This window comes from Spea bombifrons, chromosome 3 (genome assembly GCF_027358695.1).
Source record: "Spea bombifrons isolate aSpeBom1 chromosome 3, aSpeBom1.2.pri, whole genome shotgun sequence".
Taxonomy (NCBI): Eukaryota; Metazoa; Chordata; class Amphibia; order Anura; family Pelobatidae; genus Spea; species Spea bombifrons.
The window spans coordinates 118,497,807-118,569,895 of record NC_071089.1 but is presented as its reverse complement, the minus strand read 5'-3'; the positions used below and the strand labels follow the sequence as shown (position 1 = coordinate 118,569,895).

General features: G+C 44.5%; 1 protein-coding gene and 1 non-coding gene across 2 annotated transcripts; one reads left to right on the top strand and one right to left on the bottom strand.

The window, feature by feature from the left end:
• Positions 1-18,469: 18,469 nt before the first annotated feature.
• EPHX2 (epoxide hydrolase 2) lies at positions 18,470-47,281 on the bottom strand. Its single transcript, XM_053460739.1, has 19 exons — positions 47,122-47,281; positions 44,415-44,499; positions 43,561-43,720; positions 42,757-42,947; positions 42,545-42,667; positions 41,826-41,900; positions 38,053-38,148; positions 37,591-37,669; positions 37,072-37,106; positions 36,959-36,985; positions 35,966-36,051; positions 35,307-35,418; positions 34,906-34,992; positions 31,664-31,709; positions 29,719-29,821; positions 28,648-28,717; positions 26,775-26,855; positions 26,076-26,134; positions 18,470-18,926 (listed from the first exon to the last, which is right to left on the bottom strand). Exons 1-19 carry the CDS (start codon positions 47,223-47,225, stop codon positions 18,851-18,853), a joined length of 1,695 nt encoding a protein of 564 aa, XP_053316714.1. The 5' UTR covers positions 47,226-47,281; the 3' UTR covers positions 18,470-18,850.
• Positions 47,282-60,558: 13,277 nt separating this feature from the next.
• On the top strand, positions 60,559-60,661 carry LOC128488269 (U6 spliceosomal RNA). The gene has a single exon (XR_008353694.1). It is a non-coding gene; the product is annotated as a U6 spliceosomal RNA (small nuclear RNA).
• The last annotated feature ends 11,428 nt before the right edge of the window (positions 60,662-72,089 follow it).

Sequence of the window (72,089 nt, the reverse complement as noted above, 5' to 3'; positions counted from 1 at the left end):
AATGAGGACTGCCCTGCAAAACTGGGACTGGATGGATCTCTACAAGGCTTCCATCTGGATCACCCTTAATAAAGATCTCTGTGTCAAAATGTTGGGGATCTCTTCCGCTTTGCTGCCATGTATGTATCTATTTAATGAGAATACTGAATGCTTTTTCAGCACTATTGTGTTCAATAAATTATTCTTCTTTTTTGGAATGTATGGTTTCTGTGTCTATTTGAGTGCACCTCAATATCACTCTATTTGTATATGTTTATAGCTAATGGGCACAGGTTGGAGTGTTACACCATTTCTAAAACACATTTATTTAATAATTTATTTTACTAGTATGCCTTTTTCTGTATCTGTAGATTTGGTTCTATCTGGATTCCAATCTTCGTTGAAACATTTACCACTAAAATACTTCATGTCTTACAGTGGTACCATTGCCATGGCTAAAAAACACAGAAGCATGTCCCAGATAGGGCAGTTGGAAGGACTTCTTAGGCAAAAAACCCCCCAAACATTTTCCCCCATCCCATTTACCAAACAATTTCTGAACCCCTGTGTTTGGGATTTCTATGTGTGCCGAAATCTACATCGGATTTACTTTATCCCCGGTTAATGATTTCTTGTGAAAACGGAATTTTAAGAACTGCCCAAATTGATGTTCTGTCTTCAATGTTCTGTGTTTCTAAAGCATGTTAGTTAACCTTGATGTGACATCCACGCATTAAAAGGGGTCTTTATAGATACAGGGAAGGGTCAGATCAATCCCACTGCCTTAAGTGGGATTTCAATCAAGGTTACGATGTAGATGCCCTTTTTTGTGATGAAAGATGTGTATTCCATCTGGTAGGAGTAGCTGCCTCTCCCATATGAATTTTTGCAGTCCTTAAGTGTCAGAAGTGAAATAGAACAGGGAAAAACAGTATATTACACAGGCGATCTTTTTATTACAATATTGCCTATAACATTCGTACCCTTTTAATGTTGTATCTGTTTAATGTCACATTTACCCCAAACAAATATTGTCAAGTTCTTCGCAAAGGACTCTAAGAGGGGTTAAACCACCGATTTTGTACAGATGTATGAAAGGTGAAATGCAAATATTTAAATGATTGAGATTATTGGATGTCCTCGTCATCCACCCTGTGTGTGTCACCTACCGGCCAGTTCGCCGCTGGGGTAGACCTCTCAGTGGTGCAATGGGGTACTTGTCCTCCATTCAGTCGACAGGGCCGTTCACCAACCCTTGCCGCCAAAGGGGCTGCTCCTCAGCCAGATCCTCGGATGGTTCCAGCCCCTCTGCTGCTGCTCCAGCTCCCTCCATCTACAGCTTTTGGAAAGTTGGTGGCAAATCTGATTTTGGTGCTTTTCCTCTCCTCTAGCCCTAGATAAAGCCATGTATATAAAACTAACCTGATCTCCGGCTTCCTTGGCTAACCCACAAGGCTCAACCCGAGGGGGAACCGGTTGGAGGGTGAAGAACTCTTCTGAGAACGACAGGCTCTCTCCTTTGAGGACACAGTGTCCTCCTTCACCAGCACCTCCTCTGCACTACTGTCTTCTACACCTTTTTCCACATCTTGGCTTCCTTAAATTATATGTCTAACGCAATTACCTTTTTTGAAAGCAAAATGGCGTCCAAGGTAGCTTTTATAAATTAATTAAAACATTCTAAATGTTGTGACGACGTCTGAGCCACATTAAGCATCACGCTGTCACATGACTGGCGATACAGTTGGTCAAATACAAAGATGACTCACTTTATGTCCGAGTTATCGCATTGGTAGTGGTTTCTCAGGAGTCCATGTTCTCATACAGAAATTACATTTTTTGCCCCAAATAAAATAAATTTTTATATTTGCTCATCTGTATGATTTTTCTACTTTATTTTTTTTTTTAGCTTTCCCTTTTTTTTCGTTCTTGCCAATAATTCTGAGCAATTTGCATCATATGCATAAAACTGAAAAGAAATTCCTTTCTGCCGAGGTACTCATCAGAAACAAGATAGCGGAGTAGAACGCTCCCTAATAATGATATTCATCCATTTATAGCCTGCAAATAAATTGCGATTCTGAATTATTCCAGCAAATTGTTAATACGCTGACCTTTCTTGACCTCGCACTTGAATTGAAGACGGAATATGAAGTGCTGCCGCTTGTTACCGTGTTACCATTAATGCAGAATAAGGTCGCAGCCCAAGGTTAACCCTGCGAAGCCTATAATAACAGACAAAGCTGTAACTGCGGGGCCGCAGAAGGTAATTATTTGCTTATATTCTCCAGGCAGCGGAGACCCTTTGATCAAATATCCAGAACTTGTTCTATAACAATTGTACTCAGGCCTTTTCTCTCCTATTCCGACTGTGACCTGATTAATTAGGTTTCTGTGAATTTCTTTTTTATGCTTTAGAACGCCTACTTAACTCTTAAAGGGTCTCCAGGGCCCCGATCTCCTTTATCCAGTCTTTACTTTTTTTGTCAATGAGTGTAATTATTAAAAAAATATTTGTTTTTATATTTTACCTAGTGGAAGCTGAGGTCAGTGGCAGCCTGTGGCATAACTAGCATAACGCGATGGGTTTCCTGTCCTGGAGTTCTCTCCCTTTAAAGGTGAGAGATAAATTAATTGGGGAGGAATAATCATGCAGATCTAGAATGGTTACTGCCATAGTATACACATAACTCGGACTTTTAATAGACATATTTATTTTTAATTAAATATTTAATACGTACACCAATCACATAGGCTTGTGAAATATATATGAAATGTATAGAACTGTACGACATAGATTTAAGTCGCTCTGGTCATATTAACACTCAACTTTGTGACCTCTTTCGCGGTATTTATGGATGTGTGCTTAAGGGAATTTGTGTGTCTTTTCTTGTGTGGATTTTACGCTGCCGTAACACCGATCCTTTTATGTGTTTTCTTATTGTCCTTAGTGACTGAACAAGTTTCAAGGAATCTCGGAGCCTCGACTAATGTAAATAGACAGGCGGATCGCTCTCTATGAAATGTTAATGTATTCCAAGCTAATTGCACACTCGGCAGAAGTGGCGCAGGCCGCACGTAGATGCACATCTTCGTTTCCGACTTGTGTGTCTCCATTATGTTGGCGAATAATAAATTAAACCTGCTGGGTGTACAGGCTGCATTCTGATTCTCTGCGCGGTTTTCAGCAGCCATAAAACAGCTAGAACCCCCTTCTCTCCTTATAATCCATATTTATTTTCCTTCTGCTCCCAGTGTAAGCGTGTAACGTGGGTTTCTTATGCATATATATTGCTTATTTTATTTTGTAAGCACGTTAATGCATATGATACATGCATGGTACATTTTTATGATGTGCCAATTGCAAATCGATTAAGGGGTCGGCAGAATCCCCCCCCCATGAACGTACGCCCCCTTTCCCCCACCACCCCCCTAAACGCTGTGCACATCTCCCTGCAATGCGATATACTCTCCTCCAGTGAGTTCTAGCGTTGACTTGGTGAACACAGCAGGTGGAGGTCTATTCAGACCCTGTGAGTGGACACGAAAAGCGCTCCCACTGAAGCAGCCAATCAGTGGCAAGAATTCATGTTAAAGTACTCACAGAGAGTTAAGGTTACTCCCAGAGTACTTTAATATAGAGTCTTCTAAAGTGGGGTGTCAGGGGTAGTAAACTGCCCCTTTAAATTTGATTAGTGTATTTTACCAGGGGGAGGGCTGTTAATTTTAACATTGTGGGTCACCACCACGCCTTTTATAAGTGCGTTGCTTGCAGTTCAACACAAAAGGGTCTGAAGCCATAAAGGATTTTATGCAGCACTTACACCCTTTCTGGATCCTTTTATGATCCTATTATGAGACCTATTCTCAGCAGCTCGCTTATGTTGGTCAGCACTGGACACTGAACGTGTCCAAATACATTCAGATCAGATGCTTTGTTAATACGCCTCTTGGTAGGATCTAACCCCAGGGGCCAGTCCTACCCCTGTATGGGCAAATGTTTTATATGGAAGTCTCTATGTTCAGGAGTTACTTTGTCTCCTTATATAGTGAGCGCTTAGTGTAAATACTGTGTAGAGACTGGAAAGATAATATTCATGAATTCCAGTTTGGATCACAGACCGTGCTTCGTGCTTATCGTACCCAGAACGCGGAATTTAATGACACAGATAACGTTTGTAAAGATCAAAATGCGTAAACAAGAATTTGCTCGGCACAGAGAATGATCTCATCCGCCGCGGGCAAATATAATAATTGATCTTCGAAAGCTGTGAAGACAAAGAGCGTGTGGTTTCCTTGCAGCTGGAGCGGGGATATGGAGAACGTTCTAAACAAAGTCGTATAATGAGCGAGAATGTTTCCTAAAAATAAAAAACAACAAAAAAAACCTCTTCACTGATCTCTCCGAGCCTTGCTGTAACTGTGAACCGGTTCTCTGCTTAGCAATTCATAGTAACATATTAATTAAAGTTAAAAAAAAGACCCAAGTCTATCAACTTCAACCCTTTCGCCTCTTCTTCCTGCTTTTCATGCATAAGAAGGCAAAAAAGGTTTTATACTATGTCATGGGGCTATACATTAGCTGCCATTCTGTGGGCATAACCCCTAATATTTCAGGTGACCAAATCGGGAGGGGCAAGACTCTGGATGGGGCAGAAAGGTGGCCACCATACCTTGGAACTTTCCTTGTTTGGTGAAGCTCCTGGTCTCCTGGTCACCACTCTGGGTCTCGGGAACGACGTTGAATCATGCCTCTCCCCGTCCACTTTCCCTCTGACCCCGGCCAGTTTTTCTGTGTGTGGAGCTAGCCGTACACACTACATCAGCGTGACGGCCCACTGATGCCAGCAGACCACCCCTGGATGTCGGTGGGACCACCCACCAACATTAGCAGACCGCCTACTGATGTCAACAGGACCACCTACTAGCATCCCAAATAGGTAGATGGAGCCTGAATGTTCCTTGGTTTGGTGGCCACTCAATCAAAGAGTAACCCCGGTAAGGTGCAAGAAGACATATGGGGGCTACAAAGGAGCTCCTTGGATTTTCCATCTCCCTGGGCGAGATCCTGTTTGCACAATGCCAGCAAAAGGGGGATAGTGAGGCAACTACCCCAAAAAAATGTAGACTGTCCCACAAAAACCGTGACTGTCAGGAGGTATGGCATAGGATGCATGTTTACATTCCTTGTGATCTCCCTTATCCTCCCCATAATCCCCATTTCTTGCAAAAGCGAGGAAGTTGAGTAGCTTGGTTGGAAAGTGGGAATAGTGCCTGATACTCGTGATCCCCGTTTGAAACAGGACACTTGGGAGGTATGGGGTGATACAACTTACTTTATCCATTGCCTGAGTTCCCAGAGGTTGGGTAGAAGTTATGTGTTTCGGATCTCTATCTTCTGTGTGTACTCCGTTTTCCCAGATTCTAATTACGTTTTATGTAGTGGTTTTGCTGGAACACGGAAAAGATGTACAGTAACTACCATAACTCTTGATGCAGGAATGAGTTGTATGAAGAATATCTTCTGCTTTGACACAAAATACCTGCAGGATAAAGTTTCTCATCGTTTCAAGAGACATAACGATCGAATGAAATGGTCTTTTATCGCAGGCAAAGAAAAATCTTCCTGCGAGAAAATTCAGCTTTTCTAAAAAATGGCCGTAATGAAGTCATCCGCACCGTTACCTCCCAAAATGGACGGAATCAATCCTTGGAAAAAAACACAAAGTTTGACTTTTTCACCCTTGGCTTTTTTTTTGTTTTATCGTTTTATTTTACCTGTTAAGGTTCTGTGAAGTAAAAATAATGTATTTTGAGTAGAGCTGAAACAACGAATCGATAAAATCGATAATAATCGATAACGGAAATCATCGATAACGATTTCCGTTATCGATTAATCGAGTGATCAATTCGTTGTTGGAGCACTCGGCTCCTTTTACTTACCTCCGCGAGCGTTCCCCGCTTCTGCTACACGCTCTGCAGTCTCCGCCTTCTAGCTACGTGACGGATGTGACGCGTTCCGGAGGTAAGTATTCTTCATGTCTATGTGCACGGATCGCACAGAGCCACTCGCACAGAGCGAATCGCTCTGTGCGAATGGAGCCACTCGCACAGAGCGGTTCGCTCTGTGCGAGTGGCTCCACTCGCACAGAGCGGTTCGCTCTGTGCGAGTGGCTCCATTCGCACAGAGCGGTTCGCTCTGTGCGAGTGGCTCCATTCGCACAGAGCGGTTCGCTCTGTGCGAGTGGCTCCATTCGCACAGAGCGGTTCGCTCTGTGCGAGTGGCTCCATTCGCACAGAGCGGTTCGCTCTGTGCGAGTGGCTCCATTCGCACAGAGCGGTTCGCTCTGTGCGAGTGGCTCCATTCGCACAGAGCGCTTCGCTCTGTGCGAGTGGCTCCATTCGCACAGAGCGCTTCGCTCTGTGCGAGTGGCTCCATTCGCACAGAGCGGTTCGCTCTGTGCGAGTGGCTCCATTCGCACAGAGCGGTTCGCTCTGTGCGAGTGGCTCCATTCGCACAGAGCGGTTCGCTCTGTGCGAGTGGCTCCATTCGCACAGAGCGGTTCGCTCTGTGCGAGTGGCTCCATTCGCACAGAGCGGTTCGCTCTGTGCGAGTGGCTCCATTCGCACAGAGCGGTTCGCTCTGTGCGAGTGGCTCCATTCGCACAGAGCGGTTCGCTCTGTGCGAGTGGCTCCATTCGCACAGAGCGGTTCGCTCTGTGCGAGTGGCTCCATTCGCACAGAGCGGTTCGCTCTGTGCGAGTGGCTCCATTCGCACAGAGCGGTTCGCTCTGTGCGAGTGGCTCCATTCGCACAGAGCGGTTCGCTCTGTGCGAGTGGCTCCATTCGCACAGAGCGGTTCGCTCTGTGCGAGTGGCTCCATTCGCACAGAGCGGTTCGTGAGTGTGGGTGCAGGGCAGAGTGGGGGTGGGGGTGCAGGGCAGAGTGGGGGTGGGGGGTGCAGGGCAGAGTGGGGGTGGGGGGTGCAGGGCAGGAGACTGGGTGCAGGGCAGAGTGGGGGTGGGGATGCAGGGTGTGAGTGTGGGTGCAGAGCAGAGTGGGAGACTGGGTGCAGGGCAGAGTGGGGGTGGGGATGCAGGGCAGGGTGTGAGTGTGGGTGCAGGGCAGAGTGGGTGCAGGGCAGAGTGTGAGTGTGGGGGCAGGGCAGAATGTGGGGGCAGGGCTGGGTGCAGGGCAGAGTTAGAGACTGGGTGCAGGGGCACAGTGCAAAGTGCTGGGTGCAAAGTGCCAGTGCTGGGTGCAAAGTGCCAGGGCTGGGTGCAAAGTGCTGGGTGCAAAGTGCCAGGGCTGGGTGCAAAGTGCAAAGTGCTGGTGCAAAGTGCTGAATGCTGGGTGCAAAGTGCTGGATGCAAAGTGCCAGGGCTGGGGCAAAGTGCTGGGTGCAAAGTGCTGGGTGCAAAGTGCCAGGGCTGGGTGCAAAGTGCTGGGTGCAAAGTGCTGGGTGCAAAGTGCAAAGTGCTGGGGCAAAGTTTCTTGAACAGTAATAGTCCACCTCTTTTCAGAATGTTTGGGGTTATTTTGTTTCATAAATATTGTGTTTGGGTTCTTGTACTTTGAAAATATTGTTTTTTATTACATCATAACAAAATAAGAATGTTAATGTAAATTTTAAGTTGTTTTTTAACATCCAGTTCATTAAATTCTTTTAAATAAACGAAAAATTTGCATATTGTTTTTTTTTATCCGATTAATCGATTAATCGAAAAAATAATCGGCCGATTAATCGATTATTAAAATAATCGTTAGTTGCAGCCCTAATTTTGAGTTGAACCGGTAAGTTCAAGTTTGGTTTCAAAATTATGTTTATTTTGAACGAACCAAAAACAGTCCCAGTTTTTGCAGCACAGTCCCAATTTTCAGGCAGTGTCCCGGGGTAGCTGTCCTCCTGCTTTTGTGGGCACTGAGAATTCTCTGTTCTTCCCTGATCGGACCGGCCGGGGGGGGGATATGGGTTCGGCTGGGATGGTTGGTACAGTGGTGGTGGTCTGTGTCTCTCCCCCCACCAATTTCTGGAGCCAGTACCACCTATTTCCAGGGCTAGAACCCTATCTCCTGCCACAACACAGGTGACCCAATTCGGACACATGACATGTTATGGGGTGTTGGGTTGACTCGGGGGCCGGCTATTTCACCCAGGGCTTCTACAAAATTCTTAAGTAAGAGCCAGTTGTACTCGGGAGCGTGGCCGGATTACAGGACCCCACCGTAAGAGTGCAGCTGCTCGCTCAAACAATGCAGGCAGCTGAAAGAAAGCCTCTGGGAAGGTAAAAGGGGTAAAGGGAGATAGACCATAAGTGTGATAGGAAGGGAGTGAGTATGTATTTATTTTAGTATGTTAGAGTGAATGTGTTAGCATGAGTGTTTGTGTAAGCGTGTATGTGTGGATTCGAGCGCGCACTGCAAATGTATTGGTATTGGAGAGCGCATGTAAAATGTGTCTGTTTTTTTCTTACCCAAAATTACCTACGTATGCATCCCTGCAAAGTATAACTAATATTGTGCACATTGAAGGTTTCTATAGCTATAGAGATTGTATACATATATATGGCCGCCTAATTAGTGGTGTATTCTCACCTACGCCTATGTGTAGGGTGTTAGTCGCTTATCCTTGTACCTGGCCCAAACACACGATGGAGTACTGTGCTTAGCCGACACAGCCTCCATAGTGACCTTACCCGGTGCGGCAGATACTCAGTGTTACGAGACTGTCCATATCCCTATTTCCTTCTCTGCAATTCTCACTCCACCTGCTGGCGGCATCAGGAATTGCGGAACGCCGCCGCCACCACCGCCTGACCAGAGGACAGCAAGAGTCCCCTTGAGCCCTTGGGCGGATGGCAAACCAGCTGCGGTCCCCTGAAACTTCCAGCGGTTGCCGCTCCCCCATAAAGCCTCTGACCAGTAAGATATTTGGGGGGCCAGGGAGGCAATTGTGAGAGGCATCCAGGGATCTACGGGGTTTGAGTCGCTCCATTTTCAGTGGGTTAGCCAAGGACCAGTGGATCCTTGTGAGTGGAACATATTCACATCCCTCATAGTGTCACCAAAAAACAACTGTTATACATATGTAATGGTTAAAAAAATAAAACTATAAAATAATAAAAAAAATATATTGATACTATTTCTTTTTAGTGAAATCGCTTTTTATATTTATATATAAATTGATGTAATTATATGTCTACACGTTTTACTAAAAGCTTCATTCTAAGTGTTTTATGAAGGATGACTCGGATAACGGGCCAGCTGCTGGATCTGAACAGATATCCGTCAATTCACCAAATACAGGAAGACCCCTAAACGGGAAATTAGCCAGCGGCTGAGCTTTCACAGCCATCTCAGCATCAGTTCCCTAAGTGGCGGCTGCGTCGCCGTCTGATGTGATTAATTGATTAGTGATCTGTCCTGACTGGAGGTCGATACCTGACATGGTGGCTGTCAAAGTATTAGCCTGGAGTTTGCTAGATACGCGCTGTACCTGATAATGGGGAAAGGATTTGGATGTCGCACAGCTTTAATCTGGAGGTTTCAGTATGGCGTGGAAACTAAAAGGTTAAAACACAGGGATTCCATGCAAGTATGGCGCCCGGGTCAATGCTGTAGAGTATAATATCCCATGGTGTATTGTTCATGACAGTATGACATCATAAGTCTTACGGTGGTGGAATGATGTGTCTTTTTTTTTACATGGGTGGAGCCTGATTTGTTTGCACAGTCAGGGCAACTCTATAAAGTCACTTTTGAGGAGCGAGGTCAAGTGCTGCCCCCTGCAGTGTGGGAGATGTATAACTTTCCATAACTATATACATCCTGCGTACTTCAGGGCCGATGTGGTCATCATAACTATTGACTTGAGAAGGTAGGCTTCCCGGAGCTCTCCCTCGAAGGGTGTGGCTTCATAAGGAAGTGGGGCTTAGCTGCTTAAGGAGCTAACCATGAGAAGGGCAGGGTTAACCTCAGACATGGGCGGAGCTAGCCTCAGATAGCATTACATTGGTAGTGGGAGGAGAATTGGGTGGGGATGGTTAAAGTTGCTTCTTTGCCCCAGAGAACATCGCTTCACCCAGAGACTCCGGGTCAAACCCAGAGCGTTCCCAGGTATGATGGTCACCCTAATGCGGGAGGGCGTGTTATGTGACACATGTAAGAAGGCATCACGTGATTTTTTTTGTTGAGAACCTCAGAGATATTAATTTTTTTTATATATTTTTATTATACCTTTTATAACCATGAAAGTCAGTAGTTGCAGTAAACTGCCGGTTCGACACACAGACAGGATTTTTATTCCTTTCACGTGTTTGGGAGACGTGCAAGAAAGAATCCCATTAGTGCCATCATTTTAGAGACGTGTAGTTGCCTTGTAAGGAACACTTTGCCTGATATGTATCTCTTGGTTGGTACTTAAAAGGTTAACTTATTATACAGAGTGCTTTCTGTGAGACGGAAATACGAGTTCCCGGGGCTGCAAACTGTTTAGTGAATAAACTCTAAAATGCATCTCTGTGACCTGAAGCCGGATTACTATGTAAAATACTCTGTGGGACACTGCAGGGTCTAATCCTGTTCCCAGCCACATGGGGAGGAATCAACTGGGAACGCGTGAACCCTGTGAGCTGTATAATAAAAACATGGTTCTGTGGAATAAACCAAAACCTTCTAGCGTATGGAACTACACAGTAAAGGTCCAGAGCAGAAGGTTTCTAGAGGACAGTAGGGGAGAGGAGAACGGAGGGAAAGGTTTGGATTGCGCTAAAGAGGCGGTTATTAATTAATTCTCTTCCAGGAGCAGATCCGGAGTCTAGAGCCCTGGCCCTCCGGGTGATTAAGAGAGATGCCTTCACCCTGCGGCTCCCGTATTCTCATTAGCAGGTAATGACTAAAGCCTTAGCGACTTCCTAATGGTCCTGTCTCTTTTATCATTCCACATTCACCCAAAGTCCCAGGGACTGCAACTCGGCTAAGGATCCCCCGGTCTGTAGAATCCCGATGTCTTCAAACAAGAGAAATATGAGTACATCATAGCTTCCAACTGTCCTGGTTTTCAAGAGACAGTGCCAGTTTTTGCAGGCGGTGGGGATTATGACCCAGTAATGAGTGTATCCCCTTTGAACGCACAGTAGCTCTCCTCCTGTTAAGGCCATGGAGCAGCGAGGTCCCAGTCCCATCACTCATAGTCTGATTGTCAGCTCTCTGGCCAACTAATATTATTGCTCTTCCTTCAGTGGGCTGATGGGGATAAAGCTTCTTTAAAGTGAGTAGATAGCGGCAGCACGTCGGAGAGCATCATGATTTACCGCAGTGCATGCGCTGCTTCGAGTCATCTCCACCACACCATGCATTAACTCTTTGTATTCTGCGGGGTGACACTAACATCTCTGACACTGTTTAAATCCCATATTCCCATCCAGTTTCCTCCTATTCCCTCTCCCTGGTCACTCAATGGGTGTATCTCACGTCCTGAATATTCCCTTACTGACCAGCCTTACACTGAATTACAAAAATATAAAATAATAAAAGAGGAAAAAATTATAAAAGAATGAATAAATAAAAAATAAAAACAGAAAAAAGGAAACATATACAAACAAACAATAATATATAATATATTATCGGATGAAGCTGAAGGCAGAATGTTTCTCAATAGTGTTGTAACGTTGCAGTTTCTTAAGCAGAAATAATATCTATGATGTCATAAGTCTAATTAAGATCTTTTATAATGTCATCCCTGGACATTGAATCTCAGATATTCTGTTTTGGTGTTAGGGCACTAAATCACTGCACAATTTTTCCAAGGAATGGTCGACAAGACCGCCAGGCAGCATTCCAGCTAAGAATGTGAATTATTTAATGCTATGATAAAAAATAAAGTTAAACAAACGTGTCATAATCTGCATGAAAGCGCACAACGGCGAATCTAGGAGGACGCGATGTTTGGTCCACCTAGTGAACCTGACTTAACACAACAAAAGTATACCGTCAGCATTAAACCCACGCAAGCTAGCAGATCCCGGCATAAGAACATCTCGAAGTGTCGTTTGCTTTGTGTGTTTAAACGGGAAAAGCTACCTAGACATCAGACTTCATATGCAAAACTAACATAAAACGAGTCTTGGCTGGCGCTAAAGGAATCGTTTCAAAGCTTTAGAGCCCCTACAGCTCTTACACACATAACAAAGAAACATCCACAGAGAAAAGCAGACTTTGTCCATTAAAATAACATGAAATGGATCAGAAATTCAGTGCAGACGGGGTTAATGTTGTAAATGACTATTGTAGCTGGAAACGGCTGAATATCTTCATAGGCGTACAGAGGCCCTTTATCACTCCCATCACTCCTGTGTTCCAATGGCCCTTTATCCCTCCCATCACTCCTGTGTTCCAATGGCCCTTTATCACTCCCATCACTCCTGTGTTCCAATGGCCCTTTATCACTCCCATCACTCCTGCGTTCCAATGGCCCTTTATCACTCCCATCACTCCTGCGTTCCAATGGCCCTTTATCACTCCCATCACTTCTGTGTTCCAATGGCCCTTTATCACTCCCATCACTCCTGTGTTCCAATGGCCCTTTATCACTCCCATCACTCCTGCGTTCCAATGGCCCTTTATCACTCCCATCACTCCTGCGTTCCAATGGCCCTTTATCACTCCCATCACTCCTGTGTTCCAATGGCCCTTTATCACTCCCATCACTCCTGCGTTCCAATGGCCATTTATCACTCCCATCACTGCTGTGTCCCATCACCAAAAGTCTGTTAGATAAAATGTTTCGGCTCACCTTAACTTCCTGCAGCTCACAGGTAAGTAAATGGCACTTTCTGGGCTCACTGATTTAAAGCCCTTTAGATACTTAACCGATGTTCCACGTTCTGGTGATGTCCGTTCAAATGCTCCATGACTTTTCGTCTCCTTACATGACATGTGGTCAAGTTGGGGAGGAAGGGGTTTCAATCATGGTCAAGTCTCTTGATCCTATATGCGGCTGACCAGTCAGATTAAAGGTGGTCAAAGACCTGTTATTGGGTCTTCATCCCAGTGGTGGTCATTCTAGAATGGTCCTGTTTAACCTTGATGTCTGTGCCCTTGGCTTACTTTCAGCAAGCTCCTTAGGTTAGGGTCGTTTCTACGTTATCTCGATCAGATAAACGCGATGCTACAATTAAGACGTTTCAAGGCAAAAGCCTAAGAATGTCTTCTCGTTAACTGGACTGAAGATAATGAATTTAAACTGAGGGGAGATATATCTCGGTGATTCCACGAGCAGGTGATTAAATGGGTCAACCAAGCATATTGGACACCGACGGGAAATTAATAAAAATTGTCTCTTAGAAATTCCGTGTGCTTGCGCTAGGCTCATGTGATAAATATTAATTACAAAACTAATTTCTTCGGTTTTTTTAACACAAAAATTGATTTTGCTGTATTGACCCCCTCTGCGTTCTTACGTGACAACATCTTGAGCTATCATCACAGATATCTTCAGCTTCTTCTTTCTTTAAACTACACTGTGTATTAATACCAAGTCAAACTCCGCATTAAGCCCCCTCGCCATGTTCCTTCCTTAATTTTTCTTCTCTTATCACTATTAAAAAGTATAAAAATAGCGGGTGGTCCTGTTTTTCCCCCAGGTTTATGCGAAATAAACATTTTGTCTGTTGTAGGCATCACCCTACACTCTGAGAGGAGATTCAGTGTGATATTATAACTGAATTTTGTATCTGGGTTCAGCAATAAAAAGTGATTTTTTAATATCACGGGAGATACCGAGGGTTCTACGGAACGGTGACCTCCGTCGGCAGGCTCTGTCCCCTGGATGGACTGTGACGATCCATACACTTCCACGCGTGAATCTTCACGTAAGACTCTCCTCCTAGACATGGCGCACCACTAGGTGTCCAGAAGTGGTTGCTCTTAAACCCCAAGTTATCTCCCAGTTGGTGCTCAGAAGTTCTGTGGCTTCTGCTCCTCCATGACATGTTTGATCTAGTGACCATGACCACAGTGTTTTTGACCATGTCTCTTTTACCCTCGTTCTCCAAACATCACCATGCATCTAGTTCAGGGGTGTCCAAACTGCGGCCCTCCAGCTGCTGCAGGACTACATTTCCCATAATGCTCTTTCAGCTAAGGGGCTGGCTGAGGAGGGTGGGAGATGTAGTCCTGCAGCAGCTGGAGGGCCGCAGTTTGGACACCCCTGGTCTAGTCCATAGTGACCTCAACCACTAGACTATGGTTTTGGGTGCGACTATGTTGAAAGCTGCACACATGATTCGCCTGTGCGTTGGGTCTTGCAAGAGTCACCATATACCCCATAACTCTGCTAGAATGGGAGGTCTATGGACAGTCACACTCCATCCTGAGAACGTAGCCCGCCATTGAAGGTCCCCGGCAGCTGTTTTTCTGTTTTTAGTAAAGTGGAATTTATGCACAATGGAGCATATGTACCAGAGAACTAAATAGCATACGTTGACAATTGAAGGAGAAATATCACCAGCTGGTGTAGAATATAGTGGGTGGTAGATACATGGAACAGCCGCCCAGCAGAAGTGGTAGAGGCTAATACAGTGAGGGAATGTAAACATGCATGGGATAGGCATACGGCTCCTGAATCTAAGACGAGATCAATGGGAAAAAAACGGGAGACTGGATGCAGCCAAATGCGGCTGATCTGCTGGAAAATTCTGTGTTTTTATAGCTAATTTCAGTTCATATAAATTTGATCCCGAAAAGCTTCACCATTTTTAGATCACATTTACACCGTTTTGTTGTCGGTTTACGCTGGCTTTGAGGAACGTTTTTTCTCGGCGGTCTTTAATTAACTTTAAAAAGCAGTAAATCAGATATAACTCCTTCATCTGCTTTACAAACGTTTCTCGTAATGACGGCAAACGGGATTCAGCATTAAACGCCGAGCCACACGCTGTTCGTAAAATTAGCAGGCGCTGAGCCTCCGCTACCTTTAAGCCGTCGTTAAATTATAGATAAAACAACCGCGAGTCTTCGAATCCAAAAGAAATCCGCCGCCGAGAACAGATTGTCTTCTGTTGGCACGAGACACCGGAGCCGAAAGACCTCGCCTCTGATCTCCTGGTAAACGTAGCCCAGGCTCTCAAATCAGATTGGAGGTTATATATACAGCGTAGCATCGCACCGTGTTATTGGTTAATAGTTTGATTAAGTGTCAGGCTTACCTTTAAATACAAACACGCCTCAAAGGTCTTATTACAATCTGATCATCGTTCTTATGTGATGCCCTTAACCCTTTCCTATTTCCATGAAATTATACTTATCTCTGTGATAAAATGTTTTCGGTTAACAAATTTAATTTCTTGCCCTTTCGGTTCTTGCTCTTCATCACTCACCCTCACTCATGCTCTCTAACACTCTCACACTCTCATTCAATGCCTCCCTACCTTCTCCGCCGACCACCATGTCCCCGTCTCCTTTTCCGCAGCTCTGCTTCCTTTCTTGCCTCTTGTTCTTCTGACTTCTTTCTTCTTCCTCTTCTCCCTGATATCGGCTCCGTTTATCAAGCCTCCCAGAGGAAGAATGGAGGCAATGCGGCCCCATTGACTCCCCAGGGGAGTAAAAACAAGACCATGGAGAAAGTGTTGCTCTGCAGCTCAGGAGCTGCAGCTTCTCCTAAACATAAGTACTTTTTTTGTCTTTTAAACATTTTTAAATGTTGCATATTTAAGTTCTATCAAGTTCTGTAATATGATTTCTTTGTTGACAAGACTCTAGAACTCAACTATGAGATTTATATGAGATAATTACCAATTTAGAATCATAGCTGAGAACTGCCAGGGTTTGCCACCCCGAGTATATGGGTTCTAACCCCAACCTCAGGATAAATGGTAAGTCACACTGTCCGACTCCTTCATATTCTTCTCTGATTTCATTATATATGAGCATCCCGATTGGTGCTTTCCGCACAGCTGGAATCCCTGCTTGAATACAGGTGTGTTAATTCAGAATATCTTTCCTTCCTGACAAGTCATGGTTGCCATCAGGATCATTGCTAGAACTTTTCTACTGTAGGATCTTTGTTATTGGTTATTAAAGGGGTTAATATTTGAAGATTCTCAGGGGCAGAAAGTAAGAAAGCGTCCAGGAACCTCATTCTGTATACCCCCCCAATGACTGCCCCCAGGGGTAATACCGCTGACAATCCATTGTCATAAATCGTCACATTACTGGTCACGTAAAAACCTACTTCTCGGCTCCATAATTAGTACAAACGCCTCGTCTAATTGATTTGTGGACGCGCCGAGTCTATATATCACGGAATGAATTGGCCGTATTGATTCTTTTTTACCATTATTATAAACTGATTTATTTTTCATGAAGGGTTGTCAAGCATTACAGTTTCTGCACAAAGCAGGGAACGGACGTTAACGTTTTACAGGAGAAAGAGCGGGCGTAACGTTGATAAATGCAGGAGAGCGCGTGGTCGATACACGGAACGCGTTTGGGGTGAATGATAACACTTTGAATTACCAGTTTAATCTTTCCTTTCCCAGTGAAGGTTATCTATAAGTCAGCGGGGAGATGTTTTATCAGCCCGCTACAAGCCAATCGCTTTTCTTTATTGCCATTCAATGTTTTAAATCTGATGTTCTTCCCTATGAATTATTGTTTCGACGAAGAACCAGAATATGCCTAAATTAAGTGCATTTTTTCCAGATTAATTTTTGTTTTCTTTTTTTCTTTTTTTTTCTACAAACTCGGATGTTTCGTTATTTGAAATCGTGCTGTTACTTGATATTATGTTTGAGGGAATCGCTGGACGTTCAGGTGAACCTTAAAAGATGGAAACGTTCAAAACAGGAAGAATTAGGAGCATTTTGGGGCAGTTTACGTTCTGACCAGCGAAGACAACAACCAAATCTCAGAAGGACTTTCAAGAATCAAAATAATAATTTATTGGTTTTTCTTAGCGGGTATTACCTGAACTCCATTGCTTGTTTTTAGAGATGGGAAAAGTTTCATCGTTCCTGCAGAGAATCTGTTTTCCCATTCATTATACAAAAAAAATGGATTTAAAGTAGGGCATGATTGGCGTCGGAAGAGATGTCAGCGCTCTGCATGCTACTTTTTTCCGGTTGCGTAGTGTGTGGCCATTCCTGGTGCGCAGACGGCAATATTTCTGTAACCCGCCAGCTTCATTCTAATTCCATTCCACCCACAATCCCAAGTGCACAGATTTTCTTTTTTTACTTTTTGTATTTTTTAGGAAGGGTATTTGTAGATACATCTAATGAAACTGTGACCTGATCCTGAGACGAGTCCCCTGTGAAATCACCTGCTGACGTATTTCTTGGGGGGTCGCTTGGGCTTCCTTGGCTATGATGTGAACACTTATTTGCAGCAGTTACCAGGATCAGGTTCTGTTGATCCAGAAAAGCGTCAAGTAACCCAGATGAAGTTTTAAAAAACCGTCACTTTGAGATCTTGCTGTCTTCTTCTACGCACTAATTCTTATAATTGTCCCCACAGAAGGAAAACCAAATGGTTCTACCGACACGAGCCCCGTTCTGAAGTCAGCGGGAGATTATATCGCAGAATATTCATATCTGACCCTCCTCCCGAAAACCGCCCAACGCTATCTCTCTGTGTCCGTCATTACTTAAAAGAAAGCAGCTTGGAATTCATTTGATCTTGGTTTGCTACTGATTGACTTCTACTGTGGTGTTATAAATAATGCATTCTTCTTATATTCTTTGCAATTCTTTTTAAGTTTCTTTAAAAAGTTATAATTTAACCAAACTTGGTTCAGTTAAAGCATTTTGGTTCAGTAAACATGCTGTTACCCTACAGCATTTTTTTTGGCTCTACGCTATATGACCAAATGTATGTTGACCCCTGACCATCACACCTATATGAGCTTGTTGGACATCCCATTCCAAAGCCCATGGTCATTAATATGAAGTTGCCCCCCCCCCCTTGAACCACAAGATTTTGGGGAGTTTCTGTGGGATTTTCTTGCCCATTCATCCAGTAGAGCGTTTGTGAGTTCAGCCACTGATGTTGGACGAGGCGCCCGGCTCACAATCTCCCTTCCAGTTCATCCCAAAGGTGTTCGATGGGGTTGAGGTCGGGGCTCTGTGCGGCCGGTCAAGTTCTTCCCATCTTTATGGAGCTCGCTTTGTGTGCTGGGGCGCAGTCATGCTGGATAGAAAAGGGTCTCCCCCAAACTGTTTATACAATTGTCTAAAATGTCCTGGTATGCTGAAACAGAAACGGAAAAACGAACGTGCGCAATACGAAGATCTTCCTTCATTGCCGCGTCCACCATTTTAACTGCACTAAGAGGAGGAGAATCTGTCCGAACAGAAGACGTAGACGGACGAATTTCGTTAAGTACATGAAAACGAACTTTCCACTGGCGCCCAAGTCTAACGGAGACAGCAAGGCAGAGCCAGCATGGAGGGGGACGACGCGCGAGAATGAAGAGAAAGAATGACACAAAACGTATGTTTTTTAAAGTTCTGGTTTATTAGCTGTGTGTCATTGTTATTCATCGTGTAAATCCGTGACAGAGGTCTCCTTCCTTCACCAACTTCAGCATAAAATATTCTAATTACAGAAATCATGTCACGGTTAGGATAATAGCAATGGATTTCCATGTTGGCAGCGAGACGAAAGCAGTTATTTTGTTTCTCGTGATAATTAGCGGTATTTTCTATGGCCAATCACGACCAAACGTATAAAATCTATAAGCTCTCCAGCTGTGTAAGAACCGCCATTCCCATACCGCCCAGCCAGTTAGATTTAAGCTTGGCATCATGGGAGATGCCGGAGCACTCGGCACCGGTTACCCCCGGCACGGGATCCGCGGCGACCTGGTGATTTATTACAGCTTGGCAGACACAGGCGGCGCGTGAACCTCTCCCAGCCATTTAATAAGAATTTCATTGACAGCCGCTGGCCTGCAAGACAAAAAGGTGCATTTAATAAATTACCGGCAAAAATAACGGAGGATCAAACAACAGAGAACAGGAAAGACGTCGAGACGTCTCTAAACCTGATATTAAGAGAAGAGACGGAGCTGCTTTTATGACAAGCAATTTCTGACAGCATACGGGCAGAGAGAGAACCGGAACGATGGATTCTCATTCCAAAGAATGAGGGAACCGTGCGATAGATGACATCGTTACTTGTGATTTTTGGGGGGTTTTATCTGCAGTTAAGTGTGAGCGCTTGATTTTCTACGTTACTATTCTAAGCGTAAAAGTTCTTATTCCTTGTATCAGATTAAAAATAAGTATTAAAAAATATTTTTTTGGAAGTTCTAGTTTTTGCCCCCATAATATAAAGTTTTCAGGCAGCTGCATCTTACATTTGTATGATTCTCGCTCTGTTATCTGATCCCCGATCTACTAAACCCCCCCCCGAGTCCTTATCATACTGCCTGTGGGGAACAATAGAATGGCTTAATCACCTATCTGGACTCTCTGATTAATGTAAGTCTATGGAGGAACGGACTTCATTAGCATCGCCATAAAGCATCAGCTCAGTGTGGTGTATGAGCCGGGAAAGTCACCCAAAATATCACATGACTGACAGCGACGGCGCCTCCAGATCTGCAGATAAAGGGAGTTTATTGGGGCAAAATTAGATTTAAAAAAAAAAACCAGACATTACTGTATACAGCACTGGGGGGGGGGGTTCTATTACTGTATACAGTGCTGGGGGGTTCTATTACTGTATACAGTGCTGGGGGGTTATATTACTGTATACAGCGCTGGGGTTATATTACTGTATACAGCGCTGGGGGGGTATATTACTGTATACAGCGCTGGGTGGTATATTACTGTATACAGCGCTTGGGGGGTATATTACTGTATACAGCCCTGGGGGTTATATTACTGTATACAGCGCTGGGGGGTTATATTACTGTATACAGTGCTGGGGGGGTTATTACTGTATACAGCGCTGGGGGGGTTATTACTGTATACAGCACTGGGGGGTTATTACTGTATACAGCGCTAGGGGGGTTCTATTACTGTATACAGCGCTGGGGGGGTATATTACTGTATACAGCGCTGGGGGGTATATTACTGTATACAGCACTGGGGGGGTTATTACTGTATACAGCACTGGGGGGGTTATTACTGTATACAGCGCTGGGGGGTATATTACTGTATACAGCGCTGGGGGGTAATATTACTGTATACAGCGCTGGGGGTTATATTACTGTATACAGCGCTGGGGGGTAATATTACTGTATACAGCGCTGGGGGGTAATATTACTGTATACACCGCTGGGGGGTAATATTACTATATACAGCGCTGGGTGGTTATATTACTGTATACAGCACTGGGGGGTATATTACTGTATACAGCGCTGGGGGTAATATTACTGTATACAGTGCTGGGGGGTATATTACTGTATACAGCGCTGGGGGGGTAATATTACTGTATACAGCGCTGGGGGGTAATATTACTATATACAGCGCTGGGTGGTTATATTACTGTATACAGCACTGGGGGGTATATTACTGTATACAGCGCTGGGGGGTAATATTACTATATACAGCGCTGGGTGGTTATATTACTGTATACAGCACTGGGGGGTATATTACTGTATACAGCGCTGGGGGGTTATATTACTGTATACAGCGCCGGGGGGTTATATTACTGTATACAGCGCTGGGGGTTATATTACTGTATACAGTGCTGGGGTTATATTACTGTATACAGCGCTGGGGGGGTTATATTACTGTATACAGCGCTGGGGGTTATATTACTGTATACAGCGCTGGGGTTATATTACTGTATACAGCGCTGGGGGTTATATTACTGTATACAGCGCTGGGGGTTATATTACTGTATACAGCGCTGGGGGTTATATTACTGTATACAGCGCTGGGGGGTTATATTACTGTATACAGCGCTGGGGGGGTTATATTACTGTATACAGCGCTGGGGGTTATATTACTGTATACAGCACTGGGGGTTATATTACTGTATACAGCACTGGGGGTTATATTACTGTATACAGCGCTGGGGGGTTATATTACTGTATACAGCGCTGGGGGTTATTACTGTATACAGCGCTGGGGGTATATTACTGTATACAGCGCTGGGGGTTATATTACTGTATACGGCACTGGGGGTTATATTACTGTATACGGCACTGGGGGTTATATTACTGTATACAGTGCTGGGGCGTTATATTACTGTATACAGCTCTGCATAATCTAAGCTGGTCAGCTCTCCTGAGGTTTCTTCACCATCTCAGTCCAATACAAACCGTGCAGCGGGTTATGGAAGCAGGGCTGTTACTGGGACATTTTCCCAATGATTTCAGTGGGGTCTCTTTTATCCCATTCTTTAATATATTTATTAACGATCTGGAACGGGGCGCCGTTATATCATCTGCTGATGCCAAAACTTTAGTATTCAATAGCTGTTGTAGTAAAGATCAGCCAGTTACCCCAGTCTACAAGTCCTACGGCATTCGGCCAGTAATGGCTGACTGCAAATCATGGGAGCAGTTGTGAGCTACAAAAACAAGATGGTATTTAGAGGAGAGCACAGGATCGCGCGCATGCGCAGTAGTGCTGCCAGGTTCGAGTGACGCTATACCTCCCAAGCTCCCCGATTCGCCAGTACTAGAAGTTGGTAGCTATGCGTAACTTGACGACCCAAAAAAAAAACAAAAAAGAAAAAAAAAAAATTAGAAAACACTGACACTGAAAAAAATAAAAAAATGAGGTTCTTTAAAGGGACAGTCATGGCTTTTTTCAGAGTTGGTAAAGTAACCCTTTGTGTAAGGGGGTAACAGATGTCAGTGTGACTGCTCAGGTACTTAACTCACTGCACTGAACCCAGCACCGGACCCGGCCTATTTGTATAGTGGCAGCAGTAAATTATTTGAAATATACCGATATCTGTCCCGCTACGAGTCAGACACAAGACGGAGGTCGGGATCTCGTCTGCTGACCCCAGCTTTTAGGGACGCAGAAGTAACTGATCCCGCATTTATAGTTAATTCCTAAGGTCAGCCGTCTCTGTAGAGTTTCCCTTTTTGGAAAGGGGATCGGATGTGTCGTGGATCAGGTTTAGCTGAAAGAAGGGTTCAGGATTGGGTCAGAATAAGCTGGATGTCTCAGTGTCAGACGATCTCGTGTTTCTCGTGCTTTCAATCGCTGCCGTGACGCCTGTAACAATTCCTCGGAATTCTTCTTGTGCCCGATGAACATTTACTATTTACTGTTTAAGGGACGTTTCTCATGTTTTATGGAATGTCCTGGCACAATATGTACTATGTGTAAAAAAAAGCGCAAGAAGAATAAAAGATAATCGTAGGTCTGCATCTGCTTTAAATAACCTACTGGAACAGACTGAATGATCAGACATTTTTACATGCAGAGCTGTTACAATACAAGAGAGTAGCATTAAAACACGTTAAGATAGATCGGTACAGGAGGAGGTGGCTGTCCTGCTCCTGGGAGCTTGCAATCTACTGGGAGGGTAAGAGGGGATGAGACAGAAGGAGTGTGTGTGTGTGGATGGTTGGATTGTAGCGAGGGTGATGCGGAGAAGTTGGTGGCCGGAGATCTCGAAGGCGTGGAGATGGTTTCTTCAGGATGCAGGTTAAAGGTTTTAAGAGGATAGATTGTAAGCTCTTCTAAACAGCAATAATTTAAAGTTATAGGAGTGATTCCGAGAGAACAAAGCAGGGGATTCCAGAAAATGGGTTCAGAGCGGGTAAAATTCTACCGGAAAAAGCGATAATGGTGGGAAAGAGACGCAAGTCATGTGCATGGAAAGTTAGATTGGAGACAATAGCAAAGATATGGGGGGCGCAGTGTTGTAGGTCAGCACCAGGAGCTGGGAGTGATGGGATAAGAACAGTAGTGTGGCCGCCGTGTCGAGAATAGAATGGAGAAGGAAAGGGGGAATCGTGAGAGCGTTACGGAATCTCGCGGCGCTCTATACATAAAACGTAATCTAATATATATATATATATATAACGGACAGTCCTGAGGACAGATCCACAAAGTCATTACCTTCAACCAAACAGCACAACTTCCAGCGTATCAAAGTAACAACCAAAGAGAGCTTCCGACGTACGTCTCGCCACAAACACCCAACACCATCCATTACAACGGCAATTAATCGGGGAAGAAAAATAAACTTTGCTGCCATTAACGAACGCGATAAGAGACGCTCTGAACGAAACAGAATAATAACCGTCAGCAACAGGAGACGACCTGTCCTGAGATGATAACCATTTTCTTGACTTTCTTCTCCACCAAAGATTGTCATTACAGAGACATAAGCCCACGAAGCGTCTCATAGACAGGCAGTCGGGAGTTCGGCTCGGTTCATTAAAGTCTCGGCAGAACGTTAACGCTGCCACATTCCAAAAATCCAGCTTCACTGTGTATTATTTACCGGGTCGTGTTCCGTGCGCCGATATCATTAAAAAAATACCGAACACTTACACGTGTGAATCCTGCGGCAATTAACGTGTAATCTGTCCGCCTACAATGTATTATTCTTGGCTCATGATGTCTGGAATCTCAGCTCAAACACAAGAGATCTCCTTATTTTTGTCATCCCTGCTGCAGGACTGACGCCCCATCCCTACCCCGATTCCTCTCCATGTCTGTAAATATCAAATCCTCCTCGTACAGTATGAAAGAATTCAAGATAAATATTTGCCCCGTGATACCAAGCGGTAACCACCCGATGTTGGTAATACATACTGTAATAACCCCCCCGGCGCTGTATACAGTAATATCACCCCCAGCGCTGTATACAGTAATATAACCCCCAGCGCTGTATACAGTAATATAACCCCCAGCGCTGTATACAGTAATAACCCCCCAGCGCTGTATACAGTAATATAACCCCCAGCGCTGTATACAGTAATATAACCCCCAGCGCTGTATACAGTTATATAACCCCCCAGCGCTGTATACAGTAATATAACCCCCAGCGCTATATACAGTAATATAACCCCCAGCGCTGTATACAGTAATATAACCCCCCAGCGCTGTATACAGTAATATAACCCCCAACGCTGTATACAGTAATATAACCCCCAGCGCTGTATACAGTTATATAACCCCCCAGCGCTGTATACAGTAATATAACCCCCAGCGCTGTATACAGTAATATAACCCCCAGCGCTGTATACAGTAATATAACCCCCAGCGCTGTATACAGTAATATAACCTCCCAGCGCTGTGTACAGTAATATAACCCCCAGCGCTGTATACAGTAATATAACCCCCAGCGCTGTATACAGTAATATAACCCCCAGCGCTGTATACAGTTATATAACCCCCCAGCGCTGTGTACAGTAATATAACCCCCAGCGCTGTATACAGTAATATAACCCCCAGCGCTATATACAGTAATATAACCCCCAGCGCTGTATACAGTAATATAACCCCCCCAGCGCTGTATACAGTAATATAAGCTTCCAATAAATATTTAGTGATAAGTTATTTACACCCTTTACTGTCCATTTAATTCTAGCTGCCTATAACTACTAAATCCTGACGGGGGGTCCTAGGTGAGCCGTGCTGGTCCTGCATGCTATGCCTAGCACCAGATGGCCGGTCCGGAGCTCTAGTGTTAATGGAGTAGCGAAGGCTTTTTGGTGATTTGGATTATAAATGACATTACTTTGTTATTTATGGAGGGCTGGCAGATTCCGCAGAGCTGTATATAAAGGCCGCGACGGGTTTCTTTGTTGGAATTTGCCTTTTATTTTTCAGAGTCCAGAAAAATTCTCTGTTCTTTCCTCCAATCGATCGATTTCTGTTCCTCACTGAACGGGACACAAATGCCATATTTTTCTTTGTTTACTCGGTTCTCGGCTCTGTAGAGCGCTCAATAAAAAACAAATCTGATTTCATTTTTAAACCTAGTTTAGGAGAAATCGGAGCGTAATGCGGAATGTCGCCGAAAACTCGGAGGAATTGAAAATGTCTATTTTCAGCCTGGTCCTCGTCAGAGAGACTGACAGATTTCGGAGGGGGCTCGGCGATAGCTGCCGAGGAGAATCATCTTGGCGTTTCAATCATTCCAAGACGTGACACAAAACAGCGAATAAAGAGACACGTCGACAACATCTCCCAGCCAGGCAAAATACATCGACCCGGGCCAATTATCGTACAGCGCGGCACAAGAGCCCCGCGCCCTTTATGTACGTCGCTTCTCAGACAGAATAATCTAATTACACAAGCGCAGATCCCGACAGCCTACGGGGAGGAACATAACCGTTCTATGGTCTTGGTAACCAAAAATGAGAGACTCCAAGGAGCGTCATAAAAAAAACAGATGGAATCGGCATATTTCAGCAATTCACTGTGAAAAGGCTAACACGGCTCTTTAAGGAACATGGAGAATGGCGGGTTGGACAACATGTTCGAGAGATCTCCCTTTTTTTTTGGTGGGGGGGGATAAATAGGGCATTCGTTTGAAATCAGATTGATATCCTGTACATAAGACATTATTCTTTTTAACCCCTACCTAACCCTAACCCTACCTAACCCTGTCTAACAAATCATCTGCTAAGTGACCTTCCACCACACTAACTTAAACAAAAATTAACCCTTTAGGGTCAACTATTATTATAAAAAAAATTAAATGAACTTGGGTTATGTAACAAGTCATGTTTTTTTTTTGGGGAGGGGGGCTTACTTGGTACATCATTGGTCGCAAAGGGGTTAATGTATTCTTGGGCTGGAGCAGCACCATTAAAAGATGCAACCGAGAGGGAAAATAAATGAAAGGAACGTAACAGATGTTGGTGCGATTACAGGCCGCCAAGACCTGCTGGACCCAAGTATCTGCAGCAAAATGTTCCTTGAAAGTAATGAAATTAGAACGCCGCACCTGCGAACACTCAGTCTGCTAATCCCCGTCCGAGATATCGTGCTTTTTGGCACTTTTAAATATGTTTATGCCTTATTTATGATCGTTGGCGGGACAGCCCTATGGAGCAACGGGGGATCGTCTTCTCTACCTCACGGGACAGAAAGGATGAACGGCCTCTGAATATTTGGATGGGAGCATTAGAAGTCCATTATATACAGATTAACCCTTTATACCTCTCCATCTGAGTCCAGTGCCCGCAGTCCTCTATGTGTCCTCTCGTCAGATTAGGAATCTTAAAAACAAACAGAAAACACGGATTTACACGATCACCCATCGCGCTCCTTCATTCACACAACAATATATTAAAAGGCCGCATCCTCATCGCACGCGGCCGCGGAGGTTTGGCCCCTGAGACGGCAGATTTCCTCCGTGAACTACAAGTCCCACAATGCAGTTAACCCGCTCTTGGCTCCCCCTTTTTGTGCAGCCCATCCCCAACCATCCAAAGGACAGGCGTTAAACCTGATCATTTATAGGGTTCTTCGCTAGTTAACCAAATCTGGACAGTTTTAACGTATCATGTAATATGAGCGGCTCCACTGAACGTGAATGATATATTTTTTACTCCTTGTAAATCTGTTATCTCTGAATTGGATGCCTTAATATTTGTATTTGTTGTATAATAAAGAGAGACCATGACTTATATTGGTCGCATTTGACTGCACTGAAAAAGCAATGTCGTTTAATATCTCAAGCTCTATTTCTAATATAAGTGCCACTTATATAGAAGATGGAGAAGAAAACATCTTAAAAAGCTTGGATTCTGTCGATAAATCCCCGATCTGTCTGCACCGAACACAAAGAATTTGTATTTACTAATCTGCTGTACGATGGAGGGTCTATCCACTGCTCCAGAGAAGCCCCCCACTTACCAGAGCCTCCATACCCTTGGTCATGGCGGGAAGCAAGACCACGTCCTTCCCGGCCGTCACCATCAGCGCCGGCACCAGGATCTAAAAGGGAAGGGGGTATCAGAAAATTACTCGGAAGCACACTTTTCCCCCTCTACACGGCACTGTGCCAGAGCCGGGACTCGCGGACGTCTGTCTACTTACGACACCAGAAAATACAAAGAAAACATTTTTTCTGAATAAAAATAAATTCTGTTCGGTTCGGGATTATATCTGTCTCAAACCACATACCCAGCAAACATTCTGAGCTCCTAGAAAAAAAAGGCATCAGGGGAGGAACTAGTGATTGGAGGCAGGAAGTGTACTGACGAACGCTTCCTGTTTTCCGTAGAGGCAGCTGGGGGCGGAGTTAAATGAGACAGAAGCGTCATTTTCTAACCCTGGTAACTAATGAATGCCTCCACCGATTTGCATGCAGTAAAATGCTGTGGCGTCCATGTATGATGAACTGTTATTTGCATTTAACGCCACACGAGGACTGGCGTAGGCCTTTAAAGCTTACAGAACACGGCAACCGTGCGCTGACAGATTACTTTTAAATGAATGCCGTTATTTCACGTGACAGCCATTGTAACGCGTATAAATGAACGGCTGAATCATGAGTCGGGGAACAATACAGCCCAACGTGATTCCCATCGGCCAGGAGATGAATATTCTGCCCCGTCTGATGGATTGTGTCTTTAAAATAGCAGCCGATTAATATACTCGGGGCGGGAGAATACGATGGGCTAAAAATATCATTCATTTCAGGGCAGACAGAAAAAAAAGACGAAAGGGAAACCAAATTGTGCAGCCGAATGAAGATACAGAGGAATGTGACATTTCACCTAGAATCGTTTCATTAATCGCTGGGGCGGAAATACTGTCAATACGTTGTTAACGTTCCTGAGACGGTTGATCGGTCTCACATTTTTAAGTCACTAAATATGGTAATTTCAAAAAAATGTACGGCCAGAAAAGTTCTGTATTTTAAGTACATTTGCCTTTAATTACCAGTAGGTAAGAACCTTATAGCTCCCACCTTGCACCTAAGTCATCTCCCTGGTTGCTCTTAATTTGTGCATAGCTTCCAAGTGTCCCATTGTAGTTGGGCCAGTCCCTCTTGGGTCCCCAGAGTCCTGTATCCCCTTTTTCCTCCTCTGATGCCCCTTGTTTCTAGGCGCTCAGAATGTTTGATGGGTATGAGGGTATCGTGGGGTTCCACAGCCCGAAAACTCTCTCACTTCCTAGAAAGTGCTTCCTGGCATTACGAGGGACGTATGGACGTAATTTGCAGGATTTTGCAATAAATGGAGTATCAAAAAAAAATTAGATGCGTCCCAGTACAAAAATGCCCCCCCCTCGCACTGACTTGCTCATCAATTAACAACCTTTAACACAAATCCAACTCGTTTATGCAGAAAACAGGAAAAAAAGAGGGAGTTCAATTGCGTGCCCAATGTGCCCAAATAAAATATATATCCTTTTATTATAGTTATTGTTGGCAAAAAGGCCACTTTAATGAACACGCTACGCTCTTCCGATGTGGTCATCGTTAGGAAGACAGTCACATTTATAGCATGCAGCAGATTTTTAATTAGTGATCACACAAAACCGTGAATTGCCAAATAAATCCTCCTAATACGCTGTGGCACATCTGCTCCTGCGCAGCCGGCCGGACGCCTGCAGTGTGCAGAGCTTTACCTCCAGCTGTGGACATTTCCCTGTTATTTACAACTTCACATCAAGACAGCGGGCAGACCCCCCGCGCCATGGCATGCCCGGCGTCTTCTGCCTTCATCTAAACAACATTATTAATGGCTGGCTTTATATTTTAACTACGGCCCGACGTTACCTTCCAGTTATGCGCAGAGACCCCCCACTGCCAGTTTCTGTCCATGTTTCGGTACCAGTTTAAAGGACCCCTGAAAGACAGACGGATTGGAACGATTAAGAGATCCTCTCGTTGATCATTAAGAAATAACATGCAGTATTTTAAGACAGGGCTCTTTAAATCTGTTTGGAAGGGTTAAAGCTGATTAAGGTCTGAAAGGTGCTGTTTCACCTCTTAAGATATCACCAGATAAGTGCTGTGTCATGTAGAAAGAAGTAAAAGTAACCTGTCTGCCATTCTATATTTCTCCTTGAGGCACCCTGTCAATTGAAAACTGTATTAAAAGGTCTACTGAGATACTACAGCTGCTTAGCAACAGAGCGCTGTCATTCTTCCAAAGCTCCTCCTATACATCTTACATCACGGCAGTCTGATCTCCTACAACCGCTCCCAGACCCCTTTCAACTAATAGACCTTCAACCAAAACGCCTCTATTGTGAATTAGGCTGAAAGATTTTTGACAAGAAACTACAGAAAGACCGGACATTTTTTTTTCTTTAAGCAGGAGTAAGTTTATTTAACAAAGAGGAGGACACAATGACTTAAGGATCCAGGAAAGGTGAGGGAAGAAATGTCTAAGTGGAACAGCGCTTCTTTAGTAAGGTTTGTTAGTTAGAAAACCTAATAGAAACCATTGGTTGTTGTTGAGACAGCATAACTCCTTTTTTCAAGCAGGTGGGGTAATTTTAAGGATGCCTGTAAGGTCCAAAGCTGCTGAAATTTTTTTCATAGAGTTTGAATTCAAATCTCTCCGTGTCACAGAGATATTAAAACCTGATTATTTATATTCAATTGCTTAAATCTGGAAATATATTCTTTAGAAATGTTTAATTACCTCCAGGATTAAGACAGGGGGATTGTGGGAGTGGATGCAGAATCCCCCCCCCCAGGGCAAGGGAGACCACATGGGATTTAAAGGGACCGCTGAGGACTGTATCGAGGTCAAGAGGCCACGCTATACAGTGTTGTGTGCCCAGAACCCACCATTAGGGAAGGGGCCCTGGAAAAACACAGGGGCCCCCGCCAATTTACCTGAAACCACTCTTCTTAAACTGGGAGACGTAAAACTGCAGGTCGGATTCCTTCAGCATTTTGCTCAGGGGTGGATCCTCGGGAGCCCCGACCAGTAACCCCCCTGCGCACAAGACACGGAAAATTGCATTAGTTCAGTATTCTAATAACTCTCTACGATATTTGCTTTTCATGCAGGTTTCAATAAAACAATAAAAAAAAGTCCCCCATCTCCCCTTGGAGACTTCAGTGGCCCCTTCTTAGCACTGTTGAGGAGGCCAAGAAGATCTGACCCCCTACAGGTTCCAAAGGAGGAAGGAAGAAAGGGTGTCCCGGGTTCCACTGTGGCTCTTATCGAGAACTTTTTGGCCACCTCTCCTACTTCACGTGGATAAAGAACCTGGGGATTCGTTAAAGAAATCCTTTAAGCGAAACCACCTGGTTTTTCTTAACATTTTAGAACTTAGTTTCCAAACTTACCAAAATTCCCCAAAATAATAAAAATATCCACGGTGTCTATGCCTGGAAATCTTAGTTTATTTTTATAAACCCATCATTTTTTATTTCACCGGCTCTAAAGCGGCTTAATATTTGGGAAAGGAACACATATCGTGGGATTTAGGTTTGAAACTCGATGCTCCTCGGGAGCGCTGCGGAATTCCAACCGCAATGTGATGCATCGGCTCGCCGGCCGGGGGTGACCGGAAGATCAATATCACCTCGTCAATCTAATTCCCAGAAAGAGACTCTGATGGCGAGCGAGCTGCGATACTGCGCCTCTCGCTTCTAGAGATCATCTGTCACTCGGAGGCATCCTCGGGCAGGGCGGTTTATATCGGCAAAACACCAAACGCATCATTTATAGAAGAAAAAGTGTAGCAAAGCGACCTCCCTCCCTCTCTCTCTCCATATATATATATATAAGTGTAAAAATGTCCACCGCACATGTTTAAAGGTCAGGCGGTAAGAAGTGATCTTGTGTTGTGGGTCACGAGGTGAAACACCCCGTTTAGCGTATAAGGCCCCATACATATATAAAGCTAGGTGCAACATCTGATAGGAGCAAAGGTTATATGTGTTATACATGTTTGTGCAGCTAAACATATATGTACGGTGCCTGCGGGGTCACTTAGACATTTACTTGTCTTTCAATAGAATCTCTTCATAGGCGTACAGAGGCCATTTATCACTCCCATCACTCCTGTGTTCCAATGCCCCTTTATCACTCCCATCACTCCTGTGTCCCAATGGCCCTTTATCACTCCCATCACTCCTGTGTTCCAATGGCCCTTTATCACTCCCATCACTCCTGTGTTCCAATGGCCATTTATCACTCCCATCACTCCTGTGTTCCAATGGCCCTTTATCACACTTTTTGCATCATTTCACATGTATTTGTTTAGGGGGTCCCTGGGGGACTGGAGGGTCCCCTTTATAACCACTACACAAGTTCTGTTGACTCTGCACTCGGTTTTCTACGCAATCAAACAACTCAAAGGCTACGGCACCAAAGTCTTTCATTTGATGTAATTACTGAGCAGAGAAGTGTTCATCAAAGCGGGTCATTTGGCCCCATTAGAGGATTCTAACGGAATTAATCACAGGAGCCCCGCTGATGACGGAAGGTCATCCCTTCGTAATGGAAACATTGTTTACAAAGAACTGGAATTTTCGGCGAGGGGGGTCTCAGCCGCCCGACAACTACAGACCCTTACGACAAAAAGGTATCGAGAGCTTTAATCTAAACGCTAAGCCGACATCACATGATAACGAACATAATCAGAGAAAGACTGATTTTTTTTCTCCAATATCCAGTATCACAAAATATTAATTCAGGCTTATTTTATGTGGACCAGCGGTGGGGTGAGTATAAAAAGGCCCCCCTTCTACTCCTTTACTCGTTATAATCAGAATATACGGACGGGATTTCATTAACAAGAAGCAGATAAACTTGTTAAACCGTTACCTCGTTCTCGAACTTTAAATATTTTCAAGGAACCGACACTTGCACCCTAAAAAAAACAAATATTAGAAACATAACATTTCTGGCAGATCGGCCCCCATTCGGCCCCCGTCTGGTCGTGTGTTTCTCCTGCTGTAAAGACTCAAAACGTTAATCAGTCGTTGGTCTCATCTTAGATTCAGGAGCCGTATGCCTATCCCGCGAATGTTTAAATCCCCTGTTCTACAACCCATTATACAGTATACATACTCAGGGGTATGACCCGTGTGTTTGTGTGGCTGATTTCATTGGGAGCACTTTCCTGCCACTGATTGGCTGCTTCAAAATGCCAGACCCCAGAGAAGGAGGGCAGATGCAGCAGCAGGGTAACCCGCAGAGTACTTTAATGTCCGTTGTTCTTTAATGGGGCGCTAATCAGAGGCAATAAACCGTCGCTTTAACTACAACACAGACACTCGCCCTACCGCCGGCGTTTGTAAATGGTTACGGCTGCAGTTAATAACCCCAGAAGAGAATGCATTCAGAACACCTGTAGCACGTTCAACCAGTTTTGATGGATGTTGGACTACAACTCCCAGCATGCTCTTGTGGTCCAACATCCAACCAGGAGACCCAATGTGGCACAGCCTTGTCCCAGTACCTATAATTCCTAAAGTTCTTAGCAAAGGCCAGTCTTAAAACTAGTCCTTGAGGACCTTGTTGCGTTGACCCACATGGTCGCCAGCCGTTCCATCTCAGAAGAAAGTCACTGCTCCACCAAGATGCCATCCAAAATAATGCAGATCTGCGATGGCATCCTGGTGGTGCCGTAAAGATTTATGACTATGCCATTTGTTACAACGGGGGGCTGTCGTCAACTTTCTGCCACCGCCGTAATAATGATTAGTATCTGGAGAGCGCTAAGGATGATGAAGCGTTCGCCTAAGCATTGCGAATGAATGATAGAAGCAGGAAGCCTGATTGTAATGTGCCGCGTGACAAGGAGAATTATTTCCGAACTTCTGTCTGAAATCGGAGCTGGATGATGGATTAAGCATCATACAAAGTCACCTCCGCATAGCAGCCATATATACGGTATATACGATATAATCTGAAAACGAGCCCCGCCGCGGCAACGTCTGCTTTCCACCTGTAATTCCGAATCAACTAAGCAGCGCTTAAAAACTTAACTGAAAGTGAATGAGCAGCCGGTTACGCTGCAGACCGGAATCTTTTGCCACTTAGTTGGCCTGAGACTCCATCCTCTACTAGTAACTCGTCGGCCGGCAGGGCAGGGCTCCTACATCCCTGAACCACCGGAGCAGGCAGGTCGTAACACTTAAACACATCATCGGGGGACCCCTTTATACAGCGTGATGGAGTCATTCTAGCCGCAAGGCGTCTATTTTCCATAAACGCAGTCTCTGTACTAGAAACGTAGAAACCGGTGGATTTATGTGAATACCAAAAATTAGAGAAAGCGTTTAAAGTGGAAAGATTTAACTACATTATTTTAACTACCTATAACCTGAGGTTTGGGTTTCGTCGATGTAATTGTGGTTGAGGTATTTAGTTTAATGCCTTCAGGACGTTCTAAGCTGCCAGGAACAAATGTTCCTTAACAAGTGTAACGACGGCATAGAACGTCATATGTTTAGTAGCAGTGTGTGTTAGTGTAAGTGTGTGCGTGTGTTAGTGTAAGTGTGTGTGTGGGTGTGTGTTAGTGTAAGTGTGTGTGTGTGTGTTAGTGTGTGTGTGTGTTAGTGTAAGTGTGTGTGTGTGTGTGTGTGTTAGTGTGTGTGTGTGTGTGTTAGTGTAAGTTTTTGCAAGCGTTATATGTTAGCATGAGTGTGTATATATGTTCTTACATTAGATATGGGGGGGGGGGCAAGGTGCCGATGGGACCACTTGCCTTCACATGCCCCCCGGCCAAAAAATGTCAGCCCTCCCCTGAACATGGACAATATGACAACTTGGTACCACGCCATCAACAGCAGGGGGGGGAAAAGGGGGAAGAAAAACCCCTTTCCATAAATCTATATTTTTCCGTCTCCTTTTAACGTTCGGTGAATGAAACGCTCAGAGAGAAGTTGGCTAAGGAGGTGCCACGGAACACGGGAACGGCGAGAACCGCGGGCAAGGGCCGCCCGGCAGGTGTCAGATCTGTGCCGTGTCCCTCCGTCAGCCGAGACCTTTTGTCTCCGGTAACTTTAGAACAGCTGAATGATTCATGTTTGCAACGGAACGGATTTCACACCCGTCTAGTTTCTACTAATCTATTTAAAGGAACGTACTTGCCAAACGAGACGCCGCGGCCGGTCGCCTGGGATGCCCGCGTTATAAACACGCCGGATACTAATAGGCGAGTGTCGCTTAAAGGTGACGGAGAGGTAAACCTGCCTATCGCTTTCACCCCCTGCCGGGGCATTATTCGGACGTTTTCCAAAATAGATTATTTGAATTCTTCTTCGTTTCTATAGAATTAACGTCTGAATGTCCGAGGGGCGGCCGTCTCCGCTCGCAGGGTCTCCGATGGCGCCGTCGCCAGACAGGGTACGGTTTCAGATGCATTCAGAGGCCGATGTACACAATTTATGAGGACGGTATCTTGTATCTCAGCTGTTTTCCGATATGGAACAGGTCGTCGGCGGCTTACAGCGAACAGGCAGATGCCCTGAAACGCACCCCGACACACGCAGTGCTAAAGAATACGAACCGCTCGTTAACGGCTCCATCACTGATTGTTCTAACTTAAAGAGACAGTCAAATCCCCCCCCCCGAAACCCCTCCCTGTAGCTGCAGCTGCCCTTCTCTTCCACAGACTACTGATCTTGCCACTGACTGGCTGTTGGAAGCAGCCAATCAGCATCAGGAAAGTGCTCCCACATGCGCGCACACCCTTGCCCAAATCGTTCCCAGCCCTGGAGGTGCTGAAAAAGGGTATATGGGGGAAGCCACAATCTATTGCCCCCTCCATGGTCCAGTTTTTTGGCTACTTGAAGCAGTCAATCACTGGCAGGAAAGCACTCCCACTGAACTGAACAGGGGCCCTTTCTGCGCATGCGCTCTCATTAGAACCCCTGGAAAGCGGTAAGTAGAGCCCACATGTTCAGAGAGGGGTCCAGCTGATTCTGGGAGCGATTCTGCTTAACCCTTCCACGTAATTGCCAGGTAGGAAAAGGGTTAATTTAAAGGTGATTCTCCTTTATATGCATTATAGAGTCCCTTTAAAGCCACAGACTTTCGCTTTATTTGCCCCCCCATACCTGTTCAGATGAATGGTCAGATGAACTTTGAAAAAATACTTTAAATGTCCGTTCCAGGTTTCTTTCCAGTTCAGCCTCAGCCACTCCCTGCAAAAAAAAAAACAAACAAAGAAAAACATGCGCAACACTGTTAATCCGCGTTATACCGTTTATACTACTATACAGCTTTCGTGTGTCTGGATTTTACAGCTTCAGGGGCTGATTTGTTGTTGCCATAGACACTAAAATAGATTAGAAAAAAACAGATTTGGGGAACTTCAATGCCTATGACGCTCAATGAATGGACTGGCTGAGACTCATGGGTGTAGGAGTTGTGGTTCCAGAAAAGTTTGAGCACGTCCCGTCGGCTAAGCCTGTTTTAAAGTTAAAGCCGCTCGGTGTTATACGGAGTAACGACTTACCGGCTCCTGGAAATAAAGCTGGTAGTCGAAGATCGGGTTGGCTTCGATCTTCTCCCTCACTTTCACTTTGGGGTCAGCGGCGAAGAACGGCGTATTCAGGGAGGCCACCGCCCTGCGGACAACAAAAACGCAACTAATGTCAAACTAACAGTAATTACAAAAAATGATCTCTCACACAGTCTCCCTGCACAATGTCTGATCCAGCACGCAGGAAGTGACATCACATCCATTTCCTGTATGCTGGATCAGTCTGCACAAAGGGAGAAAGCTCCCAAACAGCTTACCTGTGTCTAAGACTGCATATGGAAGCAGTTTGGGGGGTTGGATGGCGCAGGCAAGCAGTTTGGGGGATAGGATGGCGCAGGCAAGCAGTTTGGGGCATAGGATGGCACACAGAACCTGTTTGGGCACAAAGGTGGCACTGTGGTACATATTGATTGGTGAAGTTAGGGGGAGCCCTGTGGTTTCTAGTTACACCCCTGTGCGCGGGAGCCAAGGAATGTTTTCAGAAGGGACAGAGTCCCTCCACTGGGTTTGTCGGCCATTGTCTCCCAAAAAACAGAGATATAATAAATAATAATCGGCAGCTCGCCTCAGAGGGAACACTACCCAGCGCAATCAACATATTTGACAGAAAGGAAAATGCACCGTGGGCTCACCAAACTCTTTCCGGAAAGAAAAGCGCCATGTTCCACACGACGGCACCGCCCCAATCATGGCCGATGAACGCAGCCTGCGAAATACCCTATCAACAAAACACAGAAACCATTTACAGCACCAGACACGCCTCATTCGCCAACTGCAACCGTCTGCGTCCCAGTATAATAAATTGGCAGCAAATCATACTTCCCAACAGTCCCAGTTTAACCGGGACAGTCTCACAGCTGCCCCACTTTTCCCTCTCAGCCTTTAGGCTAAGATGAAGTGAGTGCCTGTGATGGAGGGAAAGCTTGGTCCTCCTGCCATAAGGCCGAGCAGACTCAATGACACCCCTGGCATCGGGGCACTCACCACATGTCTGTGTGTTTGTGAGGGGGCACTCACACGGGTTTGAGGTGAAGAGCACTAGAATTATTATTTTTTGAGCCTCTCCTCCTTTTTTTTGTTATTTCTTCTCTTAATTACGCCATGTCACGGGGCTAACGGTGTGTTATAACACCAACCATTGGCTGGGGCCAGAAACGGCACCTGTACACTATTTGAGTCACTGATTTTTCATCACATGGAAAATGCCACAGTGTACCCGGGTCGCCCGAGGACTCTGTTTTCTGGTGGTGGAAGGGAGTGAGGGTGATTGAAGGAAAAAACAAAAAAAATAATGATTTAAAAAAAATAATAATAATAAATTAGGGTGCAGTTTTAGGGTTTTTAGCTACGAACGGAAAGGAAAATTACACAGGCCACAAACATTATTTTCCGTGGATATAACAGGCACCCCCCCCCACCAAGCTATTATACGCAGAACATGAAAAAACATGAATTGAATAATAAAAAAAGGCAATAAAAATCTGGAAAAAAAAATCTGGAATAGAAATAGTGAAACCGAACAATAACGAGAAATCCTCCGTTCGCAAGAATGATGGCTTTGAGCCTCCGATCTGCTGCTCAGGCGATGAATGCGTTACGGAAAGCTTTACACCGGCGCTGCTTACCAGCTTATCAAGAAACGCCACCAAGTCCTGCGAAGAAAGAAATAACGTGTGTTGGGATGGCTGCGTTTCAGTGCGACGAGGACATCGCGGAAATAAATCCAACTTTACTCTACCTTGCAGATTTCTTCTTGGGAATATTCTTCTATTTCTGCAACAGACAGATGTCCAAGAAAACATTAAATGCAGAAAAAAATATATAAAATAAATAAGAAAAATGAAATATTTATAAAAAAAAAATATATATATATAAATAAAAATAAAAGTATATATGAAATATACAAAGTAAATAGACATGAAGAAAAAATATATACATTTAAGCCTTCTATTACCTGCTGTAGAAGGGGCCTAGTTACAATGGGGGCGGGGGGTTGTAACTACATTTAAAGGTGCCGTTCCACTTACACAAAACATTAAATGCTCCTTAACCTTAGCAGACCTGAGATTTCATTATTTAATAAGCATTTTCAGGTTTAATCACAAAAAATAAAAGTTATTCACTAAAGGAGTTTTCAGACTTGGTGACTTGTAAATGCTAATGAATGAATGAATGAAGCAAATTGTTACATGATAAGTCAATGTTAAGGCGCCGAAACATAAAAACGTGTACATTGGGACACATTTCATGGACGCACCGGCTGGTGAGGAGGAATCTCCGTATCCTTTCATGTCTAAGGCGATGACTCTGTACCCAGCGTCCGCCAGGGCAGGGATCTAACGAAAAAAAGATGAAAGTGATTGAATTTTGGCGAGAAGTAAATGAATGAAACTTTGGGGTGTCACAAACCATAACTATTACATCATTAGCAATGCATGATATTCCAGTTTTGTTAGCCAGCTTACAAGCCACAAACTGTTATGAGTCCCAGGTGGTATATAAGACATTGTGGGGGGCATTAACAACCCCCTGGCATTGAGGAAATATACAAGAACTGCCCCATTTATAGCTGCCGGCTGTCAGAGGGAGCGGGACCTTTAGTCCCACAAAGCGAGGGCCACCCTTGCTCCATTTTTTTGAAAAGTCAAAATCTGCTGCCACAGCAGGGACATATATTTATTCTGACCACGCAAAAATTCAGCAAAACATTTTTATTTACCTGATACCTCCAGGAATACCAGCTCTCCGGGAAGCCGTGACAGAGGCAGATAACGGGCCCATTTCCCATCTCAACAAAATGCAGCTTCACACCAGCCTAAAAAAAAAAAAAGAATTCAAAAAAGTTTGTGCGGTTTATAATAAAAAAATGTTTTCAGACAGCTGCATATCAGCCGTTTATATGACTTCTCTCTCTGTTATCTGATCCCCAATCTACTAACCCCCCCGACTCCTTATCATACTGCCTGTGGGGAACAATAGAATGTCTCAGTCTTAATCACCTAGCTGGACACTCTGACTAATGACTAAAGTCTATGGAGGAACAGACTTCATTAGCATTGCCATAAAGCATCAGCTCAGTGTGGTGTCTGAGCAGGGAGGTCATGCTAATTATCGGGGGGGGGGGGGGTTATATTACTGTATACAGCGCTGGGGGGGTTATATTACTGTATACAGCGCTGGGGGGTTATATTACTGTATAGAGTGCTGGGGGTTTTGCTCTAGAGAAAGACCTTTTGACACACGCCAATTCTCCTATATCGTTCAGGCAGTAAATATATTTAGGTTAAATAACGCTGTATTACTCCGCTGTATCGATTGCTCTGCGTGAGTTCAGTTTCTCCGTAGATCGGGTGCTATTAGGAAAGTGAGATAAATAGAAGCCGTACGGTGAGCGGGACCCCCCCCTTAATTCTTATATTGTTAATTATGTTTTATTGCGCCTTTGACCTAGAGGTGAATTATAACCCGGGGCAATAAAGTCCTGACCCTTTGTTGCGTTTCTGATCAATACGCTGACCACTCAACGGGAAATAACGATCTCTCGCCCCTTTCGTGATATACACCCGGCCCTTTAATGGTATAGAAGATGGTGGGGGGAGGGGAAGCAGGTGGCTTTAAATGGACTTTTAACAGCAGGCCAAAGGTTCACATAGGACCAGGATTCATGTCATAGATCTCTTCTTGGACCTCGTACGCTCTGATTGGTTCATGCAGAGTTCGTCACGGTAAGGCCATGCATAGGGCATTGTATGTGCATTCTGCAGTAAGCGTGTCCATGCGCAGGCAGGTGCCGCAGAAGCCGAGGATGGATGATGAATGTAATTATTGTAGGTTTGTCACTATGTCCCCCAATGCATATGGGGGGGGGGGTTTGTGCAAAAGGGACAACATGAACATTTAAAGGGACTACGCGACTACCATACACGTTATAGAGCATGCGACGGCTTCCCGTCCCTTTAAATGATTTATATAAACTATTGTAACTTTGTATCAGTGATGTTTACATCTTAATGCTCATAAAAACTAAGAGACTGATGAGTCCTCAAGAAAGCGGAAAACCTACAGAAACCCAGACCAAGCTAAGTGATCGGCCCCATCCGGCCCCCGTCTAGTCGCCCGTTTCTCCTGCTGTAAAGACTCAAACCTTAATCAGTCGTTGGTCTCGTCTTAGATTCAGGAGCCGTATGTCTATCCCATGCATGTTTAATCCCCTCACTGTATTGCCCTCTACCACTTCTGCTGGGAGGCTGTTCCACTTATCTATCACTGTCTTAGTAACTTTTTTCCTCCTGTACAGCGGGTATTTGTGGGGTCCGAGCCCCGCCGTGTTCAGCATACGCCCCAACTGTTTAAAGGGACCCTTGATTGCCCCATCACTGTATAGCTGCTGTATAAAAAGTTTTTTAAACATTCCCTGCTGTCCAGGTGAGAAGCGCGTGGGGGGGGCGGCATCCAGCGAGGAAGTAAATTCTTCAGAACTAACTTCATGAGTACAAGAGAATCACAAGCAGGCGAACAGTCACACGGGGCATTCAGATAAATAATAAAATCACTATTTATGAGACACTCCTGTGTCCCAACTGCCCTTTATCACTCCCATCACTCCTGTGTTCCAATGGCCCTTTATCACTCCCATCACTACTGTGTTCCAATTAGGGCTGCAACTAACGATTATTTTAATAATCGATTAATCGGCCGATTATTTTTTCGATTAATCGATTAATCGGATAAAAAAAAACAATATGCAAATTTTTCGTTTATTTAAAAGAATTTAATGAACTGGATGTTAAAAAACAACTTAAAATTTACATTAACATTCTTATTTTGTTATGATGTAATAAAAAACAATATTTTCAAAGTACAAGAACCCAAACACAATATTTATGAAACAAAATAACCCCAAACATTCTGAAAAGAGGTGGACTATTACTGTTCAAGAAACTTTGCCCCAGCACTTTGCACTTTGCACCCAGCACTTTGCACCCAGCACTTTGCACCCAGCACTTTGCACCCAGCACTTTGCACCCAGCCCTGGCACTTTGCACCCAGCACTTTGCACCCAGCACTTTGCCCCAGCCCTGGCACTTTGCATCCAGCACTTTGCACCCAGCATTCAGCACTTTGCCCCAGCACTTTGCACTTTGCACCCAGCACTTTGCACCCAGCACTTTGCACCCAGCACTTTGCACCCAGCACTTTGCACCCAGCACTTTGCACCCAGCCCTGGCACTTTGCACCCAGCCCTGGCACTTTGCACCCAGCACTTTGCACCCAGCACTTTGCCCCAGCCCTGGCACTTTGCATCCAGCACTTTGCACCCAGCATTCAGCACTTTGCACCAGCACTTTGCACTTTGCACCCAGCCCTGGCACTTTGCACCCAGCACTTTGCACCCAGCCCTGGCACTTTGCACCCAGCCCTGGCACTTTGCACCCAGCACTGGCACTTTGCACCCAGCACTTTGCACTGTGCCCCTGCACCCAGTCTCTAACTCTGCCCTGCACCCAGCCCTGCCCCCACATTCTGCCCTGCCCCCACACTCACACTCTGCCCTGCACCCACTCTGCCCTGCACCCACACTCACACCCTGCCCTGCATCCCCACCCCCACTCTGCCCTGCACCCAGTCTCCCACTCTGCTCTGCACCCACACTCACACCCTGCATCCCCACCCCCACTCTGCCCTGCACCCAGTCTCCTGCCCTGCACCCCCCACCCCCACTCTGCCCTGCACCCCCACCCTGCCCTGCACCCCCACCCCCACTCTGCCCTGCACCCACACTCACGAACCGCTCTGTGCGAATGGAGCCACTCGCACAGAGCGAACCGCTCTGTGCGAGTGGCTCTGTGCGATCCGTGCACATAGACATGAAGAATACTTACCTCCGGAACGCGTCACATCCGTCACGTAGCTAAAAGAAGGCGGAGACTGCAGAGCGTGTAGCAGAAGCGGGGAACGCTCGCGGAGGTAAGTAAAAGGAGCCGAGTGCTCCAACAACGAATTGATCACTCGATTAATCGATAACGGAAATCGTTATCGATGATTTCCGTTATCGATTATTATCGATTTTATCGATTCGTTGTTTCAGCTCTAGTTCCAATGGCCCTTTATCACTCCCATCACTCCTGTGTTCCAATGGCCCTTTATCACTCCCATCACTCCTGTGTTCCAATGGCCCTTTATCACTCCCATCACTCCTGTGTTCCAATGGCCCTTTATCACTCCCATCACTCCTGTGCTCCAATGGCCCTTTATCACTCCCATCACTCCTGCGCTCCAATGGCCCTTTATCACTCCCATCACTCCTGTGTTCCAACGGCCCTTTATCACTCCCATGACTCCTGCGTTCCAATGGCACGTTGTGTTCGCTGATCCAAGTTTAAGTATAAAAGGCTAATTGATGGACTTTTGTTATTATGTTACAGCCAGAAATGTCATTGTTTTCCAGGAAAGCAGCCGAGTGACCCCAAACTTTTGAATATAAAATCTTACCTTTACAGTAACAAATCCGTGCGTTACGGTGTGAGGATCGGCCGGCGTTGGCACGAGTTCCTCAGTTTCCAGAATCTAAAATGAAGTACATCGTTACACGTCGGCTGTTTCTTCAAAGGCTTCTGAGACTCTCTGGCATTAAAAATGATTTTTCCTTCCCTCCAGTAACACGCAGGACACCCCCCCCCCAATTAATGTGATGTGATGTATTGTAGCCTTGCGTGTAGCCTTTATCCCATATGAAATAAACATGTTCCATGAGGATACAGCAACCATGGGCCCGGGAATCGATTTAAAATAAAACTAGCATGACGTTAACACGCTTTTTCAACACAAAGAAGGTAGGACATCTGATTAGAGGCTACTAAACTGTGATCAGAGGCTATTTCTGTATTAAATGAGATATTATTCATTTAACCCAACATTCAACCTAAGATCACGTCTAGCCGAGAAGCCCTGGATAGTTTTGGCAGAAAAGACGCTCAGTTTGAATTATCCAGTCCCAGTGAATTAACAGAATACCCAAGAGTGGAGCACAGAAAGGATCTAGTCATGGTGAAAATACCACTTAATGTCCTTGTTACCCCTAGTGTCTATATTTGGAATTGCAGGTAACAAAGCACCCCAGAGACCAGTTGCCCCCTATTACCCCAATGTTTCTACCTGAGGTGGGTCCTTGTGTGTATATTTAAATAATTAAGCGGCACGTCATTGGTTACCTGGACCCCCGTCAGATCCTGTAACTCCTTCAGCGCCGTGTCTGTGTCCCTGACCAGCACGGTAGAGATTCCCAGTTCACGAGCTGGCTTCAGGTTGGCACCGATGTCATCGAGGAAAACGGTCTGAAAACAGACAAAAAAGATGAAGACATGGAACTAAAAAGTTGAATTTTAAAAAAGGGACATTCTATAGGAATTCTATAGGAGCCGACCTCGCTGGGCTGGGCCTGCAGCCGGTTCAGAGCGTACTCGTAGATCCGGGTCTCGGGCTTCCTCATCCCAACGCGGCAGGACTCGATGACCAGATCGAAGTGACGACTCAGGGAGGACAGCATCTGGGCCGAGAGGCTGCGGCTGGCGCCGTCATCAACCCAGTTGTTTGTGAGCACGCAGGTCTTAATACCTAGAGGGGCGCAAAAACCAAACGCGTTCACCGATAGCGCGACAACGTCCACCGCGAGCGGAGGTAACCCTGACAACCATATCAGCCTCAAAAATACACAATACTAGTGTTTTAGATCGTAAGCTCACAGGGCCAGGGCCGTCTTCTCCTTCTGCACCAGTACGTCTTATATGTTTATTTAAATGGTTAATATATTGCTGATCGAATCTGCTATTACGAATACTCATGCCTGGGAACTCTGTGGAGTTTGACTCGGGGTCTACGGGTGAAGCCCCCGTTTCTCTGGGTCTCCAGGTCAGATTCTTCTTTCTCCCGGCAGGAGAGTGGTGTGAGACCACACCCATTCCCCGCCCATTTAACCCACCCACCCGACCCAATTCCCTCCCATTACCGCTCCAGCTCGACAAAGCCTGCGGACGGGGGGGCCTGTGCAGACCCCCAGGCACATGTGCGGAAAGCGCTCCCATTTGTTTAGATTGAAGCGTTGTAGAAGCAGCAACTTCATTTAATACCCCAAGTACCCCTCTTGCTTCGAATGCAGATTTATTGGGGAGAGGGAGGGGGGAGAAAGGATGCAGGTGAAGCAGCATATCCCGCGGCCGCTCTCCCTTACCATGCTTCCGAAGGGCCACGGCTGCTTTCAGCATGGGTTTATTTATCCCGCCGGTTTCATACAAGTTACGGAAGGCCTGTTCCAGCGAGAAGGATTCCGGAAGGGAGACCCCCGAGTCTTCGGCGCAGGCTCTGCATTCCTTATTTAATTCTGTAATCAACTAAAAAACAGCGAGGAATTATAAACATATTCAGGAGGATAATAAGAAATTAAAATCTGAAATTATATTTTACATAAGTGATAAAAAGAAAATGTAAAAATCCGAAAATAAATCAAATGCAAATCTAGAAGAAAAAAAAAGAAAAAAAATTAAAATGCGCTTAGATTTTTTTTTTTTAATTATTCATTCAGCTCTTTGGCATAGTTGACGGGGAGTCCGTCCTGCAGGAAGGGCTGCCCGGGATCTGTATAATGTATAGGTGCGGGAAGGCGTCTGATTCACCTATACATCATAAATGGCCAGCTCAGCGGTACCTGCAGGGGGAAACCCCATCTGTTCAGAGAAGCTTACAATCTATCCCGCATCCTGATGTCCGGCAACTCGCTACAATCAACTCATCCTCACCAAAGCAACCCCTCTCCTTCTGTCTCACTCTCTCCCATTAGATCGTAAGCTCACGGGATCAGGGCTCTTTTTGTACCGGTACGTCTCAACGTGTGACTCTTAGTTTTAATAATTCTGTATCCCGTGTTGTAATCGCTCTACGGGATATAAACGTTACGGAAAGTCACGGGATTTATGGGGATCGGGGCGTTTAGAGATTAACATCGCCTGCCGATTCACGGGCTGCGTTTCAATTGCGGGCGTTTGAGTACTCGGGGAAGTTACAGACGAACGAAGGTTCCTGTATCACCTGCGACAAAGGGATCTCTCCCCGTTCAGCCTGCGCGAAACATCCGTCCGCTCCGCTCTGCGTAAACACCTTCCGCAGAAATCCACTGTAACACAAAGGGTTAAAACGTTACAAAAAGACAATTGGCTGGAGGGCATTCATTCTATTAAAACGCCTATCAGGCATATCAGGGAGGCGCAGTGGCATTTAGAGGGTTAAAAGGCATATCAGGGAGGCGCAGTGGCAATTAGAGGGTTAAAAGGCATATCAGGGAGGCACAGTGGCATTTAGAGGGTTAAAAGGCATATCATGGGGCACTGTGGCATATAGGGGGTATAAGGCATTTCTGGGGCAGATGTGCATAACTGGGGGGACAGGTTGGAAAATAGAAGGAAATAAAACCAAAATATTTTTCTCAATCATAGCTTTTATAAAAAAATAGTTTACATGAATTAACATTTACTGGTAAAACTTTTTTCCTATGGGGTCGTCTTATATTCAGGCTCTTTTTTCCTAAATTAATATTCAGATTTTTTTTGGGGGGGGGGGGTCGTCTTATAATCAAGCAAATACGGTATTTTGTGGCATCGAGTCCGGAGCGCTGTCATCTTATTTTCATGTAACTGTATATTTCTTACAGACACATTTTCTATAATATATATATAATGTATATTAGTACGAGTTTTATTTTGGGACCTCAAAACGTCCCTCATGCTTATGGACAGTAACTTTCCTCCGTTTTCCATGTTGTGTTGGTGCTTGGAAGCTATGTGGGATTATAAGCATGGTAGATGAGTGGAACAGCCTCCCAGCAGAGGTGGTAGAGGGTAATACAGTGAGGGTATTAAACATGCATGGGATAGACATACGGCTCCTGAATCTAAGACGAGACCAACGACTCATTAAGGTTTGAGTCTTTACAGGAGGAGGAACGGGCGACTAGACGGGGGCCGGATGGGGCCGATCTGCCAGAGACTGTAAGTTTGCTCTGAATGTTGCCCAATATCTCGGGGAGAGACGAGGAGCGGCAGGAATGGGCGGCTGGGCGGCGGATGCAGACGGATTCCAGGCCGGGGTCAGATGGTGAAAGGTCAGTCATTTATATTTACCAAAGTATTGCATCAAAGTTTGTTCAAAGGTTGCGTGCAGATTATCAGTGAACAGACGCCCCGGACGGACCTGCGCGACTCCCCAGCATCTTCATTTATTCTAATAAAAAGATAACTTAACCCGACCAACGCGTTTATCGGAGACAGACCGCGGGGAGGAATAAAACATTTACATTCCTTAAACACTAATAACTGCGTGATTGCCAAAAAAAAAAAACTTTAATGAAAGGATAAAGGAAATACGTTTTTCAGCTCCCTAAATCCCCACAAATAAAATTATTTTCTCCTATATTTTATTATTTGCACCAAATTAACATATTATTGGGTTGTTGTTTTTTTTTAGTTTGTTAGTTTTTACCCCATAATATAATGTTTTCAGGCAGCTGCACATTACATTAGCATGAGTTCTCGCTCTGTTATCTGATCCCCTAAACACCGCGACTCCTAGAATGGCTCAGTCTTAACCACCCAGCCAGACTCTCACTAATGAAAGTCTATGGAGGAACGGACTTCATTAGCATCGCCATAAAGCATCAGCTCAGTGTGGTGTTTGACCCGGGAAAGTCACCCAAAATATCACATGACTGACAGCAACGGCAGCTACTGGAACAAAATGAGAAAGCCAGGATTTGCCCTATATTACCGTATACAGCGCTGGGGGGGGTTGTATTACCGTATACAGCGCTGGGGGGGGTTGTATTACCGTATACAGCGCTGGGGGGGTTGTATTACCGTAAACAGCGCTGGGGGGGTTTGTATTACCGTAAACAGCGCTGGGGGGGGTTGTATTACCGTATACAGCGCTGGGGGGGGTTGTATCACCGTATACAGCACTGGGGGGGGTTATACCACTGTATACAGCGCTGGGGGGGGTTGTATCACCGTATACAGCACTGGGGGGGGTTATATTACTGTATACAGCGCTGGGGGGTTATATTACTGTATACAGCGCTGGGGGGTATATTACTGTATACAGCGCTGGGGGGTTATATTACTGTATACAGCGCTGGGGGGGTTATATCACTGTATACAGCACTGGGGGTTATATTACTGTATACAGCGCTGGGGAGTTATATCACTGTATACAGCGCTGGGGTTTCAGATAATAAATCAGTGTGATATTCTTGGTATTTGATGTCTTTTATTACGCATTGTGTATTAAATAAGTTGAGTGACACATTAACGATTCTGACAGGACAGTCAACCCAAAAGTAGGGACTACCGATGAGAGCCTATGACAGCTGGCAGGTGTTGTATGGGGTTTAAGAGATTTTACACGTCAGTAAGCCTGCGGCTATTGGGACAACAAACAAGTTCAACAATAAAATGCAGCACTGTGATGACGTCATTACCCCGCCTAAGACCTAAACTTTCCAGCAGTGCTACAGAACTTCTGGGGATGATGGGCATTGAAGTCCCACTGCAGTGGCCCGGGCATTGACCCCTCCTCCCAAATCTGACAGCGTCCAGCATGTTTCAGCAACCCATAGCCCCAGCATAACTACAACCCCCATGACCCTCTACGGCTGCCCAATGAGCACTCTAGGGTCTAACTTTCGGATGGGTTATGGGAGTTGTAGTCCAGCTGGCAGGCGGACCCCCGTGTGCTGCGCTTGTACCTGGGGAGGTATAGAGTCTCTTCCAGCCGCTGGAAAACCGCCTGCATCCCGGGGGTCAGCAGCACCCCGCCCAGGTCAAACAGCACCAAGCGCTTCCCCGCCATCCTACCGCCACAGCGACCCGCAGACCGACTGCCCGGCCCGACAGACTGACAGCCTTGGCCCCGCCCAGTGTCACCTGGACACACCCTCGTCCCCAGCGTCCTGTCAGAATCCGTCCGTCTGACAGTGGGCGTTGTGTTATAGGATTATTATGGGGACAGTGGGCGGAGTTTAAGGTGCGACTTAGAGGGCAACAGTGAGGCTGGAGATCGTCCTGATCCCTGCAAGGGGCAAATACCTTGTCTGGGGGGAATCTGTATCAGTGGCCGTGGGGTGACAAACTTCTTACACCCCCCCGACACACAACAGTAGGCAGGAAGGCAGATAATACACCAGCCAATATCACCAAGTCACTGGGGCAAACAGCTCTTCCTGTCTCCTACAGGGGTCTGGGAATTTGCCACTGACTGGGGCAGTTGTGATATTGAGCGGCCCCTGACTGCCCCATCAAACCCACTCACTTTAACATGTGAGAAACACGCATGTATATAGAAGTATGTAGCCTATATATCACCCAGCCTGATAACTAGCCCGAGCGTGGGCCAGGACTGGCACAACCGGCTAATGCCACCACGTAACTACTTACATAAGATGTAAATATTAACCCATAAAAGACTGGGTGAAGCATTAATATTTACACAAACTTTTTACTTTGACGATGCCGCCATATCCTTCAGCTCCTGGCACACAAGGGGTTAATACCTTAAAGGCGCATTCTACTTCTATGCAAACCAATTTCCACGGCGCCCTCCTGTACCTGCCGAGATAAACGAGGCCGGCGGTTAATCAGTTACCTTCTGAACCTAGGAACCTGGAGTCTGCGGGCAGATCAGCCCCCCTCGGCCCCCGTCTCGACTGCCCGTATTTCCCTTTTACCTACTTACCTGACCAATCAGGGTGGATTAAAATCGTTAAAAAAAGATTTCTTTAAACTTTTTTTTTTTTAAATCATTTTTTTTTTTATTTAGTCAAATTTATTTTAATTAAATGCTTTTGGAGAAAAAAAAAAACAAACAAACAATGTAAAGATTGGTTATTATTCTAAAGAAGAATTCCGGCAACAATGAGTCTTTAAAAATCATGATCTAAACCAAACGCACCCGCCGATTGATCCCTGGAAAAAAATAGATACCGTTAAGATTTTTGGAGGAACATATAACTTTCCTATAAAATTGCTTTTTTCCCCAGTTTTTTGTGCAGCAGGACGTACGCTCGACTGCAAATAAACGTGAAATATTTATATGGCAATATGTACAGTATTTTACACGTATATTAACACACGTACGTTATAAATTATTCATTGCGAGCTCGGCGCGTTCCGGCACACGCGGCGTAATTCTCTCGGGTGGGAAAATCATTGCATTTGTTTCCGTTTCCAAGGATATCGTCCACATTTCAATCAGCAAACTGTCTTTACGTTAATGGAATGTCTGAATGTACGAGTAAACAAGCTTTTTTTTTTATGTTTACACAACTATCGCGTTTCGATTACATTAACACGGATTGTGACAGAATGCGGGATCCAGAATGTAACGGAAATCTGACATTTTTTAAGTTTTAACGTAGCTGGCGAAGGGCCCAAGTCCCTTGGCCAACAATGTGGCCAACAATGGAGTTTTAGGAGACTTACCAACCCACAAAGTTGGGATTTCGGCTGGTGTCTCCTCTATCCTGCCAGGGAGCACCTCCCCAACGTCTACTGGAACAAGGTGGAGAAGAAGACAGAACTAGGTGTAAAATGTCCTCTACGTTGGGTGGTCGAGAAACAGATTTTGAGAGATCAACAGCCTTGGCGACAGAATTTGGCCACAGATTAGACCCATTCGGCCCATCTAGTCAGCCTCGACCACTTCTTGTGAAGGTCGTTCCACTTATCTACCCCTAGAACCTCTTGTTCAAACATTTCTCCTTCTATGATATACATGATCATGAATGGTGATCCTAGAGCAAATGAAGACATGTGCCTTAGGCATCACATTTTCCATTGTCAGATGGGAAATTATGGTGGGTCTACCACAGAAATCTGACTTAGAATGGACCAAGCGTCTATGCTTATACCGCACGCGAGTCACAACCACATACACATCAGCGTCTACGGGCACAGAATACAAATATTCTAAAGAAGAACATTAATAAGTGCGCTCCATGGTTTCATTCCAAGGCTGGCCATGACCCATGCAAGGTTCCTGGTCTACCTACTATGCCCAGCTGGCCCTGGTTGGCTTACCTTTATCTTATAAGTTGTAGGCCAACAAATCTTGCAGATCATTGATGTTCTTTTCTTGATAAATGGTTTGTAAATGATGTCCCAGCCGTAATTTGAACTCCAGCCCGGTCGCTAATGAGAACAGCCCCAGTAATTAGCACTGTGACATGAGACGTCATTATTGATCTCGTTGCACATGGTTCTTCTCGACAATCCGCCTCGTTTATTTTCGTATATTTCATACCTTCCAATGAAACGTTTAATTAGAGAATTTATGGAGCAACCCGCCTTAGAACCAAGGAGGGCTCGACCTTTCAATCATTAACCATGCTTATTAATTTAATGTCTTTGGGAGAGAGAGAGAGAGAGAGAGAGCTCTATGAGCCCCATTAAAACGTGTAACTTGCAGAGACGTAGCTATACGAGGGTTGAATTTGCAATTAAAGGAGAAAGGAAGAAAATACGGTTAGACTCAAACCTTAATCAGTCGTCGGTCTCGTCTTAGATTCAGGAGCCGTATGTCTATCCCGCGCATGTTTAATATCCTCACTGTATTACCCTCTACCACCTCTGCTGGGAGGTCCATTCCACCCTCTCAGTAAAGTAACAATGCAGCTATGTCTCCTCTAATTCTCTGTGTGATTCTTAACTATGATTCTCCTTTACTTACCCCCCATTCCTTCAATACTCCTTTGCTGTGGACCTTCAGGAGAAGCACCTCTCATCTATAGAGAAGAGTCTACAGCCAATGTCTGATATTTACTGGGCTGTGGGAGCTCTGAAGGCTCCTTATGGGTTAGTGAATTTATTGCTTTGTGTCTGCTTTATATATACATATATACACACACACACACACACACACACACACACACACACACACACACACACACACACACACACCCCGTGGGATCTAATAATTTGTCATTAATCTGGCCAGAAGTATCTGCAAAACCAATACACCTCTCCATTATCAGGGCTTGTAAGAAGACTAGGAATCGTGCATATGCAGAATGTGGCTGAATAGTCTAAAGAGCTTACAGTCTATCAGGATGATGAGGGGGAAGGAGAGGGGCTGCTGGGTACGGATGATTGTAGCATGGGAGGTTTGGAGAAGTCAGTGGCCGGGGATCTCCATGGTGGGAGGACAGATGGTTTCTTCAGGATGTAGGTTGTGAACTTGGAGGATAGATTGTAAGCTTCTCTGAAGAGGTGGGTTTTCAGGGAACGTTTAGGGTTAGGACACACTCATCCTGAACCTCAGCCATAACACGCATCCCAACCGGCGCCGGCTCACATGCCCCGGCCAGAGCCACAGACTGCACTTCTGAAGACCAGGAAAGTAGCCCCGGCCCGCATGGCATGAGAGGAAACTGCCTGACAACCGTGCGACAACCTATTCACTAACGGTCCTCAGCGAGTGCACTACTTGCACCCTCCTGCCCCAAAGCCTGAGATTTGGAGACGGCAGCCCACTGTTTCGTTTTGCTTTACTTGTCTTCCATCACTGCGTGTCGTTCCTCCTCAATCAGATGTTTCTTGTAATTGTGAAACTTTGCAGCTCCCTAACTTCACTCTGCATTATGTAGTGGGATGACTTTGCCTATGTTCCCTATACATTAAACAGGGGCCGGCTCAGTGATTTAACTATACATTATACAGGACTGGCTCAGATGCAGTAGAAGCTTCCTAAAGTGCGTCCTTCATAACGCAGAGCAAAGGCAGGGATTTATACAACATTCATTGATTCATACTCATTCATACTCATACAAAAGGGGACATGTCGGAGTAATCTGTATACGTATTAAATCTCTGTAAATCCATTATTAGACATTCACCATGAATATGAAATATTTAGGCGCACGGCCTTCCCTTAAATCAAAATTAACCCTTCGGCACCGAGTTAACCCTTGCATTGCTAACCCCTCTGGTACAAACAGGATGAAATATTTCAGCTATGAAGGTGATTTCTCGGAAAAGCGTTTATAACCGTGTGATATTTTTAGTTGAAAGTTCCTTATAATGCAGTTATGCACATTCTTCTCTCTTGCCTCAGGACTTCCTTGTGCCTTTTCCTCCATGACAGCCTAACCTGGCAGGTTTAATTACTAGCGCTCTGCACCCGATCCCCACCTGTGCGCCATTTGCTTTCCCCTCAGCCTATTTATACCCTGCAGCTCCCATCATTCCCTTTTTGGGGGTCATTGAAGCACGATGGCGGTTGATCAGGTTGGTGGACGCTTTGGGAATTTGTTAGAAATCAATGCTAGCTTCCAAATCTCACCGACTAATTGTAGTCCTCCTGGTCTCTGTTCTTTTGGGAATGTGGGTTTTCGGGGGACATGTTTCAGGGAATGCTTGGGTGGAAATCAATGCAGCTCTCCCGAGGCTGCTAAATCTAGGCTGAGGGCTTCTCCTGTCTTTAGGCTCCGTCTTCTTTCCTTGGGGTGAACGTGGCCCTGTTCATGTGCACATCCCTGCAAACGATCACGGGCCAATTCCTACCACGAGAAATAAAAGCTTTATGTTTAGCACACAAACCTTTTACTGAAAATGGTGTGAGTGTGAGTGTGTGTGTGTGTGTGTGTGTGTGTGTGTGTGTGTGTGTGTGTGTGTGTATGTGTGTGTGTGTGTGTGTGGTCGTTCGTTCCGAGCCAGCTCTAAAATGGCTGATTTTTTATTTTATGGGTTTGGGGAAAGCTTACTTTTTTGTGTGTAAATGCTGTAGAGCTGGAAGGTGTGAAACACACTGGTGTCGCAACTAAGAACCCTGCTATGGCTTTGCGGTGGGAACGGGTTTTATATGAAATTGGGGCCTTTGGCTTTCAAGTCTTCAGTCTGGCCCATGAAACATGGAATTGGGCCAGGCGCGCGCAAGGGGCCCGACAGACCTATTTAGTAAGTGGAGGTAGGTGCTGACAATTGGACAGTAAGGAGTATCTGGGACAAAAGTGTGAAAACATACACCGTGAAAATGTAATCTAAAAGGCTAGAAGAAATAAAAATTTATACCACACACTACTTAAAAAATAAAATAAAATAGTTTTTATAAAGTTCGGCCGACTCCAAACTGCGTCCGTCTAATGGCTTAAGAATGCGTGCACGAAGAAGTGTTTTAGGTCTTTGTCTTATGAAGACGCTTGGTGCTTTAAGGCGATTCTTTCCGGCCGTGGGTTTTTAGACCATTTGATTAGCACTGTAATCGTCCCATGAATTTCAGATGGGACCCTGCTGGACATGAAATGATTCTTGGTACACCGGTCACCATGTCTTCTGTCAGAAAGAGACTTGGTATAAAAGGGAAATATAAAATTTTGTAACTCACTAAATTCTAAAAAAATTAGAGATATGCACCACCACTTGTTTTATATAAATTACCATGCGAATGGCGATATTTAAAGGGATATACTGCTAGATTGCAAACCACGGATTGAATGCAAGCGCCCACAACAATTCATATTTATTTCATGTATAAACTGTACAATACAAAAGTACCACTCCCAACTTTAGTCTCATTAATCTATGCTAATGCAGGGCGTTCCAATGAATAATAAAGGCTGTTCCTGCTTATCGTGCAGTGTGTTATCCCCAATGCAGAATGTATTAGGGAGAACACTGCACGATAAGCAGGAACAGCCTTTATTTTTCATTGGAACGCCCTGCATTTGGGATCTGTGGACAAGTTAATCTTCTCAGTATGCAGGAACCACACAAAAAAACATCATCCAGATAAATCATGAATCTGACCGTTTCGGAAACTTAGAACTTTATAAAAGAGCACTTTATATGGTGCAATTTGGAGGGGTAGACCAAAAGTCAATCCATAGTGAAGAGTAAGACTGAGGGTCTACGAGGGTTAGTATCTCACAGGAGTGATTATGCTTCTCTGGGAACCATCCCCTGGGTGGAGGAATGTATAGAATGGCGTTCTTCTTACCCAAAGGATAGAACTCCCAGCAATTCGAAAGGCCAAAGATACCTTGTAGGTGCCTAGTGGGACAAAGCTTAACCCAGGCTTCTAATGTGACATTGAGACGCATGCATGATTACATTGTAGAACAAAGACTGTAGAAGAATATTTGCAGTCTAATTTATAATGTTTTTCTTTTTCTATCTACATTGGGGCTTTTAGGGCTGTAGAACCCTGCGATCCCCTCATACCAAGCAAACATTCTGACCTCCTGGAAAAGAGGGGCATCAGGGGAGGAAATATGGATACAGATTTGTCTATCACCAGCCCCATCTAATTGGTCTTTAACGTTGATGCCTCTTCTAAATTCAAACATTGGGAGGATCTTTACAAAAATCTCATCAGTTTGAAGAAGATGCCAGTGTTTGCCAACAGCGTCTTTAATAAATAAAAAATAAAAAAAAAAAAAAAAAATAAATAAAAAAAAAAAAATCGGTCGAACTAGTGTATCTGCTCATAAAATTGGGCTATTGTTTAAGGCCTCAGACGTAGCTCTTCCAAAAGCCTTAATACCTTCTGTTTAAATCAAGTATGTGAAATGTACCAGCACTGTTTGTGAGTGCATTCACAAGAGGCTCTTCAGAATGAAAGGATCTTTTTCTTTCATTAAAATCTATAGGTAGATAAACCACTGGTACCATTAAGTCATTCATATATAAAAGGCAACACATATTTTACAGACATGGTCGACTATATATGGGCCACAGTAGATGTTGCTTCCTTATACACTATGATTCCACATAAATTGGGGGTGGAAACCATCAAAAAACCATTATCCACGGACACTAACATGAACCCATTGCAAAGTCAATTTATCGTATGCAATTTATTCTAACACATAATTTCTCTTTCGATGGGAACTTTTACCTTCAAACTTGTGGCACTGCCATGGGAACCAGATTCGCACCGCGTTATGCTAGTCTATACGTAGCCGATTGGGAAACCAATCATATCTGGACCAACCATTTGGTGCGAATCTGGTTCTCTGGAAAAGATATATTGACGATGTACTGATCATCTGGCAAGGACAGGAGGTAGATTTACAAGTAACTAGAATTTGTAGGAATTGTACAAATGACGAGGATTTTACAGCTCAAAGTCACCATCTGTTGAGAAAATTCAGAGAGGAATTATCCACAAGATCTGTTAACAAATAGCCTACAATGGATTCAAAATGTAAAAAGAAGAACTCCTAAACAAAAGGTAAACATAAAAATAAGGATGTTTTTCACCCAATTTAATGACAAGGCCCCTCAGATCAAAAAAAAAAAAAAAAAAAAAAAAAGCTATAAATAGATGTTGGCCGATATTAAGAGAAGACATCGTCTTGCAGAAACACCTACCAGAAAAACCTAAAATTATTTATAAAAAAATTAGCTAACTTAAAAACCGTGTTAGCGCCTATCCACCGATAGATAAAATAGACACCCATTTTTTGGCAACAAAATCCCTGCAAAGTATGCAAAACCTGTAACGTTCAAAAAAAAATTAAAAAAAAGAAGAACACAACAACTTTTAAATGTACTAACACAGAAAGAATATGTAATTAAGGACTTCATACATTGTAACACCAAAAATGTAGCCTATTTATTGGAACGCAAGTGTGGGATACAATATATTGGCCGCACTACAAGGGAACTAGAAGTTAGAACTCTGGAACACCTGGGAGGAATTCGTAATATGAGTGTAACACACAGACACTAACATGTAGAATATTTTCACTCCCTGAATTTAAAATTATAGGCATTGACCGGGTATCAGTCCATTGGAGAGGAGGAGACATTAATTCGGCTCTATCCAAAAAGGAGACCGAATGGATCTACTAATTTCAAACCTATAAAAAAGGAGGTTTAAATACCGAACCAGACATACTTACCTTCATAGAACGACAGTCACCATTTGTTAGAATTTCCATAGATCCATACGGATGAACAGTCAGTCTTATTCATAGGAGGGGGTATAGATTCTCATTCTTCTTCATGTTTACTTGGAGCTTTTTACTTATTTATTTTATCGTTATTATCCTTGTATTTAATTATCCATTTATGTTTTTTGGGGAAACAGTTGTCATCGGTTTCTCTCTCTCTCATATATCTATATATCTATATATCTATATATATATATTTCTCCTTTTCTGTGGCATTTTATATGCCTTTTTAATACATATACAAAATTTTGTAGCTATATAGGAATATACATTACATATCTTTCATCCTTTGTATCTATTTATAAATCACACACACACACACACACACACAATACACCGAATGGGTTTCCTTTTATCTTTATTCTCTCTTTTAATGTCCTCCTACCGTGCACGCTGTCTTTTTCCGTTGTTTCATTACCACAGTCATTTTCCACTAGAAAATCAGATCTGATATATTTCCCCTCTCCTCCCACAAAATGTTATTATGAGTAACATCCAAAGATCCTCCGATACCATGACGGCGAATTGCGGGTAATAAGACACTATGCGCCCTCGTTACCAAGGGATACACGCAGATATATATATATATTTTTTTATTTTATTATTTTTTGTTTAAGTTGAATGCTGCATTGACATCTGCTATCCTGTTATCTAAAATCTGTAAAATATGTGTCGTGTAATCGTGTCTTTTATATATGAATGACTTAATGGTACCAGTGGGTTTACCTATAGATTTTAATGAAGAAATAAAGATCCTTTTATTCTGAAGAGCCTCTTGTACCAGCATTTCACATACTTTAATTTTTTTGACGGTATTATACTATTATATATATTTTCTTTTCTTCCTATATGCGCCCCCATTGGTGCTGTACAACATTCTTAATCCTCGTCAAAAGAAAAATCGGTAATGATCTAATAAGGGATGGCGGCTGAAAACTTTCAGAATGTCCAGGAAGCAAATATTTGTCGTTTGCCGTTTTAAATTGAACACCCATGAAGGACATCAAAGTAGTTTTTGTCCCCTGACAAATCTAGAAAATATCTTCCGTAAAATAAAATGCGTTTAACATAAGCAAAAAAAGCGAATTGAATTTTGATATCCGTTTTCCATAACCAGGTTATTGGCGCCATGTAGCTGCCCATCACTGTACCGCTTCTGACGATTTAATTTGTAGTCGTAAATTTGGAATTTAAATTCAGAATGTAAAAGTAATTGAACGAACAAACTTCGCAGCTGAAAAATGTTTAATAAAAAGCTCACAGATCAGATGTTCCCTCCTGCGGTATATTCCTATAGAGACGGGACCTCAACTCTCTGGGAACAAAAACAAATTGGACTCCCCCCCCCCCAGCAAATCAAATTGATCCTTTTACGAACACTGTCCGCTGTAAAAAGGCATCTAAAACATCAAGTCTTCCAGGTGGATTTCCCACAAAGTAAATCTAGTTGGTTTTGTTCAGAATGTTGACCGCAGTCTCTAATCTAGTTATTGGTTAAAAAAAAAATAATAAAAAGTTATCGCTGAAAACCCTTTTCTTGTATAATTCATAGTAGAATGCCCAGGGAGAACGTCTTAACAGGTTTTGTCCCTTAAGGGTGTCAAAGCTTTCATTTTGTATTCATCTAGAACAATCTGTCCCCCTTTTCCTGTGGGTTTTGTAATTGAGGTATTATCAGCCCTTAATTCTTTTAAGTGTCTTGTCCCGGTGGACTGCGTATTCCTGAATCTGTTTCAAATAATTGATATATTTAGGAAGTGCTTGGTCCGATGATAGATTGGAGGGACAAATCCTGGATTTAGTAGTAGCTGCGTCGGCCTCCGATTCCATTCTAAACTTCAGTCAAACCTCTTAAGATCATATAACTACACATCAAAATAATCTTTGGCTTCCAAATCTAATCCATGAAATGGTGCCCAAGCCTAGAGAATTCAGGTTCCGGTAATATATATACGGTGACCTTTAGGGAATTGGATGAGACCATTACAGACCTCCTAATGTGGAGGCTGTCAAACGGCCCTTGAACTTAAATAAGAATCCCCCTGGAATTGTGAAAACGCAAGTTATTCCTGTAAAACTTTTAAAATACTGAATGGTATAGATTTTTTTTGGCTTGATGGATATCAAAGTCTTTCAGACTAGCAAACTTCGCATTTTTTTTTTTTTGACCTGAATAAAAGATTGAGGGTAACAAAGTCCTGGAAATGTCAAACAGCGTCAAAGCCTAGCAGCTTCAGAAAGCTTATAAATGTGTATTCTGTCTTATTGTCACCATTGGTGTACATCACGTAATGGGGAGACCATCTAGTTAGTTTAAAATGTTTGCGTACACGTCTCCATGTCTCCTGTAAGGAAAGGGACTTGGATACCCCACCTCAGGATAAACTTGTACAATATGAAGTACTACTCCCACATTTCATTTGTACTAATTGAGTTCCCTTAATATATTCAGTTTCTCTGTGATCCACAATGGTGAATCTAAATACCTCAATGTCCCCCGCAGGTTAAAGAACCTATGACCTGGTTCACTGACCTGACCTCCATCCATATAAGTTTTTAGGAATCCGTGACAAGACATTAAGTTCTTAAATTGGACAAATCTCCCAGTCGTAACAAGGAGTTCCTATGTTGTCTTGATGCAGGGGGGGCTGGCATCCTTTGGCCTAGAGGCAACCGCAACCAAACTCCCCAATTCCTCTACCCCGCCAGCCCTCATCCCCGAACCACCCAGTTTCTTAATTTGATGGCAATGATGTGCATAACCAACAGTGATTTAATACTATATTTGGAGGGAAACCTGCTCAAGCATGCACAAGGTCCATTGCTTTTGCGAACATTTATATTTCAACATAACAGATAAATATTTACCGAGGTATTTAAAGTAAACATTTTATGAAACCGTTAAGGACCTCGTCGAACAAGATCTTTCGCAAATAAGCTCAAACACATCCTGAAACTGGATAAGTTAAACAAAAAAAACCTGACAATCCTTACAGCGTCAAGCACATCTTGCCCTCTTGTGGCTCGTAGTCGGGTCTGGATAAGTTTCAATTTACTTAATGCTCACTCACATGCGTCTTCTATAAAAGTCAGCAGGTATTTATAAGTGGCAGATCATAGGTTGAATTTTTACATTTTGTTACTTTGTACGCCCTCTTTGCCAATTGTAAGCCCTTGGCTCCTCTTAATCACCTAGTACCGTATTTGCTCGATTATAAGACGAGGTTTTTTTCAGAGCAAATGCTCTGAAAAATACCCCTCGTCTTATAATCGGGGTCGTCTTCTAATCAGACCTCAAATAGAGGTCTGATTAGGAGACTAAGATCCAGATCCCCCGCACCGCTGCAGGGGACCTGGATCCTCCTATCGTCGCCCCCCCACACACACACACTTACTGGTGCTTCCGGAGGTGAAGTTGGCAGCGGGGGTTTGTATGCGTCCGTCGCAAATACCTTCCCCGACTGTCAGAGATCAGAGTTCCAGAGTTCCTGATCTCTGACAGCCGGGGAAGGTATTTGCGACGGACGCATACAAACCCCCGCTGCCAACTCCACCTCCTTCCGGCTGCCGCGGAATGAGACGTCAACCCGCTGCCCCGGCAATACAGCAGGAAATTGGAAGCACCGGTAAGTAAGTAAGTGTGTGTGTGTGTGTGTGTGTGTGTGTGTGTGTGTGTGTGTGTGTGTGTGTGTGTAGGGCATTTCTGGAATGCCTTACACCCCTATATGCCACTCTGGCACTTAGGGGGTTAAAAGGCATATTATGGGACAGAGTGGCATATAGGGAGGTATAAGGCATTTCAGGAGGCAGAGTGGCGTTAAGGGGGCATTTAATAGTGCACTCTGCCTCCTGAAATGCCTTATACCTCCCTATATGCCACTCTGCCCCATAATATGCCTTTTAACCCCCTAAATGCCAGAGTGGCATATAGGGGTATAAGGCATTTCTGGAGGCAGAGTGCTCTATATAATGCCTTTTAACTCCCTTAATGCCACTCTGCCTCCTGGAATGCCTTATACCTCCCTATATGCCACTCTGCCCCATAATATGCATTTTAACCCCCTAAATGCCAGAATGGGATATAGGGGTATAAGGCATTTCTGGAGGCAGAGTGGCACATAGGGGGTCAAAAGGCATACCATGGGGCACAGTGGCATATAGAGGGTTAAAAGGCATATCATGGGCCACAGTGCCATATTGGTGTGGCAAGCCTGGGGGCAGATGTGCGTAACTGGGGGACAGGTTGGAAAATACAAGAAATAAAAACAAAAAAAAAATATTTTTCTCAATCATAGCTTTTATTAAAAAAAATAGTTTACATGAATTAACATTTACTGGTAAAACTTTTTTCCTTTAGGGTCGTCTTATATTCAGGCTTTTTCTTTTTTTCCTAAGTTAATATTCAGATTTTGGGGGGTCGTCTTATAATCAGGGTCGTCTTATAATCGAGCAAATACGGTATTAGATCTAGTGTTTGCTCATTGGCTGGAAAGTAACCTGTAAGATTTAGAAAAATTGGCAAAACCAATTAGTTCAGACATTAGACTGGATTCATGTACTTTTGCCAAATGTGAGATCTTCCGTAGCGTCCCTGCCTCAACACTTTGATCTTGACTAGGGCAGAGCCAAGTTGCTTCCTTCCTCAAGATAGCCCCATCAAATAAGACAACTCTGAGACATGTGTTTGGATCGAGATGACCACGGACTTATTACCACTTATAACAATTAGCAACCCTAAACTGGGACCTTACGTAGCCACTCCTGGCTATGGCTTTACAACCACCCATAAGTTGATCCACACAGTCCTCCTAAGGGGCATATGCTCCACAACGTAACCTTGCATGGTTCTTAAATGTGGAATAACAATGAAAGCCAGTTGTGGCAACAAGAACAACCTGTGTCTGGCGTGACGCGTTGGTCCAAGGGGGAGGCTAGGAGCTCAACTAGCCGTACACCCCTACCCGATAAACAGCGAGCTGGGCCACCCTACCCAGCTGTTATCGCAGAGGGTCGACGGGTCATTATCAGAATGACCCTGCGGTGCCTCTGGCAAAAGCCCCTTTCAGCCCTGAGAAACAAGCCTGACCACAAAGTCCATTGACTGATCCTTTCAGCGGAGGGGGTATGCCTGCACCCAGCCATTGCCCGCCCCAACCACAAAGTCAGTGCCCCATAGAGTTTGCTGGCAACCTTGGAGGAGGGAAGGCCGCATTACCGCCAACAAAAGAGGGGACTCTGCTTCGGCAGCACATATACTAAAATTGGAACGATACAGAGAAGATTAGCATGGCCCCTGCGCAAGAATGACACGCAAATTCGTGAAGCGTTCCATATTTTGTTACTGTTGCAATTACAACATCCCATCAGTGTCACTCCTACCTACACTGTCGGGTTACCTTAATGGATGGGAGACACATACTTGCGATGGAATAGTGACAATCTTTATATGGTTATTAATTGCGTCACTTAATTCATCGCCCTTTTTCTTTAGGTTTTGTTTTTTTTTTTTCCACAAAAAATGGCAAGGTAACTTTCACTGTATTCCCAAAGTGATAGCGCAGATATTGCTTCATATGTCTGCTGCTGTCCATGGCAGATTCTGTCCATGTTCAGTTAGTGCGTGTACTGGTACACCGTGAATGTCCAATATATACCGCCTGTTCGTCTTTTGATACTTTTGTATTTCTGTACTGGTGTACTCTTGTAACTTGTGGAAAGAGAATATTCAATTTTTATGTGCCTTCTTGAACAAACAGTTAAAAAAAAGGGGACTAATAGTTAACCCCTCTTGCTGACATTAATATTGGACTTCTGCCACAACTCAATCTGCAAGTTGTTAAATATGTTTAGGCCTATGCCGGATTAATGCCTGTAAAGGCCACTGCAACCAGGGCCGGACTGGCCCACCGGGATACCGGGAAATTTTCCCATGGGCCGGTCGGTCAGCACACCAACATTCAAAACAGCTGCTGAGCGGCTGCGAGCGGGATCGAAAAGGGTCGCCTTCTGCGGCCGCCAGTGCCTAATGAAGTTAAAGGGGCCCACAAAACTTACTGTCAGATCCACAGAGTTCTTTTCCTTCTGGATTCTTTTATTATTAAAATAAGGAAAACTAGGTATAAAAACCTATATTTCCCCAAATATAAAAAGTATATTTAAAAACACGCGTTTCGACTGTTTTTCTAGACATTTGAAAAAGACAAAGTCGAAACGCGTTGTATTTTTAAATATACTTTTAATAAAAGAATCCTTTTACTACCTGGAGTGGGTTCAGAAAGAAGGTATCCTTTCGCTTACACCCCAAGCGGGCACCCGGAGCTGTTTATATAGAGCCTGTTCACGGCTCTATCCCATGTGAGTCTATTCTATACCCCATTACAATCATTACTGCATTTATGGGTTACACTATGATCTGTCTCAATTTACAGGGCTAGAAGAAAGGTCTATACCACATTTTATGCAAGTATATATACAGATTTACACTAAGGTTGTGTATTGGGGCAAGTGTTTTTTTTCACGAGGTGTGTTATAAGTTGCACTTTACTTTACACTTATTGTTAATTATTTGATTTTGTTATATAAAGTTACTAATGACCTACTCACTGCCAAATCCAAGGGTCACTACCTCATGCTAATCCTACTGCTTGACACTGTGGACCACCCTTTTCTCCTTCAAACTCTTGGTCTCTGTGACAGTGTTCTCTCCTGGTTCACTTCCTACCTTCACTGTCTCCATTAACACTTCCCCCTCTCTCAGTCATGCTCCCCAAAGGCTCAGTTCTAGGACCCCTTCTGTTTTCTTTACACTTCCTCGCTTGGTAAACTAATCTCATCCTTTCACTTTCAATACTACCTGTATGCTGATGACACCCAGATCCTCTCCTAATCTCGCTCTCCCTCCGTCTTAGATCGTGTCACTAACTGTCTCGCCTCTTGGATGTCTGCATGTTTCCTGAACTCAATCTCTCCAAAACCAAACTTCATCAGTTTTCCTTAATGTTAATGGTGCCATTATCTCCCCGTCTCCTCATGCTCGCTGTCTTGGTCTCACCCTCGACTCTCGTTCACCCCTCACATTGTCTCTCTAAAAACATCTTCTCTCCTTCCACCTCCACTCCCCTACCTGAATTCTCTATTACCATTAACACCATGACTATCTCTCCTACTAACCAGGCCCAACCCCTTGGGGTCATCCTTGTACTGGTGAAGGAAGGGAAGTTGGGCTCAATCCTGCCCTGACCTCTGGTATTGTGTGGTCAATGATCTTGGACGTGACCATCGAGCTTAAGGTCGGCTGGTGGTTAGGATGGTTGTGGGCAGCTGTCAGTATCATTGGACGAGGGGGAAGGCGAGTTCCAACTTATTGTGTGGTTATAGCCAATGTTAGAGGGAGCAGGCAAGGACGAGGCTAATGTATTATTGGATGTGATTTGTTTGTTTTTGTTTATATTTGTTACATTGTTTGTATAACATGGTTGTTTATAAAGGTTATGCTTCCACAGTACATATTGATGTTATGCTAATAAAAGCTGTGGCCTGTTTTTAATCCATAACGATGTGGTGTGTGCAGGTTTCTGGGATTTAGCACAGTCCCCACTACCGCCATACAAGGGGTTCTTCACAGTAGGAACAATCAGAATTGGTAATTGCCCCACATAGGTTTTTTGCCTTTTGGATAAACTTTAGAAGGGGAGAAATGGAGAAGACAATACGCAAAGAATTTTAAACTCATTTACGAACTCCAAAACTCTAAATCAACTGCTACATTAATAGCTCTAGATGCCGAAAAGGCCTTTGACCGGGTCAACTGGTCCTTTTTACAAGGCACTTTAAAGGCTTTGGCCTGGTTGGAAACTTTTTCAATACATTAGCACTTTATACAAGTCCACAAGCTAAAATTTCAGGAGCTAATTTAGACTCCAACTATTTTTATATCAAGAATGGTACGAGACAAGGATGCCCATTAGCCCCTCTGCTCTACACCTTATCTATCGAACCTTTGGCAGTAATTATTCGCCAATCTAAAAAAAAAAAAAAAAAAAAAAGAGGAGTAATAACTGGCCCATTAGAGCATAAAATCGCATTATATGCAGATGATATTCTTCTTAGTCTTACATTACCAGAGACTTCAATTCCAGAAATGTTAGAATGTATAAAGGAATATAGTCTATATTCCAATTATAGACTTAATATACACAAGACACAAATTATTAACTTTAATATGAATACATCTCAAATACAAAACCTGAAAAATAAGACCATTCTTTGAAACGCAGACATATATAAACTATTTAGGCATTAAAATTTATAATAATTTTTCTGACTTAATAGAAAATAACTACATTAGTCTTCTTGAAGAATTCAAAATTCAACTATCGGTGTGGCAAAAGCTAGAAATATCTTGGTTTGGAAGACTAAATGTATTAAAATCTTATGTGATACCTAGAATAATTTATTTAGAACTATCCCACTTTCAGTACCTTTTAAGAATTTTAAATCAATTTGAAAAAATGTTTCTCATTTGTGTGGTCAAATAAAAAGCCAAGAATATCACGCTCCATCTTAAAGAGAAAATTTATCACAGACCGGACTTAAATTCCCTAATTTACGAACTCTGTATGAAATTTGTATGTTTGGTCATTTTATAGCCTGGGATTCGAAACGGGAGCTCAATCTTCCTTGGCAGAAATATGAAAGATGGAGGTGTTGTAATCAGGATCCATTCCAACTTTATTGGCTTAACACTAAAAGCATAAAAGATCTGGACATTTCCAATCCACTAATCGTAAATATCTTGAATAACATGCTTAACTTTAAGAAAAAATTTGCCTCCAACGATCTATACTCATCTTATACACCTATCGGTTCGCTGCATCTATTTAATAAAAGATATTGAACTTACAGCTTGGCATTCACATGGTATCTATAAAATAGAAGACATTTGGTCTCCCTCTGGGTTAAAATCCTTTGCAGAACTCCAAACTAAATTTCTTCTCCCAAAGAGTTTCTCTCATATTTAAGAATTGCAAATTTTATTAAAACTAAGACTTGGCATTTGCCAACTACTCTAGAGAGATTCTTAGAGAAACACCACAAAAAAAAAATTAATTTCCAAAATTTGGATTATGTTAGAACAGAAACATTATAGATAAACCCATTACCATACAGAATTGGGAAACTGATTTAAGGATTACATATACGGTAGAAATTTGGTACTCTGCTTGGAATAACCTAAGGAAAGCAATTCATTGCATCAATTTACATGAACAATATTTTAAGTTAATACACAGATGGTATTATGTTCCCACAATTCTACATAAAATATATAATACTAACTCCAACACATGCTGGAGATGTAAACAAGCACCAGGCACCGCAGTTCATATATGGTGGTACTGTGAAAAATTAAAGTCATTAAAATCTAAAATCACAAACCTTTACAATAAGATGTTTGCACAACAATGGAGTTTATCTCCTCAATCTTTTTTTATTTCATATTGATATACCTGTGAAAAAATTTGTTTAGCACGTAATTGGAAATCGGAGGCGATTCCGACTTGGCTGCAATTGCTGAATCAAATGGAATATCAACACAAAATGGAGAAGCATTTTTTAAATTTATATAATATAAAAAAAAAATGATGAAATTTGGACACCGTGACGAGAAACTGTTCTTGTAACCCTAGATACTGCAATCCTTGGCAATTAGTCCCTATTAAGTATATACTTTCTTCTATTATTTCTTCTTAAAATGTATTTTTCCTTTCTAATCCCTGACAATACACGAGCCAATTATATCTGGCCACAGATTAATCCGCATGACTGTTTGGATTATGATGAAATATTATCGATAATAGAGTTTCTGCTCTTAAGGTTGTAATTTCCTGATTTTGTTTTTTTTGTATTTTATTTTTTTTGTTCTTTTTTTTCTGGATATTATCGACATAATCCTTTGTGTTTGGGTTGTTTGTTATATATGTTGTAACTGTTATAGAATTTTGAAAACAATAAATACAAATGGGAAAAAAAGAAGAGTGTATGTGTAGAAAGGTTGGACTGAAGTCTTTCAACCTACTATACTACATGGCTTTGTGAAAGACAGATCTTGTCAAACTAACTTAACTGTATTCTAGGAAATGTTTAGAAATCTAGATATGGGTGCTGCGATGGACGATATATTTGGACTTTGCCAAGCCATTTGATACAGTTCAACACAAAAGGTTACTGTACACATTGACTGAAATAGGCTGTCAAATGCTTTTGGATCGAGAATTGGCTGAAAGATAGAACACAGTGATAAATGGAGGGATCTGTCCTGGGTCCGATTCTTTAATTCATTAATGATCTCCCAGTGGTCATAGGGAGCAAGATTTCAGTGTTTGCCGATGACAAAATTAAGTAGGGTAATAAAGGCTGAACTCGATGCGTCTTCACGGCAGAGGATTTGGATAAATTGGGGAACTGGGCTGATAAATGGCAAGAGATTCAATGCAAGACAAATGTAAAGTATGCATTTCGGACATAAAAACACAACGTATGATTTCAATTATTTTTCCTTGGGGACATTACTAATGAAAAAGATTTGGGAGTAATTGTAGACAATAGACTTAGCAGTAGCGCACAGTGCCAGCTAGCGGCTGCAATGGCAGATAAGATGGACGTTAAAAAGGAGTATTGGAAGATTCCATGGACATGCGGAAGCTTGTAATGAGCACCGGATTTAAAACCCCCGGAAATGCTCTATTCGGTACCTGGTTGTGGTCTTCATTGCCTGAGTGTTTCTCTTAAGTTAGTTAACATGTTTGACCCTTTGCCTGCCTGACTACTCTTTGCCTAGCAGGGGTAAAGAGCGGGGTGCCGCTTGAAACGCGTCAGATTTGGGGTTTCCTGTGCACTAGATGCACTTAGGTGTGAACTATGCTTTTTAATCATTAAGTAAAATAAAGCTGGAAGGTTTTTTTTCAAGTGCTGGATCGATCCCTTTGTTTTTTTTTTGCCTAGCAATTTGGTACCTTTGCCTGTATCTCCTGGTTTCCAGTTTTGGCTCGTCTGACTACCCTCTGTTACCCGTCTGGCTTGTCTGACTACCTGCTTTTGTGTACCGACCCGGCTATCCAGACTATCCGTTTTATTTAACCCCTGCTCTGCTGTGTTTGTTCCTGGTGCCGTGATTCCTACACCTTGCATTTCAACTCGGCCCTTTATCTAGACACTGGCACCAGGCCTCCTCACTGTTGGAATCATCCTAGCCCCAGCTCCCTGTCACTAGGGGTCTCCCTTGGTGGTGGGCTTCTGGGCAGAACTTCTGCGGTGAGTGCCTTGGTGTTCGTGACACATGCAAGGGTACATGGTGGGGCATATGCACCTTAACTATTGGATACTATGGTAGGTACAAGTTTGGGATCTAGTGATCAGTCTGTGTGGTTTAATATAACTGACAAGTTTTACATTGTAGAAAAAAGAACTTCGAAAATTAGGGTAGGTAAAGGAGTCACAATCAGACTGGAGGGGTTTAAATGGAGTCCAGGAGAAATGGGTTTATTTAAAAGTTGAATTTAAAAAGGTAAAAAAAAAAAATAAATATATATTAGGCTGGTCAGTAAAAGCAAAAGATTTAAGAAACCACTGGGGTACTCCACAGAAGTGGTCAGAATAGTAAATACAAAAAAAACCAAAGTGAGTGTGACGGATCGTCCTGTGCCCCAGACTGGACACATCCGCCCGTCAGCTCCTTCCCTCTCCCAGTAAGCGGACACGCTGTGGCTGTCCGAAGAAAGCAGTCACAGACCAGCACTTCCCTCAATCATGAGACAGAACTTCATGCTTTGAGGTTAAAAACAGAACTCTCTTTATTACAAAAACACAGAACTTGTATACAATCTCCATTCACTGTGCACCGAACCCAACCCCCAATCCTATCAGTCACATCCCCTCACAATTCCCATCAGCCACATCCCCTCACAAATCCCATCAGCCACATCCCCTCACAAATCCCATCAGCCACATCCCCTCACAAATCCCATCAGCCACATCCCATCACAAATCCCATCGGTATACAGGGGATGTATCAGAGGAGGGGATTAAGGGATACAATGGGTTCCCCTACCTGTGTTATCCCCCCTGTAGTGCGGGTGCCGCTGGGGCAGACAGGGCTGTGCTGGCTGATTAAGAGCCCCAGCAAGATTATAAAATCGTCTCTTTGAAGGCCGGAGCTGCAGCCACATTCAAACAGGGTACACATAAATATAATAATAATAATAATAACAGTGAGGAGCATGAAGGACCAGTTCCGGAGGCGCGGTTTACTAACCTTCCTTTCTTCCCAGCAGTGTGATGTATATATGTTGCAGGAATGTGCTTTACCCTTCTCTCGTTCTTATCGCCATCTATGCAGGGAATGGTCTCACGGCCCGTCCTTTTGGTCCGGCGGGAACGGCTGCAAGTCGGCGGGGGTTGCTATCCTGATCCGAGGAGGCAACTTCACGGTGGACGCTGTCCAGGAGATGGTCTGCGGCAGACTTCTGGTCGTGGACGGATCCTGGGCGGGGGAGCCTGTCAGGCTCATCACCGTGTACGCCTCCCCGGAGAAGAAGCAACGCCTGGAGCTTCTCCAGAACCCGTGGACCAAACTGACAACCACCAGGGCCATAGTGATGGGCGGGGACTTCAACAGCCCGATCGAGGAAGGAGGGCGCACTTCCACCCACGCAACAAACCTGGACGTGACTTCGAAACTGCTCAGAGAGATTGTCACAGAGGCATCCTTAAAGGACGCTATGGGCTCCATCGGGACCGGCTCCGTGAACTATTCTTGAAGCCGGCCGGATGGCTCTGTGCGTTCCCGGATAGACTTTGTGTTCACCTCTCGAGCGGTAGAGCATAAGCAGTGCTCCATGGTGCCCTGCTACTTCTCAGACCACAGGGCTGTTCGGCTCCAGTGTGCCCTGGGCAAAGGGTTTCCTCCCGGTCCAGGCTCCTGGAAGCTGAACTGTGCCCTGTTAGAGAGGCAGGAAATCGTGGATGAGCTGCGTAATGTATATTCTGATTGTGTCAGTACCAAGTATCTGTTCCCCACTGTAGCCCAGTGGTGGGAGTTTACTAAAGTAAAGCTGCGCTCTTTCCTTCAGGCTAAAGGAAGACTCCAGGCGTGTGAGAGGAAGAGGAAATTCTGACGGCTGCAACGCAAGCTGCAGTCCCTGTTGGACCTCCAACGGTGCAGATGGGATGTGGACGAGGAGCTGGAGGAGACCAAGGAGGGCCTGAAAAGGCACTTTGAGGAGGAATCCAAGCAAATCGTCTTCCGTTCCAAGGTGGAGAACCTGGAGAAGGGTGAGAAATGTAACTTTCTTTTTCAGGAAGCTCCACTCCGCCCACACACCCCTGACGGAAATGAGAGACAGCGAAGGTGTGGTAAGACAGGGGAAGGAGGAGGTCCAGAAAGTGGTCGTCGACTACTAACGAGATCTCTACTCCCCCAAAGACACAGACCCGGAGGCTGCTGAACGGTTCCTGTCAGGTATCACTAACACCATTGATCCCGCAGGTCGCGCAGCCATGGACGCCCCCTTGACGCTGGAGGCGCTGCACTCTGCCGCCAAATCCTTCAGGAAGGGCAGGACACCGGGCAGTGACTGTCTCCCAGCCGAGTTGTACACAACGCTGTGGGACCTCATCGACCTGTACGAGGAGATGGTGGTGGAGGGCAGGATGCCCCCCACGCTGAGAGAGGGAATGATCACGATCCTGTATAAGCGGAAGGGGGAGAGATGCGACCTGAAAAATTGGCGTCCCATCTCTCTCCTGAACGTGGACTACAAGATCCTCGCCAAGGTACTAGCCACCAGGTTGAAGAAAGTCATCGGGCAGATCGTCCACCCCGACCAGACCTGCGGCATCCCAGGACGCCGGATCGCGGACAGCCTGGCCCTCATCAGGGACACGATCTACTACATCAAGGACCGCAACGTCCGTGCCGCTCTGGTCACCCTGGTTTTATGGGTCAGGTACTGCGGAGGTTTGGGCTGGGGGAGATGTTCTGCTCTTAGGCTAACCTGATGTACCTTGATATCCGCAGCTCGGTGCTGGTGAACGGCTGGAAGACTGACCCCTTCCCTGTCCTCTCTGGGGTCAGACAAGGCTGCCCTCTCTCACCTCTTTTTGTCTGTTGTATAGAGCTCTTCGCCGAGTGCATCAGACGGAATCCAGAGATCAGAGGGATCACCGCGCCGGGCAGAGACAAGAAAGATAAAGTGCTCGCTCTACATGGACGACGTGACCATCTTCCGCGCCGATCGCCGGTCGGTGAGAGCGCTCGTCCAGACGTGCGAGGACTTCAGCCGAGCTTCAGGCGCAAACGTCAACTGCGGGAAGTCGGAGACCATGCTGTTCGGGCAGTAGGACCTGACTTCTGAGCCGATCCCGTTTCCCGTCAAAACCGACTTCCTAAAGATCCTGGGAGTCTGGTTCGGCAGAGACGGCCCGGCCCTGAAAAGCTGGGAGGAGAGACTCAACAAGGTAAAGCAGAAATTTGGGCTGTGGAGCCTCAGAGACCTTACCATCGAAGGGAAAGTGCTGGTGCTGCGCAACGAGATTCTTCCCGTGCTGCAGTACGTGGCTCAGGCGTGGCCCCTGCTGGTCACCATTCACCGAGCCATCAACCGAGCGGTTTTCCACTTCATCTGGGGCTCCAAAATGGACAGAGTAAAGCGCGCAGTGATGTACAAGGAACCCGGCAAGGGAGGCAAAGGAGTGCCTGACATCCCTACCATGCTGAGGACCTTCTTTGTGTGCAACTGCGTGCGCAGGACTCTCAGAGATGTAGTGAAAGGCTCTGCTGGAAACTCCATGTCTTGCTTCTTCCTGCTGCCCCTGTGGAGGCAGCTCAAGTGGGAAAAGTGGGACAGCTCCGTCCCTTACAATTGGACCATGCCCTGGTTCTACTCGGACGTGGGCAAATTTGGAAGGGAGCACCAACTGGAGGGAGTTAAACCAGACTTGTGGTTACCCCGTGTGATTCACAAGCTCATCAGAGCCAAAGACACTATCGAGAACATCCCAGGGCTCCCCGACGCCACAGCCAAGACTGTCTGGGCTAATGTGTCGAGCAGGCTAACCAACAGGCATAAAGACATTGCATGGATGGCCATTCAGGGAGGCCTCCCCCTAAGGACATTTATGCATGCCAGGGGGCTGTGCAGATATAGACACTGCCCACAGTGCATTGTGGAGGAGGAGACTTCCCTCCACTTGTTCTGGCAGTGCCCGTTTGCACAGGCCTTGTTCAGAGCCCTGGAGCTGGATCTCAAGGACTCTATCAAGAGAAAGTACCTGTCCTACCATTCGGTACTTTACGGACTTTTCCCAGGAACACACACGGAGAGCGCCATTGAGGATGCTTGGCGCCTCATGTGCTGCGTAAAGGACGCTCTATGGTTTGCCAGGAACCGCCTGGTGCTGAGGAGGGAGCAGGTCACAGTCCGTGACTGCCGCAGGCTTATCCACAGCCTGCTGAGAGACTACTCTCTCAAGGACAGTCTAGAGGCTGAAGACTAGCCCCATTCTCCTCGACCCCCTTTCCCCCCTCATTTCCCCAGGTTATGTTCCACTAAAGTGCTAACCATATGTGCCACGTCTGGGAATGTAAGTGTACACTGCTTCTACTGAGCTTTCCGTAAACTGAAGTCGTACTGTAACGTGTATTGCCCTGCGCTGCGTCGCAGTACTGCTTATCGTCTATCTGTACCAATATTGCTGATCTATGTATTCCTGCTAAAACAGGTTGATGTTTTATCATATTCAGTTTTGTATAATAAACTTAAATACAAAAATAATAACAGTGAAGATCAGACAGGGTTCTTCACAGTGAGGAAGATTAGGCAGAAAGCAAAGCAAGTTATAAGCGCTGCGAAATCACACACAGAAGAGAACTTCCCTGTCAGAAAAAAAAATAAATAAAAAGATAACTACCGTATTTGCTCGATTATAAGACGACCCCCCAAATCTTAATATTAATTTAGGAAAAAAAAGAAAAAGCCTGAATATAAGACGACCCTATAGGAAAAAAGTTTTACCAGTAAATGTTAATTCATTTAAACTATTTTTTTTAATAAAAGCTATGATTGAGAAAAATATTTTGGTTTTATTTCCTTCTATTTTCCAGCCTGCCCCCCAGTTATGCACATCTGCCCCAGAAATGCCTTATACCCCCTATATGCCACAGTGCCCCATGATATGCCTTTTAACCCTCTAAATGCCACTGTGCCCCATGATATGCCTTTTAACCCTATATGCCACTGTGCCCCATGATATGCCTTTTAACCCTATATGCCACTCTGGCACTTAGAGGGTTAAAAGGCATATTATGGAGAAGAGTGGCATATAGGGAGGCAGAGTGGCGTATAGAGGGTTAAAAAAGCATTTCTGGAGGCAGAGTGGCATTAAGGGGGTTAAAAGGCATTTCACAGAGTACCCTGCCTCCAGAAATGCCTTATGCCCCCCATTTAACAACCCCCCCCACCGCCCCACTTACCGGTACTTCTGAGTCTCCAGTCATGTAGCTGGGGCAGCGTGTAGAGGCGTGTCAGAGATCAGAGTTCCCCGCACTGGTGCGGGAAACTCTGATCTTTGACAGCCGGGGAAGGTCTGCGCGATGCACGCAGACAACCCCCGCTGCTAGCCACACCTCCTTCCGGCTGCAGCGGAAGTTGTCTACGCGAATCGTGTAGACATCTACACGCTGCCCCAGCTGCACACCGGGGACTCTGAAG

Bases quoted from the DNA above. Each gene is read 5' to 3' on its own strand.
- EPHX2 (XM_053460739.1), bottom strand. From the start codon at position 47,225: ATGGCGGGGAAGCGCTTGGTGCTGTTTGACCTGGGCGGGGTGCTGCTG. The intron at 31,710-34,905 runs GTATGGGGGGGC...TGTTTTTTTTAG, and splicing joins CTGACCATTCATCTGAACAG to GGTGCAAGTGTCGGTTCCTT. The intron at 29,822-31,663 runs GTAACGGTTTAA...TCTTGTGCGCAG, and splicing joins ATTTAAAGTTCGAGAACGAG to GGGGGTTACTGGTCGGGGCT.